General features: G+C 41.4%; 1 long non-coding RNA gene and 1 other non-coding gene across 2 annotated transcripts; both read right to left on the reverse strand.

Moving 5' to 3' along the window:
* Positions 1-4,523: 4,523 nt before the first annotated feature.
* LOC148294734 (small nucleolar RNA R71) lies at positions 4,524-4,630 on the reverse strand. Its single transcript, XR_015835615.1, has one exon. It is a non-coding gene; the product is annotated as a small nucleolar RNA R71 (small nucleolar RNA).
* Positions 4,631-33,460: 28,830 nt separating this feature from the next.
* On the reverse strand, positions 33,461-35,777 carry LOC148294735 (uncharacterized). Its single transcript, XR_015835432.1, has 3 exons — positions 35,129-35,777; positions 34,504-34,567; positions 33,461-33,734 (listed from the first exon to the last, which is right to left on the reverse strand). It is a non-coding gene; the product is annotated as an uncharacterized LOC148294735 (long non-coding RNA).
* Positions 35,778-72,089: the final 36,312 nt, after the last annotated feature.

The raw sequence follows: 72,089 nt of genomic DNA on the forward strand, positions 1-72,089 counted from the left end.
TGCCCAAGTTTTGGGCTCGATCCGAAATCAATAGGTGTTCCAAATTGGACAATTCAAGTTCAACGGCAGTTCGTTCCTAACTGGAGTGGTTGGTGTATTCCATACTTCTAGCGATTGGATTTCACTCAAATTCACCAAATGACTCCTCCCACCATATTATGATGTTGCCCAAGTTTTGGGCTCGATCCAAAATCAATAGTTCTTCCAAATTGGACAATTCAAGTTCAACGGCAGTTCGTTCCTAATTGGGGTGGTTGGTGTATTCCATACTTCTAGCGATTGGATTTCACTCAAAACTCACCAAATGACTCCTCCCACCATATTATGATGTTGCCCAAGTTTGGGGCTCGATCCGAAATCAATAGGTGTGAGAAATTGGACAATTCAAGTTCAACGGCAATTCGTTCCTAATTGGGGTGGTTGGTGTATTCCATACTTCTAGCGATTGGATTTCACTCAAAACTCACCAAATGACTCCTCCCACCATATTTTGATGTTGCCCAAGTTTAGGGCTCGATCCGAAATCAATAGGTGTGAGAAATTGGACAATTCAAGTTCAACGGCACTTCGTTCCTAATTGGAGTGGTTGCTGTATTCCATACTTCTAGCGATTGGATTTAACTTAAAACTCACCAATTGACTCCTCCCACCATATTATGATGTTGCCCAAGTTTTGGGTTCGATCCGAAATCAATAGGTGTTCCAAATTGGGCAATTCAAGTTCAACGGCAGTTCGTTCCTAATTGGAGTGGTTGGTGTATTCCAAACTTCTAGCAATTGGATTTCACTCAAAACTCACCAAATGACTCCTCCCACCATATTATGATGTTGCCCTTGTTTTGGACTCGATCCGAAATCAATAGGTGTTCCAAATTGGACAATTCAAGTTCAACGGCAGTTCGTTCCTAATTGGAGTGGTTGGTGTATTCCATACTTCTAGTGATTGGATTTCACTCAAAACTCACCAATTGACTCCTCCCACCATATTACGTTGTTGCCCAAGTTTTGGGCTCGATCAGAAATCAATAGGTGTTCCAAATTGGACAATTCAAGTTCAACGGCAGTTCGTTCCTAATTGGAGTGGTTGGTGTATTCCATACTTCTAACGATTGGATTTCACTCAAAACTCACCAAATGACTCCTCCCACCATATTATGATGTTGCCCAAGTTTTGGGCTCGATCCGAACTCAATAGGTGTGAGAAATTGGACAATTCAAGTTCAACGACAGTTCGTTCGTAATTGGAGTGGTTGGTGTATTCCATACTTCTAGCGATTGGATTTCACTCAAAACTCACCAAATGACTCCTCCCACCATATTATGATGTTGCCCAAGTTTTGGGCTCGATCCGAAATCAATAGGTGTTCCAAATTGGACAATTCAAGTTCAACGGCAGTTCGTTCCTAATTGGAGTGGTTGGTGTATTCCATACTTCTAGCGATCGGATTTCACTCAAAATTCACCAAATGACTCCTCCCACCATATTATGATGTTGCCCAAGTTTTGGGCTCGATCCAAAATCAATAGGTGTTCTAAATTGGACAATTCATGTTCAACGGCAGTTCGTTCCTAATTGGGGTGGTTGGTGCATTCCATACTTCTAGCGATTGGATTTCACTCAAAACTCACCAAATGACTCCTCCCACCATATTATGATGTTGCCCAAGTTTGGGGCTCGATCCGAAATCAATAGGTGTGAGAAATTGGACAATTCAAGTTCAACGGCAGTTCGTTCCTAATTGGGGTGGTTGGTTGTTAAGCTCATAATTTCATACATATACATGCCCAATTTACTTACTTCTTTTGCTTAGTTTCTTATAATTTTGAGTTATTTGCCTCCCTTTGTGTGTTTTGTAGGCCAAAAGAGCAAGAGAGCATAATTCATGCAATTCATGCATGTTAAGGCCTAATTTGGATGAAGAGAAGAAGAGCTTAAAGACAAACTCATTTTGGCTACAGCCCCCTGCCAGTCCAGTTCCGTAGGTCATATTGCAAGCTTCGTTTCAGCAACCTACATAGCTCGGATGAGGCAACAGTCTTCATGAAAGTTGTTTCAATGGGTGTGTACTATAACATATCCAAAATTCAGCCCCATTGGATAAATCTGGAGTCCGTCACCTAGCAAACACAGAACCATGCTCAGGATGGATTTTGTCAGCGAGCAAACTGAGTTAGCAATTTGTTTCGGCCTTAACTTCCTCCTCCGAGCTTGGATTGGGCCAATACTTGTGTGGTTGGATCACACACATTCTGAACTTCACAATGGACATCTTAAAGTCTTCATTTGATTCAGCCTATCCCAAGTTGTAAGCCCTTGAAGTTGCTGGTCATGCTGACCTCAGGATGAGCTGGTTGGAAGCTTGGTCATGGTGAGCTAGGCATGAGCTATTGTAGCTGGTTGGAGGCTTGGTCATGGTGACATGAAGATGAGCTAGGGCTGCTGGTGGGATTTATTGCTGAAGTGCATCAACCAATTCAGATTTTATAATGCAAGTGTTGTATGCATTAGTGAAGTGCATCAACCAATTCATCTTTTATAATACAAGTGTTGTATGCATTAGCCATATTGAATTCAGATTTGTCACTCCCCTCTCCCTATAAATACCACATCCATTCCACATTCAAGACACAACAAATCCTGAGATTCACAACCCCCACAATTCACTCCAACCATCCTCAAACACTCTCACAATCCCGAACACTCCAACAATCACCAAAACAACTCTAGCAAACTTCTATTCCATTTCCCTACGAATTTCATCTTCCTTAGCCATCACCACTCACTCAAACTCATCCCAAATCACCTCCATATCCTTCATACATCTTTCTAGAAGTGGGGAAGCTCTTGGAGAAGCATTAGAAGTGGAGAAGCACTTGGAGAAGCCTTGGACACCACAAGAACTTCAGAAAAAGGGTTTTTCTACTCTTATTGCATTCATTATGTTTTCTCATTTCTGTTCAAGTCTCTTTTCCATTATGAGTAGCTAAATCCATAACTAGGGCTTCGATGTAACCTAACATGAATATTCTGGGTTTATAAGTTTGGAGTTTCAAGTTTGATTCATGATTCATGTTCTTATTCATTATGCTTATAAGTTAACATGCTTGTTTGAATGATTGATCACCATTAGAACTTGTTTGTTAACTATCTTGGTTTGAATTAAGAGTATACACCATGCTTTAATTCGAATTGAACTATGAATAGGAAGAGTATGTATGGACATTCGACAACAGGGATTAGATACATACTTGGTTGTTTAAAATGTTCTTCTATGCTTAATGGGTTCCTAATGCTTAATTTTAGGTTAGACAACAAATGATCAAATTAGGGAATTAGGAACACAAGGTTAGGACCAAACACCATGGCCTAATCATACTTTAGCTAGAATCAATCTTTGAATCTGAATTAGACTTGTTACTTGAATCTTTATAACCCAGAATTGAATTGTTATGGTGAATCGAATGCCCTAGTCTCCAAACCTGTGTTTTAACTTTCAAAACCACCCTTTGTTACTTTTGTTTACTTGCTTTCCGTTGCAATTTCAGTTTGTTCATTTCTTTCTATAATCACAAGCATTCTCACTTCAAAGTTCATTTTAATCTTGCTGCATTTGTTTTCAAACTCACTCTTGCTTTAAATTCTGTTTTAGATTTAACTTCCTAACTTCTTGAATTTGGTAATCTAAAGTACATAACTAATTTGAACTTCTCAGTCTTCGTGGGTACGACCTCGTACTTGTCTTGCTATACTACTAATTGCCCCGTACAATTGCGAGTTAACATATTATTAACAACAAATTTTGGCGCCGTTGCCGGGGACTGAACGAAAGTTCTTCCCTGGTTATGTGCCCAAGGTTACCCTATTCTTTTTAGTGTTTCTAATTAATCTAATTTTCTGTTTCAGGTAGTTTATGTCTAAAAATCCATTACTTGAACAAGTGAGGTCTTCGTTCCAACGTTCTAGATCTTTGAACGCAGGACCATCATTGCAACCCAGACGAGTGACCTCTGAAATTCAGAATCGTCTAGAAAGGGAGTTGTCAACTGCAAAAGAGCAAGCTCTTGCTACATTTACAAGTCTTGCTCTCCACACTGAACTTCCCGGTTCTTCACTTTCAAATTCGGAAGCAAGTTCAGACCAAGAAGAAGAAGAAATGATGGCTGCCATTGAGTTCATGGGAGAACTTGATATCCCAACAATTCCAGCATCTCCTTCAAGCATTTTGCTGCCCACTGTAGCTCGAAATTATGAGCTTAAATCTTCTCATCTTAATATGCTGCCTTCCTTTTATGGTTTACCTAATGAAGATCCATTGACTCATATAAAGGATATTTTTAATGTTGTGAGTTCTTTTCCCTTGACAGGTGTGACAGAAGATCAACTTCGAATGAGAGTGTTTCCATACACTTTAAAGGATAAGGCGAAGTATTGGTTGAATTCTTTGAAGCCTGGTTCACTCACTACATGGTCTGCCATTCAAAAGAAGTTCCTGGAAAAATACTTCTCCACGCAAAAGACCGACATGCTTAGGGAAAAGATCTTGTTATTTGCACAGCAAGATGATGAATCGTTTTGTGAAGCATGGGAGAAATTCAATGGGTTGCTCAACCAATGTCCTCATCATGGGATTCCATTGAAGCTTCAAATGCGTATGTTTTATAAAGGACTAACCCCTTCGAGTCATAATATAGTCACCAATTTTGCAGGTGGTTCTTTTAAAACCAAAACTCCAGAAGAAACGTACGAACTCTTTGAGGAGATAGCAATGGAGACCCAACATACGGATACAAGAGGTAAACGTGTTATTAGTGGTTCTAATGATGCTTCTAGTGTGCAGATTTCAAAACTGGAACAAAAGCTAGATGCTCTTCTTGCATTAAACTCAAGAAGCCTTCCGAAGGAAGTGTGTAGCATTTGTGAATCTCATGACCATGCTACCACAGCTTGTCCACTTGGGGCTGGATATCCAGAATTTGTGCAAGAGCAAGCTAAGTTGGTAAATTCCTACAACCAAGGTCCAAGAAATGATCCATACTCTCAAAGTTATAATCCAGGTTGGAGGAATCATCCAAACTTTTCATGGAGAAATACCCAGAATCAAGCAAATCCCTCTTCATTCCAAAGGCCACAACAATCATCATCATCATTGGAAGATATAGTGAAGCAGATGGCAATCAACCAATCCAATTTTCAGCAAACTACACAAGCTGCCATCTCCAAATTGGAAGTCCAATTAGGCCAAATAGCTGCTGAAATAACTCAAAGAGTGCCTGGGAAATGGCCAAGCCAAACTGAGATCAATCCAAAGAACCCAGAAGCCAAGGCCATTCATGTGCTCAGATCAGGTAAGATCATTGATAATAAAGATGATTCTAATCTTTCAAATGATGTTGTGATTGTAGAAGATAAAGACGAGGAGACCATGGCTACGGAAGGAGAACAACTCAAAACTTCTCAATCTGTTCCTAAGGCCAAATCAGATTCTCAGAAATCCGATCAATTCCAATTGCATAAAAGGGATGACAAATTTGTGCCACCACATCTTCAAGAAGATAGATACGTGCCACCCGCTCCATATGTTCCACAGATTCCATTTCCAGGCCGTCTTAAGAAAGCAAAGCAAGATAAGGCTTTTAAAGAGATTTATGATATTTTGAGTAAAGTTAATATCAATTTGCCTTTGCTTGATCTTATTGAACAGATTCCTGCATATGGAAAATTCATCAAGGACTTGAAAACTCACAAGCTCAATTTCGCTCCAAATGAAGGAGTAAAGCTCGACCAGAATGTAAGTGCTGTATTGCAAAGGAAGCTTCCACCAAAACTAGATGATCCTGGCAGCTTTGACATTCCCATTAACATTGGAGGCAAGAAGGTTGGAAGAGCCATGTTGGACTTGGGAGCAAGCATAAATGTTTTGCCATATTCAGTTTATCAAGAGCTTGGCTTAGAAGGGATGAAGAAGACTTCAATGCGACTTGAACTAGCTGATCATTCTATAAAATATCCAAAAGGTATTGTAGAAGATATTCTAGTTCAAGTTAATACACTAATTCTCCCTGCTGATTTTGTAGTGATGGACATGGAAGACAATCCAAATGGAGATCGTGTTGATCCCATTCTCCTAGGCAGACCATTCATGGCCACTGCAGACACAATCATCAAAGTGAAAGATAGCACCCTCTCCATGACTGTTTTGGGTGAAACTGTTGAATTTAAAATGCTTAATGCTCTATCTCAACCTTCTATCTCTCTTGATTCTTGCTTTTCAATTGATGTTGTGGATCATGAGGTTTCTTCCAAAATTTTGCAGAGAAAGTCTAATGATGCTCTAGAAGCTGTCTTAACACAAGAAGAGGAAGATCTTTGTGAACCGGAGTTCCAAGAAGTGGTGGCTGCCTTAGAAGTGTTTCCGCCATACCCACCATCCTTTAGGCCACCAATCGAGCCTCTTGGACCATCATCCACGAAATTGGAGCCATCCATTGTCATCCCACCAAAGCTAGAACTTAAACCTCTTCCCAATAATCTTAAATATACATATTTGGGTGCTAACGAAACTCTCCCTGTTATAATTGCTGCAGGTCTCTCCTCACATGAAGAAGAGAGCTTAATTAAAGTTCTAAAAGAGCATAAAACAGCCATTGGGTGGACCATAGCAGACATCAAAGGAATTAGTCCAAGCATGTGCATGCACCGGATTTTAATGGAAGAAGACAGCAAACCATCTCGTGATGCCCAAAGGAGGCTAAATCCCAACATGAAAGAGGTGGTTAGAGCTGAAGTTTTAAAGCTACTCGATGTAGGAATCATCTACCCAATTTCAGATTCTAAGTGGGTGAGCCCTGTGCAAGTTGTTCCAAAGAAGTCCGGAATCACCGTTGTGAAGAATGAGAAGAATGAGCTAGTTCCTACACGAACTGTCACTGGTTGGAGAGTTTGCATTGATTACAGGAAGTTGAACACATCCACTAGAAAAGATCATTTCCCCTTACCTTTTATTGATCAAATGCTTGAACGTTTATCTGGCCATGCTTACTATTGTTTTCTTGATGGTTTTTCAGGTTATAATCAAATTCCCATTGCTCCGGAAGACCAAGAGAAAACCACATTCACATGCCCATTTGGTACGTTTGCTTATAGAAGGATGCCATTCGGTTTGTGCAATGCCCCAGCAACTTTCCAAAGATGCATGATGTCAATCTTTTCAGATATGGTGGAACGATTCATTGAGGTATTTATGGATGATTTTTCAGTTTTTGGTTCCTCTTTTGATAATTGTCTTCACCACTTGTCTCTAGTGCTTAAAAGATGCCAGGAAACAAATCTGATTTTGAATTGGGAGAAGTGTCACTTCATGGTGAGACAAGGCATTGTGCTAGGCCATGTGATTTCAAGCAAGGGAATCGAAGTGGATAAAGCCAAGATCGATCTCATCTCAAATCTTCCACCCCCTACCTCTGTTAAAGGAATTAGAAGCTTTCTAGGTCATGCTGGATTCTATAGAAGGTTCATCAAAAATTTCTCAAGCATTACAAGGCCATTGTGTAATCTCCTTGCTAAGGATGCTGTTTTTGAGTTTAATGAAGCTTGCATGGAAGCTTTTTCTACCTTGAAGAGGGAGCTAACTTCAGCCCCTATTATCATAGCTCCGGATTGGTCTTTACCATTTGAAATAATGTGTGATGCCTCTGACTTTGCTATTGGTGCAGTTTTAGGTCAAAAGAAGAACAAGCTGCCCCATGTGATTCATTATGCTAGCCGGACCTTGAATGATGCTCAAATCAACTACTCCACAACAGAGAAGGAGTTGCTTGCTGTGGTTTTTGCTTTAGAAAAATTTCGTTCTTACCTTGTTGGTTCTAAAGTAATTGTTTATTCTGACCATGCAGCCCTTAGATACTTGCTCACTAAGAAGGATGCCAAACCACGCTTGATTAGATGGATTCTCTTGCTGCAAGAATTCGATTTGGAGATTCGAGATAAGAAGGGATGTGAGAATGTGGTAGCTGATCATTTGAGCAGAATTGTGGTTGAAGAAAAAGGAGGAGCTGTGCTACCCTTGAATGAGACTTTCCCTGATGAACAGCTAAGCTCAATGATTCATTATGGGCTTATAGGACTGCATATAAGACTCCCATTGGAATGAGCCCTTATCGTCTTGTGTTTGGGAAAGCTTGTCACCTGCCAATGGAGCTTGAACACAATGCTTTTTGGGCCATCAAGAAGTTAAATTTTGATCTAGACAAGGCAGGCCATGCAAGAAAGTTTCAGCTCAATGAATTGGAAGAAATTAGACATGAGTCTTATGAGAATGCAAAGCTTTACAAAGAACGAACCAAGAGTTACCATGACAGAAACATTCAACGGAAAGAGTTCTCCAAAGGTATGTCAGTTCTTTTGTTTAACTCACGTTTGCGTCTCTTTCCAGGAAAATTGAAGTCTAGATGGCAAGGCCCATTCACCGTGGTCAATGTTTCTCCCTATGGAGCTGTGGAGATTCAAAACCCTAAAGATGGCTCGACTTTCAAAGTAAATGGACAACGTTTAAAGCCATTCTATGAGGGAGTTTCAGCTGGCATCCAAACTGGCCATGTGGTAGATCAACTTCCCTTCGTACCATCAACTTTGCTGATTGCACAATGTCTTGCCAAGACAGTAACTAAGACGCTTCTTGGGAGGCAACCCATGTGTTCAAGAAGAAGGTGCTTGGTAGCAATCGACCTAATCGCATCAAGGGGAAGCATTTCAATCCTTTCTCTTTACTTGTTTTGTTTTTATTTTTAAGTTTCTGTTCCTTTTTATAAATAAATAAATATAAAAATTTAAAAAAAATTAAAAAAAAATAATAAAAAAAATTCATATAAGCTAACTTTTGGTAACCCCAGTGAGCACCTCCGTCAATACAGTGTCTAGGAGTTCTTTAGGCGACACCTTCGGTGTCTAAGAAGTTTGGGTTTTAAGCGGGACCATTGTGACCCCTCCAACCTTCCCGGATCCCCTGGCTGTGTTTTCTGAGGCCCTTAACTGGTCATCCATGAGTTGCTTATATATTCATTTTTTTTTTTTTTTTTTTTTTTTTAAATTTTTCCTAAACCTTCTTCTAAACTTTTCCCTTTATCATTTGTTTGTTCTCAATCATCTTTTGTATGCTTTCACATTGAGGACAATGTTTAATTCAGGTCTAGGGGGAAGGTTTTCAAATTTCATTCATTTGTGTTTCAATTTTCGTTCATTTGTCACTAATTTTTTTTTCTAAATGTCATACAATCGATGCTATGGAGCTGCCATTGAGGTTTTCATATCAGAAATTTGCACTTCACAAAGCTTTGGCTCTTAGAATTCTGGTGGCTAAAGTACCATGCTCAAATTCTTGAAGGAAAATAGTGGAGACTACCCTAGTGAGCTATATCGAGCCTAATTGCTTTCTTGAGAGGGTTTAAAGTGTTCTATTTCTCATCCATACTTATTTTCTTCAATTCACTCTAATTGATCTCATCATTTCATTTTGATCGAATACTAAGGATGATTCTCTTTTGCAGATATCATATGCTTGCTCTCATTCATGAATGAACTCATTGAAGTGATGCTAGGCTATGTGTGTATAACCATTCTTTATGCTTTCTTTTCACCCTACCCATATGTGTGTTCCATTAGCCCTCTTGAAGCCAAACACTCAAAGCCTTTTCTTTTATCACCCTCATCATTTTCCCTACCTTTGTATCTCAATCTGAGATACTTAACCTCTTGTAGCCATACCCTATAACTTAGAAATATACCAAGGTGTGCCAAGATAAAGTTTGATGCAAGGAAGTTGCTGCCGTGTACCTAAATGAAATTTGGTGTGAATCTGGGCAATGAAGTTAATGAAGATGCAGATCAAATCAACGAAGATGAAAGTGTTTCGATTTGATCTAAGTGTGAAAAATAAAGTCCATGCCAGGTGATACCATGAAGTTTGCTGCCATGCCAATCTAAATCAATGATGCCTTGCAGATTAATGAAGCATGCAACCTTGGTATGTTCTTAAGTTATTTGTTTTTCCTTCCAATTCTTCCATTTCCCCTAAACCTTAGCCTTTCATTACAACATTGTGAAAGACCTAGCTGATCTTTGAGGATGTATTCATGGGTGCTGGTAAGTATGTGTGTATCTCTATTCTTAGTATTTAATTCCTTTCATGAGATCTAACCAAATTTGTGCTTCTATTTCATACACTCACTTATGCTTTCTTGAGAGAATTAAAACATAGGTTCTGAGTGATTGAGTGTTATCTGTGAGAATTAGAGTCGAAGCATGTTCTCTATTCAAGGTTTGAGTGTGCTTGCTTTGAAACTGTGTGCCTTTGAGCTATAGCTTCCACTTGTACACACTGATTGATGACCTATCTTGGCAACTCTATGGTGTTGAAGGTATGACTAAAACTTTCTTTCATTTTCATTAGTTGATTTCAAAGTTGTTTTTCTAACCATTTTGTTTTGTAGAGTTAGAAAAACGTTTGTGGGTATCGTATCTGTTAAACCCTCAGGAGACACAACTCCTCCTACTAGGGATGCCTAGAGGTTTAAAGGCTTGTTGCATACGCTCAATGCAATCGAGTTACCTACGAAAGTGGTCTAGTTAACTTCTTGTTTTGTTTTTATCTTTGTTTCTCTTTTGTTTTGCTCGAGGACTAGCAAAATCTAAGTTTGGGGGTGTGTTAAGCTCATAATTTCATACATATACATGCCCAATTTACTTACTTCTTTTGCTTAGTTTCTTATAATTTTGAGTTATTTGCCTCCCTTTGTGTGTTTTGTAGGCCAAAAGAGCAAGAGAGCATAATTCATGCAATTCATGCATGTTAAGGCCTAATTTGGATGAAGAGAAGAAGAGCTTAAAGACAAACTCATTTTGGCTACAGCCCCCTGCCAGTCCAGTTCCGTAGGTCATGCTGACCTCAGGATGAGCTGGTTGGAAGCTTGGTCATGGTGAGCTAGGCATGAGCTATTGTAGCTGGTTGGAGGCTTGGTCATGGTGACATGAAGATGAGCTAGGGCTGCTGGTGGGATTTATTGCTGAAGTGCATCAACCAATTCAGATTTTATAATGCAAGTGTTGTATGCATTAGTGAAGTGCATCAACCAATTCATCTTTTATAATGCAAGTGTTGTATGCATTAGCCATATTGAATTCAGATTTATCACTCCCCTCTCCCTATAAATACCACATCCATTCCACATTCAAGACACAACAAATCCTGAGATTCACAACCCCCACAATTCACTCCAACCATCCTCAAACACTCTCACAATCCCAAACAATCCAACAATCACCAAAACAACTCTAGCAAACTTCTATTCCATTTCCCTACGAATTTCATCTTCCTTAGCCATCACCACTCACTCAAACTCATCCCAAATCACCTCCATATCCTTCATACATCTTTCTAGAAGTGGGGAAGCTCTTGGAGAAGCATTAGAAGTGGAGAAGCACTTGGAGAAGCCTTGGACACCACAAGAACTTCAGAAAAAGGGTTTTTCTACTCTTATTGCATTCATTATGTTTTCTCATTTCTGTTCAAGTCTCTTTTCCATTATGAGTAGCTAAATCCATAACTAGGGCTTCGATGTAACCTAACATGAATATTCTGGGTTTATAACTTTGGAGTTTCAAGTTTGATTCATGATTCCTGTTCTTATTCATTATGTTTATAAGTTAACATGCTTGTTTGAATGATTGATCACCATTGAACTATGAATAGGAAGAGTATGTATGGACATTCGACAACAGGGATTAGATACATACTTGGTTGTTTAAAATGTTCTTCTATGCTTAATGGGTTCCTAATGCTTAATTTTAGGTTAGACAACAAATGATCAAATTAGGGAATTAGGAACACAAGGTTAGGACCAAACACCATGGCCTAATCATACTTTAGCTAGAATCAATCTTTGAATATGAATTAGACTTGTTACTTGAATCTTTATAACCCAGAATTGAATTGTTATGGTGAATCGAATGCCCTAGTCTCCAAACCTGTGTTTTAACTTTCAAAACCACCCTTTGTTACTTTTGTTTACTTGCTTTCCGTTGCAATTTCAGTTTGTTCATTTCTTTCTATAATCACAAGCATTCTCACTTCAAAGTTCATTTTAATCTTGCTGCATTTGTTTTCAAACTCACTCTTGCTTTAAATTCTGTTTTAGATTTAACTTCCTAACTTCTTGAATTTGGTAATCTAAAGTACATAACTAATTTGAACTTCTCAGTCTTCGTGGGTACGACCTCGTACTTGTCTTGCTATACTACTAATTGCCCCGTACAATTGCGAGTTAACATATTATTAACAACATTGGTGTATTCCATACTTCTAGCGATTCGATTTCACTCAAAACTCAACATATGACTCCTCCCACCATATTATGATGTTGCCCAAGTTTTGGGCTCGATCCGAAATCAATAGGTGTTCCAAATTGGACAATTCAAGTTCAACGGCAGTTCATTCCTAATTGGAGTGGTTGGTGTATTCCATACTTCTAGCGATTGGATTTCACTCAAAACTCACCAAATGACTCCTCCCACCATATTATGATGTTGCACAAGTTTGGGGATCGAACCGAAATCAATAGGTGTGAGAAATTGGACAATTCAAGTTCAACGGCACTTCGTTCCTAATTGGAGTGGTTGGTGTATTCCATACTTCTAGCGATTGGATTTCACTCAAAACTCACCAAATGACTCCTCCCACCATATTATGATGTTGCCCAAGTTTTGGGCTCGATCCGAAATCAATAGGTGTTCCAAATTGGACAATTCAAGTTCAACGGCAGTTCGTTCCTAATTGGAGTGGTTGGTGTATTCCATACTTCTAGCGATTGGATTTCACTCAAAACTCACCAAATGACTCCTCCCACCATATTATGATGTTGCCCAAGTTTTGGGCTCGATCCGAAATCAATAGGTGTTCCAAATTGGACAATTCAAGTTCAACGGCAGTTCGTTCCTAATTGGAGTGGTTGGTGTATTCCATACTTCTAACGATTAGATTTCACTCAAAACTCACCAAATGACTCCTCCCACCATATTATGATGTTGCCCAAGTTTTGGGCTCGATCCGAACTCAATAGGTGTGAGAAATTGGACAATTCAAGTTCAACGACAGTTCGTTCCTAATTGGAGTGGTTGGTGTATTCCATACTTCTAGCGATTGGATTTCACTCAAAACTCACCAAATGACTCCTCCCACCATATTATGATGTTGCCCAAGTTTTGGGCTCGATCCGAAATCAATAGGTGTTCCAAATTGGACAATTCAAGTTCAACGGCAGTTCGTTCCTAATTGGAGTGGTTGGTGTATTCCATACTTCTAGCGATCGGATTTCACTCAAAATTCACCAAATGACTCCTCCCACCATATTATGATGTTGCCCAAGTTTTGGGCTCGATCCAAAATCAATAGGTGTTCCAAATTGGACAATTCAAGTTCAACGGCAGTTCGTTCCTAATTGGGGTGGTTGGTGTATTCCATACTTCTAGCGATTGGATTTCACTCAAAACTCACCAAATGACTCCTCCCACCATATTATGATGTTGCCCAAGTTTGGGGCTCGATCCGAAATCAATAGGTGTTCCAAATTGGACAATTCAAGTTCAACGGCAGTTCCTTCCTGATTGGAGTGGTTGGTGTATTCCATACTTCTAGCGATTGGATTTCACTCAAAACTCACCAATTGACTCCTCCCACCATATTATGATGTTGCCCAAGTTTTGGGTTCGATCCGAAATCAATAGGTGTTCCAAATTGGACAATTCAAGTTCAACGGCAGTTCGTTCCTAATTGGAGTGGTTGGTGTATTCCATGCTTCTAGCGATTGGATTTCACTCACAACTCACCAAATGACTCCTCCCACCATATTATGATGTAGCCCAAGTTTTGGGCTCGATCCGAAATCAATAGGTGTTCCAAATTGGACAATTCAAGTTCAACGGCAGTTCGTTCCTAACTGGAGTTGTTGGTGTATTCCATACTTCTAGCGATTGGATTTCACTCAAAATTCACCAAATGACTCCTCCCACCATATTATGATGTTGCCCAAGTTTTGGGCTCGATCCAAAATCAATAGTTCTTCCAAATTGGACAATTCAAGTTCAACGGCAGTTCGTTCCTAATTGGAGTGGTTGGTGTATTCCAAACTTCTAGCAATTGGATTTCACTCAAAACTCACCAAATGACTCCTCCCACCAAATTATGTTGTTGCCCAAGTTATGGGCTCGATCCGAAATCAATAGGTGTGAGAAATTGGACAATTCAAGTTCAACGGCAGTTCGTTCCTAATTGGAGTGGTTGGTGTATTCCATACTTCTAGCGATTCGATTTTACTCAAAACTCACCATATGACTCCTCCCACCATATTATGTTGTTGCCCAAGTTTTGGGCTCGATCCGAAATCAATAGGTGTTCCAAATTGGACAATTCAAGTTCAACGGCAGTTCGTTCCTAATTGGAGTGGTTGGTGTATTCCATACTTCTAGCGATTGGATTTCACTCAAAACTCACCAAATGACTCCTCCCACCATATTATGATGTTGCCCAAGTTTGGGGCTCGATCCGAAATCAATAGGTGTGAGAAATTGGACAATTCAAGTTCAACGACAGTTCGTTCCTAATTGGAGTGGTTGGTGTATTCCATACTTCTAGCGATTGGATTTCACTCAAAACTCACCAAATGACTCCTCCCACCATATTACGATGTCGTACAAGTTTGGGGTTCCATCCGAAATCAATGGGTGTGAGAAATTGGACAATTCAAGTTCAACGACAGTTCGTTCCTGATTGGAGTGGTTGGTGTATTCCATACTTCTAGCGATTGGATTTCAAGCAAAACTCACCAAATGACTCCTCCCACCATATTATGATGTTGCCCAAGTTTTGGGCTCGATCCGAACTCAATAGGTGTGAGAAATTGGACAATTCAAGTTCAACGACAGTTCGTTCCTAATTGGAGTGGTTGGTGTATTCCATACTTCTAGCGATTGGATTTCACTCAAAACTCACCAAATGACTCCTCCCACCATATTATGATGTTGCCTAAGTTTTGGGCTCGATCCGAAATCAATAGGTGTTCCAAATTGGACAATTCAAGTTCAACGGCAGTTTGTTCCTAATTGGAGTGGTTGGTGTATTCCATACTTCTAGCGATTGGATTTCACTCAAAACTCACCAATTGACTCCTCCCACCATATTACGATGTTGCCCAAGTTTTGGGCTCGATCAGAAATCAATAGGTGTTCCAAATTGGACAATTCAAGTTCAACGGCAGTTCGTTCCTAATTGGAGTGGTTGGTGTATTCCATACTTCTAGCGATTGGATTTCACTTAAAACTCAGCAAATGACTCCTCCCACCATATTATGATGTTGCCCAAGTTTGGGGCTTGATCCGAAATCAATAGGTGTGAGAAATTGGACAATTCAAGTTCAACGACAGTTCGTTCCTAATGGGAGTGGTTGGTGTATTTCATACTTCTAGCGATTGGATTTCACTCAAAACTCACCAAATGACTCCTCCCACCATATTATGATGTTGCCCAAATTTTGGGCTCGATCCGAAATCAATAGGTGTGAGAAATTGGACAATTCAAGTTCAACGGCAGTTCGTCCGTAATTGGAGTGGTTGGTGTATTCCATACTTCTAGCGATTGGATATCACTCAAAACTCACCAAATGACTCCTCCCACCATATTATGATGTTGCCCAAGTTTGGGGCTCGATCCCAAAACAATAGGTGTTCCAAATTGGACAATTCAAGTTCAACGGCATTTCCTTCCTAATTGGAGTGGTTGGTGTATTCCATACTTCTAGCGATTGGATTTCACTCAAAACTTACCAAATGACTCCTCCCACCATATTATGATGTTGCACAAGTTTGGGGTTCCATCCGGAATCAATAGGTGTGAGAAATTGGACAATCCAAGTTCAACAGCAGTTCGTTACTAATTGGAGTGGTTGGTGTATTCCACACTTATAGGAATTGGATTTCACTCAAAACTCACCAAATGACTCCTCCCACCATATTGTGTTGATGCCCAAGTTTTGGGCTCGATCCGGAATCAATAGGTGTGAGAAATTGGACAATTCAAGTTCAACAGCAGTTCGTTCCTAATTGGAGTGGTTGGTGTATTCCATACTTCTAGCGATTGGATTTCACTTAAAACTCACCAAATGACTCCTGCCACCATATTATGATGTTGCCCAAGTTTGGGGCTTGATACGAAATCAATAGGTGTGAGAAATTGGACAATTCAAGTTCAACGACAGTTCGTTCCGAATTGGAGTGGTTGGTGTATTCCATACTTCTAGCGATTGGATTTCACTCAAAACTCACCAAATGACTCCTCCCACCATATTATGATGTTGCCGAAATTTTGGGCTCGATCCGAAATCAATAGGTGTGAGAAATTGGACAATTCAAGTTCAACGGCAGTTCGTCCCTAATTGGAGTGGTTGGTGTATTCCATACTTCTAGCGATTGGATTTCACTCAAAACTCACCAAATGACTCCTCCCACCATATTGTGATGTTGCCCAAATTTTGGGCTCGATCCGAAATCAATTGGTGTGAGAAATTGGACAATTTAAGTTCAACGGCAGTTCGTTCCTATTTGGAGTGGTTGGTGTATTCCATACTTCTAGCGATTGGATTTCACTCAAAACTCACCAAATGACTCCTCCCCCCATATTATGACGTTGCACAAGTTTGGGGTTCCATCCGGAATCAATAGGAGTGAGAAATTGGACAATCCAAGTTCAACGGCAGTTCGTTCCTAATTGGAGTGGTTGGTGTATTCCACACTTATAGCAACTGGATTTCACTCAAAATTCACCAAATGACTCCTCCCACCATATTATGTTGTTACCCAAGTTTTGGGCTCGATCCGAAATCAATAGGTGCGAGAAATTGGACAATTCATGTTCAACGGCAGTTCGTTCCTAATTGGAGTGGTTGGTGTATTCATACTTCTAGCGATTGGATTTCACTCAAAACTCACCAAATGACTCCTCCCACCATATTATGATGTTGCCCAGGTTTTGGGCTCGATCCGAAATCAATAGGTGTTCCAAATTGGACAATTCAAGTTCAACGGCAGTTCGTTCCTAATTAGAGTGGTTGGTGTATTCCATACTTCTAGCGATTGGATTTCACTCAAAACTCACCAAATGACTCCTCCCACAATATTATGATGTTGCCCAAGTTTTGGGCTCGATCCGAAATCAATAGGTGGGAGAAATTGGACAATTTATGTTCAACGGCAGTTCATTCCTAATTGGAGTGGTTGGTGTATTCCATGCTTCTAGCGATTGGATTTCACTCAAAACTCACCAAATGACTCCTCCCCCCATACTATGATGTTGCACAAATTTGGGGTTCCATCCGGAATCAATAGGTGTGAGAAATTGGACAATCCAAGTTCAACGGCAGTTCGTTCCTAATTGGAGTGGTTGGTGTATTCCACACTTATAGCAACTGGATTTCACTCAAAACTCACCAAATGACTCCTCCCACCGTATTATGATGTTGCACAAGTTTGGGGTTTGATCCGAAATCAATCGGTGTGAGAAATTGGACAATTCTAGTTCAACGGCTGTTCGTTCCTAATTGGAGTGGTTGGTGTATTCCATACTTCTAGCGATTGGATTTCACTCAAAACTCACCAAATGACTCCTCCCACCATATTATTATGTTGCCCAAGTTTGGGGCTCGACCCGAAATCAATAGGTGTGAGAAATTGGACAATACAAGTTCAACGACAGTTCGTTCCTAATTGGAGTGGTTGGTGTATTCCATACTTCTAGCGATTGGATTTCACTCAAAACTCACCAAATGACTCCTCCCACCATATCATGATGTTGCCCAAGTTTGGGGCTTGATCCGAAATCAATAGGTGTGAGAAATTGGACAATTCAAGTTCAACGACAGTTCGTTCCGAATTGGAGTGGTTGGTGTATTCCATACTTCTAGCGATTGGATATCACTAAAAACTCACCAAATGACTCCTCCCACCATATTATGATGTTGCCCAAGTTTTGTGCTCAATCTGAAATCAATAGGTGTTCCAAATTGGACAATTGAAGTTCAACAGCAGTTCGTTCCTAATTGGAGTTGTTGGTGTATTCCATACTTCTAGCGATTGGATTTCACTCAAAACTCACCGAATGACTCCTCCCACCATATTATGATGTTGCCCAAGTTTTGAGCTCGATCGGAAATCAATAGGTGTTCCAAATTGGACAATTCAGGTTCAACGGCAGTTCGTTCCTAATTGGAGTGGTTGGTGTATTCCATACTTCTAGCGATTGGATTTCACTCAAAACTCACCAAATGACACCTCCCACCATATTATGATGTTGCCCAGGTTTTGGGCTCGATCCGAAATCAATAGGTGTTCCAAATTGGACAATTCAAGTTCAACGGCAGTTCGTTCCTAATTGGAGTGGTTGGTGTATTCCATACTTCTAGCGATTGGATTTCACTCAAAACTCACCAAATGACTCCTCCCACCATATTATGATGTCGCACAAGTTTGGGGTTCGATCCGAAATCAATGGGTGTTCGAAATTGGACAATTCAAGTTCAACGACAGTTCGTTCCTAATTGGAGTGATTGGTGTATTCCATACTTCTAGCGATTGGATTTCACTCAAAACGCACCAAATGACTCCTCCCACCATATTATGATCTTGCCAAAAGTTTCGGGCTCGATCCTAAATCAATAGGTGTGAGAAATTGGAGAATTCAAGTTCAACGGCAATTCATTCCTAATTGGAGTGGTTGGTGTATTCCGTACTTCTAGCGATTGGATTTCACTCAAAACCCACCAAATGACTCCTCCCACCATATTATGATGTTGCCCAAGTTTTGGGCACGATCCGAAATCTATAGGTGTGAGAAATTGGACAATTCGAGTTCAACGGCAGTTCGTTCCTAATTGGAGTGGTTGGGGTAATTCATAGTTCTAGCGATTGGATTTCACTCAAAACTCACCAAATGACTCCTCCCACCATATTATTATGTTGCCCAACTTTGGGGCCCGATCTGAAATCAATAGGTTGGTGAAATTCGACAATTCAAGTTCAACGGCAATTCGTTCCTAATTGGAGTGGTTGGTGTATTCGATACTTCTAGCCATTGGATTTCCCTCAAAACTCATCAAATGACTACTTCTTCCATATTATGATGTTGCCCAAGTTTTGGGCTCGACCCGAAATCAATAATTGTGAGAAATTGGACAATTCAAGTTCAACGGCAGTTCGTTCCTAATTGGAGTGGTTGGTGTATTCCACACTTATAGCAACTGGATTTCACTCAAAACTCTCCAAATGACTCCTCCCACCGTATTATGATGTTGCACAAGTTTGGGGTTTGATCCGAAATCAATAGGTGTGAGAAATTGCACAATTTAAGTTCAACGGCAGTTCGTTCCTAATTGGAGTGGTTGGAGTATTCCATACTTCTGGCGATTGGATTTCACCCAAAACTCACCAAATGACTCCTCCCACCATATTATGATGTTGCCCAAGTTTTGGGCTCGATCCGAAATCAATAGGTGTGAGAAATTGGACAATTTAAGTTCAACGGCAGTTCGTTCCTAATTTTAGTGGTTGGTGTATTCCATACTTCTAGCGATTGGATTTCACTCAAAACTCACCAAATGACTCCTTCCCCCATATTATGATGTTGCACAAGTTTGGGGTTCCATCCGGAATCAATAGGTGTGAGAAATTGGACAATCCAACTTCAACGGCAGTTCGTTCCTAATTGGAGTGGTTGGTGTATTCAATACTTCTAGCGATTGGATTTCACTCAAAACTCACCACATGACTCCTCCCACCATATTGTGATGTTGCCCAAGTTTTGGGCTCGATCCGAACTCAATTGTTGTTAGAAATTGGACAATTCAAGTTCAACGGCAGTTCGTTCCTAATTGGAGTGGTTGGTGTATTCCATACTTCTAGCGATTGGATTTCACCCAAAACTCACCAAATGACTCCTCCCACCATATTATGATGTTGTACAAGTTTGGGGTTCCTTCCGGAATCGATAGGTGTGAGAAATTGGACAATCCAAGTTCAAAAGCAGTTCGTTCCTAATTGGAGTGGTTGGTGTATTCCACACTTATAGCAATTGGATTTCACTCAAAACTCACCAAATGACTCCTCCCACCAGATTATGATGTTGCCCAAGTTTTGGGCTCGATCCGAAATCAATAGGTGTTCCAAATTGGACAATCCAAGTTCAACGGCAGTGCGTTCCTAATTGGAGTTGTTGGTCTATTCCATACTTCTAGCGATTGGATTTCACTCAAAACACCCCAAATGACTCCTCCCACCGTATTATGATGTTGCACAAGTTTGGGGTTCGATCCGAAATCAATAGGTGTGAGAAATTGGACAGTTCATGTTCAACGGCAGTTCGTTCCTAATTGGAGTGGTTGGTGTATTCCATACTTCTAGCGATTGGATTTCACTCAAAACTCACCAAATGACTCCTCCCACCATATTATGATGTTGCCCAGGTTTTGGGCTCGATCCGAAATCAATAGGTGTGAGAAATTGGACAGTTCAAGTTCAACGGCAGTTCGTTCCTAATTGGAGTGGTTGGTGTATTCCATACTTCTAGCGATTGGACTCAAAACTCACCAAATGACTCCTCCCACCATATTATGATGTTGCCCGGGTTTTGGGCTCGATCCGAAATCAATTGGTGTTCCAAATTGGACAATTCAATTTCAACTTCAGTTCGTTCCTAATTGGAGTGGTTGGTGTATTCCATACTTCTAGCGATTGGATTTCACTCAAAACTCACCAAATCACTCCTCCCACCATATTATGATGTTGCCGAAATTTTGGGCTCGATCCGAAATCAATAGGTGTGAGAAATTGGACAGTTCATGTTCAACGGCAGTTCGTTCCTAATTGGAGTGGTTGGTGTATTCCATACTTCTAGCGATTGGATTTCACTCAAAACTCACCAAATGACTCCTCCCACCATATTATGATGTTGCCCAGGTTTTGGGCTCGATCCGAAATCAATTGGTGTTCCAAATTGGACAATTCAATTTCAACTTCAGTTCGTTCCTAATTGGAGTGGTTGGTGTATTCCATACTTCTAGTGATTGGATTTCACTCAAAACTCACCAAATGACTCCTCCCACAATATTATGATGTTGCCCAAGTTTTGGGCTCGATCCGAAATCAATAGGTGTGAGAAATTGGACAATTCAAGTTCAACGGCAGTTCGTTCCTAATTGGAGTGGTTGGTGTATTCCATACTTCTAGCGATTGGATTTCACTCAAAACTCACCAAATGACTCCTCCCACCATATTATGATGTTGCCCAAATTTTGGGCTCGATCCGAAATCAATAGGTGTGAGAAATTGGCCAATTTATGTTCAACGGCAGTTCGTTCCTAATTGGAGTGGTTGGTGTATTCCATGCTTCTAGCGATTGGATTTCACTCAAAACTCACCAAATGACTCCTCCCCCCCTATTATGATGTTGCACAAGTTTGGGGTTCCATCCGGAATCAATAGGTGTGAGAAATTGGACAATCCAAGTTCAACGACAGTTCGTTCCTAATTGGAGTGGTTGGTGTATTCCACACTTATAGCAACTGGATTTCACTCAAAACTCACCAAATGACACCTCCCACCGTATTATGATGTTGCACAAGTTTGGGGTTTGATCCGAAATCAATCGGTGTGAGAAATTGGACAATTCAAGTTCAACGGCAGTTCGTTCCTAATTGGAGTGGTTGGTGTATTCCATACTTCTAGCGATTGGATTTCACTCAAAATTCCCCAAATGACTCCTCCCACCATATTATGATGTTGCCCAAGTTTTGGGCTCGATCCCAAAACAATAGGTGTTCCAAATTGGACAATCCAAGTTCAACGGCAGTTCGTTTCCTAATTGGAGTGGTTGGTGTATTCCATACTTCTAGCGATTGGATTTCACTCAAAACTCACCAAATGACTGCTTCCAACATATTATGTTGTTGCCCAAGTTTTGGGCTCGACCCGAAATCAATAGGTGTGAGAAATTGGACAATTCAACTTCAACGGCGGTTCTTTCCTAATTGGAGTGGTTGGTGTATTCCATACTTCTAGCGATTGGATTTCACTCAAAACTCACCAAATGACTCCTCCCACCATATTATGATGTTGCCCAAATTTGGGGCTCGACCCGAAATCAATAGGTGTGAGAAATTGGACAATTCAAGTTCAACGGCAGTTCGTTCCTAATTGGAGTGGTTGGTGTATTCCATACTTCTAGCGATTGTATATCACTCAAAACTCACCAAATGACTCCTCCTACCACATTATGATGTTGCCCAAGTTTTGGGCTCGATCCGAAATCAATAGGTGTTCCAGATTGGACAATTCAAGTTCAACGGCAGTTCCTTCCTAATTGGAGTGGTTGGTGTATTCCATACTTCTAGCGATTGGATTTCACTTAAAACTCACCAAATGACTCCTCCCACCATATTATGATGTTGCCCAAGTTTGGGGCTTGATCCGAAATCAATAGGTGTAAGAAATTGGACAATTCAAGTTCAACGACAGTTCGTTCCTAATTGGAGTGGTTGGTGTATTCCATACTTCTAGCGATTGGATATCACTCAAAACTCACCAAATGACTCCTCCCACCATATTATGATGTTGCCCAAGTTTGGGGCTCGACTCGAAATCAATAGGTGTGAGAAATTGGACAATTCAAGTTCAACGACAGTTCGTTCCTAATTGGAGTGGTTGGTGTATTCCATACTTCTAGCGATTGGATATCACTCAAAACTCACCAAATGACTCCTCCCACCATATTATGATGTTGCTCAAGTTTTGGGCTCGGTCCGAAATCAATAGGTGTTCCAGATTGGACAACTCAAGTTCAACGGCAGTTCCTTCCTAATTGGAGTGGTTGGTGTATTCCATACTTCTAGCGATTGGATTTCACTCAAAACTCACCAAATGACTCCTCCCACCATATTATGATGTTGCACAAGTTTGGGGTTCCATCCGGAATCAATAGGTGTGAGAAATTGGACAATCCAAGTTCAACAGCAGTTCGTTCCTAATTGGAGTGGTTGGTGTATTCCACACTTATAGCAATTGGATTTCACTCAAAACTCACCAAATGACTCCTCCCACCATATTGTGTTGTTGCCCAAGTTTTGGGCTCGATACGAAATCAATAGGTGTGAGAAATTGGACAATTCAAGTTCAACAGCAGTTCGTTCCTAATTGGAGTGGTTGGTGTATTCCGTACTTCTAGCGAATGGATTTCACTTAAAACTCCCCAAATGACTCCTCCCACAATATTATGATGTTGCCCAAGTTTGGGGCTTGATCCGAAATCAATAGTTGTGAGAAATTGGACAATTCAAGTCCAACGACAGTTCGTTCCTAATTGGAGTGGTTGGTGTATTCCATACTTCTAGCGATTCAAAACTCACCAAATGACTCCTCCCACCACATTATGATGTTGGCCAGGTTTTGAGCTCGATCCGAAATCAATAGGTGTTCCAAATTGGACAATTCAAGTTCAACGGCAGTTCGTTCCTAATTGGAGTGGTTGGTGTATTCCGTACTTCTAGCGATTGGATTTCACTCAAAACTCACCAAATGAGCCCTCCCACCATATTATGATGTTGTACAAGTTTGGGGTTCCATCCGGAATCAATAGGTGTGAGAAATTGGACAATCCAAGTTCAAAAGCAGTTCGTTCCTAATTGGAGTGGTTGGTGTATTCCACACTTATAGCAATTGGATTTCACTCAAAACTCACCAAATGACTCCTCCCACCAGATTATGATGTTGCCCACGTTTTGGGCTCGATCCGAAATCAATAGGTGTTCCAAATTGGACAATTCAAGTTCAACGGCAGTTCGTTCCTAATTGGAGTGGTTGGTGTATTCCATACTTCTAGCGATTGGATTTCACTCAAAACACACCAAATGACTTCTCCCACAATATTATGATGTTGCCCAAGTTTTGGGCTCGATCCGAAATCAATAGGTGTGAGAAATTGGACAATTCAAGTTCAACGGCAGTTCGTTTCTAATTGGAGTGGTTGGTGTATTCCATACTTCTAGCGATTGGATTTCACTCAAAACTCACCAAATGACTCCTCCCACCAATTATGATGTTGCCCAAATTTTGGGCTCGAACCGAAATCAATAGGTGTGAGAAATTGGACAATTTAAGTTCAACGGCAGTTCGTTCCTACTTGGAATGGTTGGTGTACTCCATACTTCTAGCGATTGGATTTCACTCAAAACTCACCAAATGACTCCTCCCCCCATATTATGACGTTGCACAAGTTTGGGGTTCCGTCCGGAATCAATTGGTGTGAGAAATTGGACAATCCAAGTTCAACGGCAGTTCGTTCCCAATTGGAGTGGTTGGTGTATTCCACACTTATAGCAACTGGATTTCACTCAAAACTCCCCAAATGACTCCTCCCACCATATTATGATGTTGCCCAAGTTTTGGGCTCGATCCGAAATCAATAGGTGTGAGAAATTGGACAATTCAAGTTCAACGGCAGTTCGTTTCTAATTGGAGTGGTTGGTGTATTCCATACTTCTAGCGATTGGATTTCACTAAAAACTCACCAAATGACTCCTCCCACAATATTATGATGTTGCCCAAGTTTTGGGCTCGTTCCGAAATCAATAGGTGTGAGAAATTGGAAAATTTATGTTCAACGGCAGTTCGTTCCTAATTGGAGTGGTTGGTGTATTCCATGCTTCTAGCGATTGGATTTCACTCAAAACTCACCAAATGACTCCTCCCCAAATATTATGATGTTGCACAAGTTTGGGGTTCCATCCGGAATCAATAGGTGTGAGAAATTGGACAATCCAAGTTCAACGGCAGTTTGTTCCTAATTGGAGTGGTTGGTGTATTCCACACTTATAGCAACTGGATTTCACTCAAAGCTCACCAAATGACTCCTCCCACCGTATTATGATGTTGCACAAGTTTGGGGTTTGATCCGAAATCAATCGGTGTGAGAAATTGGACAATTCTAGTTCAACGGCAGTTCGTTCCTAATTGGAGTGGTTGGTGTATTCCATACTTCTAGCGATTGGATTTCACTCAAAACTCACCAAATGACTCCTCCCACCATATTATGATGTTGCCCAAGTTTTGGGCTCGATCCCAAAACAATAGGTGTTCCAAATTGGACAATTCAAGTTCAACGGCAGTTCGTTCCTAATTGGTGTGGTTGGTGAATTCCATACTTCTAGCGATTGGATTTCACTCAAAACTCACCAAATGACTCCTCCCACCATATTATGATGTTGCCCAAGTTTTGGGCTCGATCCGAAATCAATAGGTGTGAGAAATTGGACAATTCAAGTTCAACGGCAGTTCGTTCCTAATTGGAGTGGTTGGTGTATTCCATACTTCTAGCGATTGGATTTCACTTAAAACTCACCAAATGACTCCTCCCACCATATTATGATGTTGCCCAAGTTTGGGGCTTGATCCGAAATCAAAAGGTGTGAGAAATTGGACAATTCAAGTTCAACGACAGTTCGTTCCGAATTGGAGTGGTTGGTATATTCCATACTTCTAGCGATTGGATATCACTAAAAACTCAGCAAATGACTCCTCCCACCATATTATGATGTTGCCCAAGTTTTGGGCTCAACCTGAAATCAATAGGTGTTCCAAATTGGACAATTCAAGTTCAACAGCAGTTCGTTCCTAATTGGAGTGGTTGGTGTATTCCATACTTCTAGCGATTGGATTTCACCCAAAACTCACCAAATGACTCGTCCCACCATATTATGATGTTGCCCAAGTTTTCGGCTCGATCCGAAATCAATAGGTGTAAGAAATTGGACAATTCAAGTTCAAAGGAAGTTCGTTCCAAATTGGAATGGTTGGGGTAATTCATAGTTCTGGCGATTGGATTTCACTCAAAACACCCCAAATGACTCCTCCCACCATATGATGATGTTGCCCAATTTTTGGGGTCGTTCCGAAATCAATAGGTGTGAGAAATTGGACAATTCAAGTTCAAAGGAAGTTCGTTCCAAATTGGAGTGGTTGGGGTAATTCATAGTTCTTTGGATTGTCTTTCACTCAAAACTCACCAAATGACTCCTCCCACCATATTATGATGTTGCCCAAGTTTTGGTCTCGATCCGAAATCAATAGGTGCGAGAAATTGCACAATTCAAGTTAAAACGCAGTTCGTTCCTAATTGGAGTGGTTGATGTATTCCATACTTCTAGCGATTGGATTTCACTCAAAACTCACCAAATGACTCCTCCCACCATATTATGACGTTGCCCAAGTTTTGGACTCGATCCGAAATGAATAGGGGCGAGAAATTGGACAATTGAAGTTCAAAGGCAGTACGTTCCTAATTGGAGTGGTTGGTGTATTCCACACTTCTAGCGATTGGATTTCACTCAAAACTCACTAAATGACTCCTCCCACCATATTACGATGTTCTCCAAGTTTTGGTCTCGATCCAAAATCAATAGGTGTGAGAAATTGGACAATTCAAGTTCAACGGCAGTTCGTTCCTAATTGAAGTGGTTGGTGTATTTCATACTTCTAGCGATTGGATTTCACCCAAAACTCACCAAATGACTCCTCCCACCATATTATCATGTTGCCCAAGTTTTGGGCTCGAACCGAAATCAATAGGTGTGAGAAATTGGACAATTCAAGTTCAAAGGCAATTCGTTCGAAATTGTAGTGGTTGGGGTAATTCATAGTTCTGGCGATTGGATTTCACTCAAAACATACCAAATGACTCCTCCCATCATATTATGATGTTACCGAAGTTTTGGGCTCGATCCGAAATCAATCGGTGTGAGAAATTGGACAATTCAAGTTCAACGGCAGTTCGTTCCTAATCGGAGTAGTTGGTGTATTCCATACTTCATACGATTGGATTTCACTCAAAAGTCACCAAATGACTCCTCCCACCATATTATGGTGTTGCCCAAGTTTGGGGCTCGATCCTAAATCAATAGGTGTGAGAAATTGGACAATTCAAGTTCAACGGCAATTCATTCCTAATTGTATTGGTTGGTGTATTCCATACTTCTAGCGATTGGATTTTGACTCAAAACTCACCAAATGACACCACCCACCATATTATGATGTTGCCCAAGTTTTGGGCACGATCCGAAATCTATATGTGTGAGAAATTGGACAATTCAAGTTCAACGACAGTACGTTCATAACTGGCGTGGTTTTTGTATTCCACACTTCTAGCGGTTGGATTTCACTCAAATAGGTGTAAGAAATTGGACAATTCAAGTTCAAAGGCAGTTCGTTCGAAATTGGAATGGTTGGGGAAATTCATAGTTCTGGCGATTGGATTTCACTCAAAACACCCCAAATGACTCCTCCCACCATATCATTATGTTGCCCAAGTTTTGGGCCCGATTTGAAATCAATAGGTGGGTGAAATTCGACAATTCAAGTTCAACGGAAGTTCGTTCATAATTGTAGTGGTTGGTGTATTCGATACTTCTAGCGATTGGATTTCACTCAAAACTCACCCAATGACTCCTCCCACCATATTATGATGTTGCCCAAGTTTTGGGGTCGATCCGAAATCAACAGGTGTGAGAAATTGGACAATTCAAGTTCATCGGCAGTTCGTTCCTAACTGGAGTGGTTGGTGTATTCCAAACTTCTAGCGATTGGATTTCACTCAAAACTCACCAAATGACTCCTCGCACCATATTATGAGGTTGCCCAAGTTTTGGGCTCGATCCGAAATCAATAGGTGTAAGAAATTGGACAATTCAAGTTCAACGGCAGTTCGTTCCAAATTGGAGTGGTTGGTGTATTCCATACTTCTGGAGATTGGATTTCACTCAAAACTGACCAAATGACTCCTCCCACCATATTATGATGTTCCCCATGTTTTGGGCTCGATCCGAAATCAATTGTTGTGAGAAATTGGACAATTAAAGTTCAACGGCAGTTCGTTCCTAATTGGAGTAGTTGGTGTATTCCATACTTCTCGCGATTGGATTTCACTCAAAACTGACCAAATGACTCCTCCCACCATATTATGATGTTCCCCATGTTTTGGGCTCGATCCGAAATCAATAGGTGTAAGAAATTGGACAATTCAAGTTCAACGGCAGTTCGTTCCTAATTGGAGTGGTTGGTGTATTCCATACTTCTAGCGATTGGATTTCACTCAAAACTCAGCAAATGACTCCTCCCACAATATTATCATGTTGCCCAAGTTTTGGGCTCGATCCGAAATCTATAGGTGTAAGAAATTGGACAATTCAAGTTCAACGGCAGTTCGTTCCTAATTGGAGTGGTTGGTGTATTCAATACTTCTAGCGATTGGATTTCACTCAAAAGTCACCAAATGACTCCTCCCACCATATTATGATGTTGCCCATGTTTTGGGCTCGATCCGAAATCAATAGGTGTGAGAAATTGGACAATTCAAGTTCAACGGCACTTTGTTCCAAATTGGAGTGGTTGGTGTAATTCCATACTTCTAGCGATTGGATTTCACTCAAAACTGACCAAATGACTCCTCCCACCATATTATGATGTTGCCCAAGTTTTGGGCTCGATCCGAAATCAATAGGTGTGAGAAATTGGACAATTCAAGTTCAACGGCAGTTCGTTCCTAATTGGAGTGGTTGGTGTATTCCATACTTCTAGCGATTGGATTTCACTCAAAACTCACCAAATGAATCCTCCCACCATATTATGAGGTTGCCCAAGTTTTGGGCTCAGTCCGAAATAAAATGGTTTAAGAAATTGGACAATTCAAGTTCAAAGGCAGTTCGTTCCAGATTGGAGTGGTTAGGGTAATTCTTCGTTCTGGCGATTGGATTTCACTCAAAACATACCAAATCACTCCTCTCACCATATTATGATGTTGCCCATATTTTGGCCACGATCCGAAATCAATAGGTGTGAGAAATTGGACAATTCAAATTCAACGGCAGTTCGTTCCTAATTGGAGTGGTTGGTGTATTCCATACTTCAAGTGATTAGATTTCACTCAAAACTCACCAAATGACTCCTCCCACCATATTATGATGTTTCCCAAGTTTTGGGCTCGATCCGAAATCAATAGGTGTGAGAAATTGGACAATTCAAGTTCAACGGTAGTTCGTTCCAAATTGGAGTGGTTGGTGTATTCCATACTTCTGGAGATTGGATTTCACTCAAAACTGACCAAATGACTGCTCCCACCATATTATGATGTTCCCCATGTTTTGGGCTCGATCCGAAATCAATTGGTGTGAGAAATTGGACAATTAAAGTTCAACGGCAGTTCGTTCCTAATTGGAGTAGTTGGTGTATTCCATACTTCTCGCGATTGGATTTCACTCAAAACTGACCAAATGACTCCTCCCACCATATTATGATGTTCCCTATGTTTTGGGCTCGATCCGAAATCAATAGGTGTAAGAAATTGGACAATTCTAGTTCAACGGCAGTTCGTTCCTAATTTTAGTGGTTGGTGTATTCCGTACTTCTAGCGATTGGATTTCACTCAAAACTCACCAAATGACTCCTCCCACCATATTATGTTGTTGTCCATCTTTTGGGCTCGATCCGAAATCAATAGGTGTAAGAAATTGGACAATTCAAGTTCAACGGCAGTTCGTTCCTAATTGGAGTGGTTGGTGTATTCCAGACTTCTAGCGATTGGATTTCACTCAAAAGTCACCAAATGACTCCTCCCACCATATTATGTTGTTCCCCAAGTTTTGGGCTTGATCCGAAATCAATAGGTGTGAGAAATTGGACAATTCAAGTTCAACGGCAGTTCGTTCTTAATTGGAGTGGTTGGTGTATTCCATACTTCTAGCGATTGGATTTCACTCAAAACTCACCAAATGACTCCTCCCACCATATTATGATGTTGCCCATGTTTTGGGCTCGATCCGAAATCAATAGGTGTGAGAAATTGGACAATTCAAGTTCGAAGGCAATTCGTTCCAAATTGGAGTCGTTGGGGTAATTCTTCGTTCTGGCGATTGGATTTCACTCAAAACTCACCAAATGACTCCTCCCACAATATTATGATGTTGCCGATGTTTTAGGCTTGATCCGAAATAAATAGGTGTAAGAAATTGGACAATTCAAGTTCAACGGCAGTTCGTTCCTAATGGGATTGGTTGGTGTGTTCCACACTTCTAGCGATTGGATTTCACTCAAAACTCACCAAATGACTGCTCCCACCATATTATGATGTTGCCCATCTTTTGGGCTCGATCCAAAATCAATAGGTGTAAGAAATTGGACAATTCAAGTTCAACGGTAGTTCGTTCCTAATTGGAGTGATTGGTGTATTCCATACTTCTAGCGATTGGATTTCACTCAAAACTCCCCAAATGACTCCTCCCACCATATTATGATGTTCCCTAACTTTTGGGCTCGATCCGAAATCAATAGATATAAGAAATTGGACAATTCAAGTTCAACGGCAGTTCGTTCCTAATTGGAGTGGTTGGTGTATTCCACGGTTCTAGCGATTGGATTTCACTCAAAACTCTCCAAATGACTCCTCCCACCATATTATGATGTCGCCCAAGTTTTGGGCTCGATCCAAAATCAATAGATGTGAGAAATTGGACAATTCAAGTTCAACGGCAGTTCGTTCCTAATTGGCGTCGTAGGTGTATTCCATACTTCTAGCAATTGGATTTCACTCAAAACACACCAAATGACTCCTCCCACCATATTATGAGGTTGCCCAAGTTTTGGGATCGATCCGAAATCAATAGGTGTAAGAAATTGGACAATTCAAGTTCAAAGGCAGTTCATTGAAAATTGGAGTGGTTGGGGTAATTCACAGTTCTGGCGATTGGATTTCACTCAAAACACACCAAATGACTCCTCCCACCATAATATGATGTTGCCCAAGTTTTGGGCTCGATCCGAAATCAATAGGTGTAAGAAATTTGACAATTCAAGTTCAAAGGCAGTTCGTTCCAAATTGGAGTGGTTGGGGTAATTCATAGTTCTAGTGATTGGATTTCACCCAAAACACACCAAACGACTCCTCCCACCGTATTATGATGTTGCCGAAGTTTTGGGCTCAATCCGAAATCAATGGGTGTAACAAATTGGACTATTCAAGTTCAAAGGCAGTTCGTTCCAAATTGGAGTAGTTGGGGTAACTCATAGTTCTGGCGATTGGATTTTACTCAAATCACACGAAATGACTCCTCCCACCATAATATGATGTTGGCCAAGTTTTGGGCTCGATCTGAAATCAATAGGTGTAAGAAATTGGCCAATTCAAGTTCAAAGGCAGTTCGTTCCAAATTGGAGTGGTTGGGGTAATTCATAGTTCTGGCGATTGTATTTCACTCAAAACACACCAAATGACTCCTCCCACCTTATTATGATGTTCCCCAAGTTTTGGGGTCGATCCGAAATGAATAGGTGTAAGAAATAGGACAATTCGAGTTCAAAGGCAGTTCGATCCAAATTGGAGTGGTTGGGTTAATTCATAGTTCTAGCGATTGGATTTCACTCAAAATACACCAAATGACTCCTCCCACCATAATATGATGTTGCCCAATTTTTGAGCTCGATCCGAAATCAGTAGGTGTAAGAAATTTGACAATTCAAGTTCAACGGCAGTTCGTTCCTTATTGGAGTGGTTGGTGTATTCCATACTTCTAAAGATTGGATTTCACTCAAAACACACCAAATGACTCCTCCCACGATATTTTGATGTTGCCCAAGGTTTGGGGTCGAGACGAAATCAGTAGGTGTAAGAAATTGGACAATTCAAGATCAAAGGCAATTCGTTCCAAATTAGAGTGGTTGGGGTAATTCATAGTACTAGGGATTGGATTTCACTCAAAACACACCAAATGACTCCTCCCACCATAATTTGATGTTGCCCAAGTTTTGGACTCGATTCGAAATCAATAGGTGTAAGAAATTGGACAATTCAAGTTCAACGGCAGTTCGTTCCGAATTGGAGTGGTTGGTGTATTCCATACTTCTAGCGATTGGATTTCACTCAAAACTCACCAAATGACTCCTCCCACGATATTTTGATGTTGACCAAGCTTTGGGGTCGAGACGAAATCAGTAGGTGTAAGAAATTGGACAATTCAAGTTCAACGGCAGTTCGTTCCTAATTGGAGTGGTTGGTGTATTCCATACTTCTATCTATTGGATTTCACTGAAAACACACCGAATGACGCCTCCCACCATATTATGATGTTGCCAAGGTTTTGGGCTTGATCCGAAATCAAATGGTTTGAGAAATTGGACAATTCAAGTTCAACGGCAGGTCGTTCCTAATTGGAGTCGTTCGTGTATTCCATACTTCTAGCGATTGGATTTCAAACAAAACTCACCAAATGACTCCTCCCACCATATTATGATGTTGCCCAAGTTTTGGGCTCGATCCGAAATCAATAGGTGTAAGAAATTGGACAATTCAAGTTCAACGGCAGTTCGTTCCTAATTGGAGTGGTTGGTGTATTCCATACTTCTAGCGATTGGATTTCACTCAAAACTCATCAAATGACTACTTCTACCATATTATGATGTTGCCTAAGTTTTGGGTTCGATCCGAAATCAATAGGTGTGAGAAATCGGACAATTCAAGTTCAACGGCAGTTCGTTCCTAATTGGAGTGGTTGTTGTAATTCATAGTTCTGGCGATTGGATTTCACTCAAAACTTACCAAATGACTCCTCCCACCATATTATGATGTTGCCCAAGCTTTGGGCTCGATCCGAAATGAATAGGTGTAAGAAATTGGACAATTCAAGTTCTAAGGCAGTTCGTTCCAAATTGGAGTGGTTGGGGTAATTCATAGTTCTAGCGATTGGATTTCACTCAAAACATACCAAATGACTCCTAATACGATATTAAGTGGTTGCCAAGTTTTGGGCTCGATCCGAAATCAATAGGTGTAAGAAATTGGACAATTCAAGTTTAAAGCCAGTTCGTTCCAAATTGGAGTGGTTGGGGTAACTCATAGTTCTGGCGATTGGATTCAACACAAAACACACCAAATGACTCCTCCCACCATATTATGATGTTGCCCAAGTTTTGGGCTCGTTCCGAAATCAATAGGTGTGAGAAATTGGACAATTCAAGTTCAACGGCAGTTCGTTCCAAAGTTGAGTGGTAGGGGTAATTCATAGTTCTAGCGATCGGCTCAAAACACACCAAATGACTCCTCCCACCATATTATGATGTTGCCCAAGTTTTGGACTCGATCCGAAATCAATAGGTGTAAGAAATTGGACAATTCATGACAAGACCCGACCCAAATTCCACTTTGGAATCCGAGTCGAACCCTGTGTGTGTCCGACAACTGGCGGGTGTCAGGCACAAATGACTAATTTGCCCTTCTTACTAAAATCCAAATAATTTTTAGGTTTGACATCCGCCGAAAATTTGGCAGAATCTCCTCTGTAAACTGAATCTTTTCCCAAATTTTCACCTGTTGGAAAGCATACATATAAAAAAGAAAACATCACAACCGCCAGCATGCTTTCAACGTACATCCAAACAACTTAACCAACTAACCGGCCTGAGGCCATACAGAAGATCTTTGGGCAAATCTTCAGAGCAACTAATTCAGAATTTAAGATAACAGTATAAATACAAAAAGAACTCCTACGTAGCGGAGGAGATGGATGGAGGAAAGTGACGGCCCTGTGGTGATGTCCCCGTACACGACTACTGCCTGGGGGCGCAAAACATTGAAAAACGTGAGTGGACAAAAATAAAGTTTTAGAACATAAGGTATCAACATACTAACCCCTCTGTTAAAACATTTAGAAAATTTAATCATATCCATGTTCAATATCCGTATGAAAATTCAGGCATGCAAATCCTCATACATATAGCTGAGCATATATTCAGTGAAACATTAACAAAATATCTGAGATTAATAAAGGGAAACAATTTCCTTCCACCTAGGTGTACCCATCATAAATCCGTCAATTCCATAATTTCCGTCAATTCCTCCTAGCAGGTCTCGGTAGCATAAAGTTACTCGAGCCGCATTCCTTGCAAGACTCAGAGGACACTTGGTCCACCCGAGCCGCATTCCTAGCACCACAAAGTTTGAGCGTCCCCGAACTTGTGGGCAATTGTCAAACGCACGCTGACTCATCTGAAGGCAACTGGGATGTCCTTGGACATCATTATAATCGAAAGCAACAATTTATCTGAAGGCAACATTTTTGGGTACCTATGGTGGTTTAAAAACAAAATACATGCCCTTCCTGGAAATTACCATTTTATTCCTCAACCAATCATTCAATATGATTAAAACCTCATTTCTTACTTTCCAAGCCATTTGCATTTAAATATAAAAACATATAATCGAGAACATATATATAATTTCATTATTCCTGCTCGGAAAGTAATAGCCATAAATAAATCCTTCAAGATCAAATATTGAAACTTTAATAACATAAAATCCATTTATAAAACAAAAGTCCACTCACTGTGCGTCCGAGTTGCTCTGACCCTTTGAGGGTCCCTCCTTTGAATCAGCTGGTACCCGAGTACCTATTTAAGCCATCATAAATATTAAATCAATAAAATTGCTCAACACAATAATTTAATTTAAAGCCCTGACCCCCGGCTTCTAAAAGTGCGTGTACTAGTTTAAGACCATTATTATCGAGTACGCTGAACCGGTGTACCATAATCCTTGAATCTTTCTGCAATGCACAAAGAATTCCCCCTAGGAGTAAAACTCCCAAACAACACTTGATAACGAGAGAGGAGTTTGTTTCAGTTATACTCTGTCCGAGAGGTCTAAACTTATTGAATAACCACTAATGTTGGATATGTTGTAGAAAACAGGAAACTGAACAACTTTCAAGAAGAAACCTTGGTCATCTGAACAACGGAAATCGACATCCAAGAGTGAGTAAGGTGCTGTAGCATTTAAACAGCAGACTAGAGGACTTACTAACTTTGAACAAGGTTTCAGATGGTTATAGAACTTAAATTGCTGTGAATTTTGGATATGTCATATTTCTATAACTAAGGAACAACCTGTATGAAGAAAGTGTTGTCGACTGATCAATAGAAATTAACACACAAGAAAGAATTCGAGCCTACCTCAATACAGCAGAACAAAATAAGTAGGCAACACTTCAACCAGCCTTGAGATGACTACAATTCTTGGATGAAGCTCCAATTTTGACAGATTATAGCCAAGACAAAGACGAACAACTTTGATGAAAGGAACGAAGCCACTAGATCAGAGGAAGGCCACATGCAATAGTGAATAAGGGCACACTAGAGTGAAACCAGCAAACAGAATGAAAGTGAAGACTAGTCTCAACTTGAACACGATTTACAGTAGATAGAAATCTCCGTTTGCCTTGGAATTTGGATATGTTGTAGATGTCGACCTCAGAAACAATTGTTATGAAGGAATAGAGGTAAGAATCGCAACAGAAACCCGCATGCAAAGAGAAATCCGTGCTTAACACAGAGTATCAGACAGAGATGAGCTGTTCATACTCCAACTGGGGTTTGAGGTGTTTATATTTCTCCGACTGGGCTAATTTTCGGATATGTTCGACTCATGAGGCAGACGAACAAGTTTGAAGAAGGAACTATTTCGTTTCGAGCTCAGGAAGTTGATGCTTTGGACCCGTGAACAGATCAGTAAGTCTTGAGGAGGTTCTGTCGGTTTTGGGATTATGATGGGTTTATGGGACTTGTGCAGAATAGAGAATATTTAGGGAATTTGTTGGGCTTATCAGATTTGGGGGCTCAACAATAACAGACGTGTCGGGAGAGTAAAAAGAGATTTTTTTTCTGGTTTTCTAAAAACAATCTTTGAACTGTTTACAAGTTTGCCACCGGACAAATTCCTTCATCGCAACTTTTTCGTTACAACTCCGCTTCGAGCTCACTACGTGTCTAAGAACTCGTTTCAACGTGCTCTGCATAAGGATAGAATCAAAATTTTCAAATTCCTTCCCGGTCAAAAAGTCAACTTTCATACCCGTTAAAATATTCCAGGGGCAAAATAGTCTTTTTCTAGAATAAAATAATAATTGAAAATTAATTAAGGATCGAGTTGTTACAATTCAAGTTCAAAGGCAGTTCGTTCCTGATTGGAGTGGTTGGTGTATTCCATACTTCTAGCGAATGGATTTCACTCAAAACTCACCAAACGACTCCTCCCACCATATTATGATGTTGCCCAAGACTAGGGCTCGATCCGAAATCAATAGGTGTGAGAAATTGAACAATTCAAGTTCAACGGCAGTTCGTTCCTAATTGGAGTGGTTGGTGTATTCCATACTTCTAGCGATTGGATTTCACTCAAAACTCACAAAATGACTCCTCCCACCATATTATGATGCTGCCCAAGTTTTGGGATCGATCTAAAATCAAAGGTGTGAGAAATTGGACAATTCAAGTTCAACGGCAGTTCGTTCCTAATTGGAGTGGTTGGCGTATTCCATACTTCTAGCGATTGGATTTCACTCAAAACTAACCAAATGACTCCTCCCACCATATTACGATGTTGCCCAAGTTTTGGGCTCGAACCGAAATCAATTGGTGTGAGAAATTGGACAATTCAAGTTCAACGGCAGTTCGTTCCTAATTGGAGTGGTTGGTGTATTCCATACTTCTAGCGATTGGATTTCACTCAAAACTCACCAAATGACTCCTCCCACCCTATTATCATGTTGCCCAAGTTTTGGGCTCGATCCGAAATCAATAGGTGTGAGAAATTGGACAATTCAAGTTCCACGGCAGTTCGTTCCTAATTGGAGTGGTTGGTGTATTCCATACTTCTAGCGATTGGATTTCGCTCAAAACTCACCAAATGACTCCTCCCACCATATTATCATGTTGCCCAAGTTTTGGGCTCGATCCGAAATCAATAGGTGTGAGAAATTGGACAATTTAAGTTCAACGACAGTTCGTTCCTAATTGTAGTGGTTGGTGAATTCCATACTTGTAGCGATTGGATTTCACTCAAAACTCACCAAATGACACCTCCCACCATATTATCATGTTGCCCAAGTTTTGGGCTCGATCCGAAATCAATAGTTGTGAGAAATTGGACAATTCAAGTTCAACGGCAGTTCATTCCTAATTGGAGTGGGTGGTGTATTCCGTACTTCTAGCGATTGGATTTCACTCAAAACTCACCAAATGACTCCTCCCACCATATTATGATGTTGCCTAAGTTTGGGGCTCGATCCGAAATCAATAGTTGTGAGAAATTGGACAATTCAAGTTCCACGACAGTTCGTTCCTAATTCGAGTGGTTGGTGTATTCCATATTTTTAGCGATTGTATTTCACTCAAAACTCACAAAAAGACTCCTCCCACCATATTATGATGTTGCCCAAGTTTTGGGTTCGATCCGAAATCAATAGGTGTGAGAAATTGGACAATTCAAGTTCAACGGCGGTTCGTTCCTAATTGGCGTGGTTGGTGTATTCCATACTTCTAGCGATTGGATTTCACTCCAAACTCACCAAATGACTCCTCCCACCATATTATGATGTTGCCCAAGTTTGGGGCTCGTTCCGAAATCAATAGGTGTGAGAAATTGGACAATTCAAGTTCAACGGCAGCTTGTTCCTAATTGGAGTGGTTGGTGTATTCCATACTTCTAGCGATTGGATTTCACACAAAACTCACCAAATGACCCCTCCCACCATATTCTCATGTTACCCAAGTTTTGAGCTCGATCCGAAATCAATAGGTGTGAGAAATTGGACAATTCAAGTTCAACGACAGTTCGTTCCTAATTGTAGTGGTTGGTGAATTCCATACTTCTAGCGATTGGATTTCACTCAAAACTCACCAAATGAAACCTCCCACCATATTATCATGTTGCCCAAGTTTTGGGCTCGATCCGAAATCAATAGGTGTGAGAAATTGGACAATTCAAGTTCAACGGCATTTCATTCCTAATTGGACTGGTTGGTGTATTCCATACTTGTAGCGATTGGATTTCACTCAAAACTCACCAAATGACTCCTCCCACCATATTACGAAGTTGCCCAAGTTTTGGCACATCCGAAATCAATAGGTGTGAGAAATTGGACAATTCAAGTTCAACGGCAGTTCGTTCCTAATTGGAGTGGTTGGTGTATTCCATACTTCTAGCGATTGGATTTCGCTCAAAACTCACCAAATGACTCCTCCCACCATATTATGATGTGGCCCAGGTTTGGGACTCGATCCGAAATCAATTGGTGTGAGAAATTGGACAATTCAAGTTCAACGGCAGTTCGTTCCTAATTGGAGTGGTTGATGTATTCCATACTTCTAGCTATTGGATTTCACTCAAAACTCACTAGATGACTCCTCCCACCATATTATGATGTTGCCCAAGTTTTGGGCTCGATCAGAAATCAATAGGTGTTCCAGATTGGACAATTCAAGTTCAATGGCAGTTCGTTCCAAATTGGAGTGGTTGGTGTATTCCATACTTCTAGCGATTGGATTTCACTCCAAATACACCAAATGACTCCTCCAACCATATTATGATGTTGCCCAAGTTTGGGGCTCGATCCGAAATCAATAGGTGAAAGAAATTGGACAATTCAAGTTCAACGGCAGTTCGTTCCTAATTGGAGTGGTTGGTGTATTCCATACTTCTAGCGTTTGGATTTCACTCAAAACTCACCAAATGACTCCTCCCTAGATTTTATGATGTTGCCCAAGTTTTGGGCTCGATCCGAAATCAATAGGTGTGAGAAATTGCACAATTCAAGTTCAACGGCAGTTCGTTCCTACTTGGAGTGGTTGTTGTATTCCATACTTCTAGCTATTGGATTTCACCCAAAACTCACCAAAAGACTCCTCCCACCATATTATGATGTTGCCCATGTTTTGGGCTCGATCTGAAATCAATAGGTGTGAGAAATTGGACAATTCAAGTTCAACGGCAGTTCGTTCCGAATTGGAGTGGTTGGTATTTTCCATACTTCTAGCGATTGGATTTCACTCAAAACTCACCAAATGGCTCCTCCCACCATATTATGATGTTGCCCAAGTTTGGGGCTCGATCCGAAATCAATAGGTGTGAGAAATTGGACAATTCAAGTTCAATGGCAGTTCGTTCCTAATTGGAGTGGTTGGTTAAGTATTCAAGTTTAATTAGTTTCCAAGTTTCAATTATGGTTTTTGTTCTTATTCATTATGCTTATAAGTTAATATGCTAGTTTGAATGATTGATCACCATTTAGGCTTGCATGTTAGCTATCTTGGTTTGAATTAAGAGTAGACACCATGCTTTAATTCGAATTGAACTATGAATAGGAAGAGTATGTATGGACATTCGACAACAGGGATTAGATACATGCTTGGTTGTTTAAATTGTTCTTCTATGCTTAATGGGTTCCTAATGCTTAATTTTAGGTTAGACAACAAATGATCAAATTAGGGAATTAGGAACACAAGGTTATGACCAAACACCATGGCTTAATCATACTTTAACTAGAATCAATCCGTTAATCTAATTGAACTTGGGAACTTATCTACTTGAGTTATTTTCTTTTCTTTCTTTCTTGTTTTCTTTATTTTCTTTCTTGTTCTTCTGTTTTGTGTAGGAAAACTGAAATGGATTATTCAATCACCAATCCCTGTGGAATCGACCTCGCACTTACATATGTTATACTACCGAACGGCTCGTGCGCTTGCGAGTATCACAAGTTGAAGATGCAGCTGAATCCATTTTGGTGCAGCTGAATCGACGCAATAAGTTTTTGGCGCCGTTTCCGGGGATCGGTAACATTGCTTGATTCTATTTGGTTTTCCTACTTTTTATTTATAATGTTTAAAGTCTTCTTAGTTCTCTATTGTTCATTCCTAATCCTTTTAATTCCATTTCAAGTTTGTGTGTTGGTTTTAGCAATTTATGACAATTTAATAAAAATGGAGAGAGATGGCAACCTCAATCATAAGAATGGGAAGTGTGGAGCAATGGGAGAAGTCGCGACCTCCAAGTGCATCCATGCTCGACCTAATCGCTTCAAGGGGGAGCATTTCAATCCTTTATTTTCTTTGAATTCTGTTTATTTCCGTAGTTGGTTTTACGTTTTGGTCCGTGCTGAGTTCTTTGTTTTTCAGTGCTGAATCCAACCATATAAAGAACGTAACATTTGGACTTATGGTTGGAAAGTTATAGCCTAAAAACTGAACAAAGGTCGAAGCTGAAAAACATAGAAACGAATCTGTCCAAATGGTGATAAATAGGTGATAGAAAGTGCTGTTTGTGTTTTTCTTTGGTTTCTTGGTTTGTTTATTTTAGTACAACAATTTATGTCGTTTGTTTGAATTTGTTTAGAGTACTTAGTTCATTTTCATTTATGGTTTGTTGTTTCATGTTATCTTAATTTGTTTTTTTCTTTTTCTTACGAGAATATCTTTAAAAAATTTATTAAAAAAATAAAAAAAAATAATTTTTCATATGAGCTGACTTATGGTAACTCCAGTAAGCACTTCCGTCAATACAGTGTCTAGGAGTTCTTTAGGCGACACCTTCGGTGTCTAAGAAGTTTGGGTTTTAAGCGGGACCATTGTGACCCCTCCAACCTTCCCGGATCCCTTGGCTGTTTTTTCCGAGGCCCTTAACTGGTCATCCGTGAGTTGCTTGTATATTCGTGTGTTTTTAAATTAAGTTATTTATTTATTTTTATTTTCTTTGTTTTCTTTTCTGTATAATCTTTGTTTTTGTTTCGTTAAGTTAGTTTATGTATTTATTTACGTGGTATGGTTAGTTAGTTTATTTCTGAGTGTTAAAAACACATTTTTATTTCATTTCAAACTCTGCATTACAAACAAAGAAAAAAAAAGTTATAAAAATATTAAAAAAAAAAAAAAAAAAAACAACAACATCATCATCATCATCATCTTCTTCATCTTCATCCTCATCATCATGGCATGCCTCTATTTTCTCTTACTTGTAGAATCTGCAGCAGCTCTACATGGTCTTCATTTCTCTTTTGCAGCATTTCTACATGCTGGTTGGCATTGTAGAGCCGCTTCTGCAAGTCCGCCACCAAAGTCTTCAAGGAAGCTACTTCCTCAGTCAGCGCTGTGCACTCCCGCATCCTCGCCAGTAATCGCATGCCCAAATTGGTAGCCGAGACCGCATGGAGGACAGTTAAAGAGTGGGACTCATCCACCGCCATCTTGTCAGACCTACGTGCCACATGCAGATGATCTGCCGATGTGAGTTTACTGTCAATCATGCCTCCCAGCAGCACTGCTCTGTTCGGCATTGCCTCAGAAAAGTTCGGTATTACCTCAGCAAAGTTTGAGGCCGTGCCGTGATGATATGTGGAGTTTGGGAAGACAGGAGTTGGAGGAGCCCTTATCTGGGCATTCGGTGGTGCAAGTGATAACTCAAGGTTGAGGTCATCAAGGTGAGCGCATGAGGATGCCATTTTTTGATGTTTTTCTTTGAGTTTGTAGGAAGAAATGCTGGGTATCATCCGCTTGCAGAGGCGTGCTTTAAATAGACATATGCTGATGAGGGTGCCAACGCCATTTCGGATTTCCCAGGCATGCTCGACCTAATTGCTTCAAGGGGAAGCACCTTTACTTTCACTTTACTTTTCTTTTTTCCGTGTTTTCTGGTGTTTTATGTTTTTGCCCGTTACTTTCATTTTCTAGTGCTTTGTGTTTTTGCCTTTCCCTTTCGGCTATCATCTTTGTCTTATTTTAGTTAGGGAATTGTGTTTTCTTTTCCGTTTGTCGTCTTTGTTTTATTTTAGTTGGGAAGTGTGTTTTCTTTTTCTTTTTCTTTCTGCAACCTTACTCTTTTATTTCCGAAACAAAATAACAAAAACAAAAACAACCAAAAAAATAAAATAAAATAAAAACAACAATTAGCAGTAGAAATCACTTTTTCACAGTGCTCGGTGTCTCGACCATAGGAGCTTTGAGTTTGGCCCTATGGCTGTCCTCTTCTGGATTTTCACGCACAGCCTCTTGGGGCTCATCACTTGAGCTCCCAAAGATCGCAATCTTAGCTTGAGCGAAATTACTCTCGCGATCTGCTTGCTTGCATTTACCCGGTCGGTCTAGGTCCTCCAGTTGCTTTCGCATGTCGCGAGAATACAACTCTACCATCTTTGATAGGTTTTTATTCTCGTCCCGCAATACTTCTAGCTGGTGTCGATTCACCTCCACTATCCTTGCCCTCTCCCTTTTCAAACTTTTTATAGCACTCTGACACTCTTCAACCATACTTCGCTCCGCCGCCAACTGACCCTTTAGCACCTCTACCTCATGGGACTTCGCAAGTAGGCGATGACCCAAACTTGCGACTATTGCCGTACTCTGCACGCTTAGTGCCAGGGCATCGCTCACGACCCGGTTGTCATCCCTTGTCCCCAGCACACGTATATCTTTGGGAGTCACTAAATTTCTAGCCACTCCAATGGCAACATCGTTGTCCAGGAGTATTGAGTCAGTTACTGTCACAGGCCCTCGTGCGGAGGCAAAGTAGGGCACCCATACTGGTGTTGCTGCTTGGCCCTGTGTCTGAGTCGGTGGAGCTAGGTTGAGATCCAACGAAAATGGGTAGGAAGAGGTGTTGTGTAGATACAGCTGCACCAAAATGGATTCAGTTGCATCCTCAACTTGTGATACTCGCAAGTGCACGAGCCGTTCGGTAGTATAGCGTATGTAAGTGTGAGGTCGATCCCACGAGGATTGGTGATTGAACGATCCAATTCATTTCTCCTACACAAAACAGAAATGAAAAAGAAAGGAAATAAATAAAACAAGGAAGAAAGAAAATAACTAACTCAAGTAGATAAGTTCCCAAGTTCAATTAGATTAACAGATTGATTCTAGCTAATGTATGATTAAGCCATGGTGTTTGGTCATAACCTTGTGTTCCTAATTCCCTAATTTGATCATTTGTTGTCTAACCTAAAATTAAGCATTAGGAACTCATTAAGCATAGAAGAACAATTTAAACAACCAAGCATGTATCTAATCCCTGTTGTCGAATGTCCATACATACTCTTCCTATTCATAGTTCAATTCGAATTAAAGCATGGTGTCTACTCTTAATTCAAACCAAGATAGCTAACATGCAAGCCTAAATGGTGATCAATCATTCAAACTAGCATATTAACTTATAAGCATAATGAATAAGAACAAAAACCATAATTGAAACTTGGAAACTAATCAAACTTGAAAACTTAAGAAAAGAATTTACATAACAATGAAAATTAAAGTAGAACTTGGAAAGACTTAAAGGAAAATTTAGTAAAGGATTTTTGTTACAATCAATTGAGAACTAGAAAGGAAAACTAAGAGAATTTGAGGGAGAGAAGGGAAGGGAGCTCTAGAGAAGTGTTTGAGAGCTCCCCCCCTTGGGGTGTGTTTACAAGCTTAGAGAACATCCCTATTTATAGGCCTAAGGGAAGAGAAAATCTGAATTCAATATGGCTAATGCATACAACACTTGTATTATAAAATCTTGAATTGGTTGATGCACTTGTATTAGAAAATTTGAATTGGTTGCTGCACTTCACCAATAAATCCCACCAGCAGCCCTAGCTCATCTTCATGTCACCATGACCAAGCTTCCAACCAGCTACAATAGCTCATGCCTAGCTCACCTTGACCAAGCTTCCAACCAGCTCATCCTGAGGTCAGCATGACCAGCAACTTCAAGGGCTTACAATTTGGGCTTCTCTTAAGCAAATGACGACTTTAAGTACTCCAAATTGAAGTTCAGAATGTGTCTGATCCAACCACACAAGTATTGGCCCAATCGAAGCTCGGATGAAGAAGTTAAGGCCAAAACAAATTGTTAACTCGTTTTGCTCGCTGACAAAAATCCATCCTGGGCATGGTTCTGTGTTTGCTAGGTGACAGACTCCATATTTATCCAATGGGGCTGAATTTTGGATATGTTATAGTATACACCCATTGGAACAACGTTCATGAAGAATGCTGCCTCCACCGAGCTGTGTAGGTTGCTGAAACAAAGCTTGCAATATGACCTACGGAACTGGACTGGCAGGGGGCTGTAGCCAAAATGAGTTTGTCTTTAAGCTCTTCATCCATTCATCCAAATTAGGCCTTAACATGCTTGAATTGCATGAATTATGCTCTCTTGCTCTATTTGCCTACAAAACACACAAAGGAAGGCAAATAACTTAGAAATCTAGGAAACTAAGCAAAAGAAGTAAGTAAATAGGGCATGTATATGTATGAAATTATGAGCTTAACACTTAGCCCGAAAAATAAATATTTTACCTTTCTAAGGAACTCATGAACTCTAAGCAAGTTTTTGAAAATGGTTCCGTTGTGTACGGCGCCAAAAACTTGTTGTGTAGATACAGCTGCACCAAAATGGATTCAGCTGCATCCTCAACTTGTGATACTCGCAAGTGCACGAGCCGTTCGGTAGTATAGCGTATGTAAGTGCGAGGTCGATCCCACGAGGATTGGTGATTGAATGATTCAATTCATTTTCCCTACACAAAACAGAAATGAAAAAGAAGGGAAATAAATAAAACAAGGAAGAAAGAAAATAACTAACTCAAGTAGATAAGTTCCCAAGTTCAATTAGATTAACGGATTGATTCTAGCTAATGTATGATTAAGCCATGGTGTGTGGTCATAACCTTGTGTTCCTAATTCCCTAATTTGATCATTTGTTGTCTAACCTAAAATTAAGCATTAGGAACCCATTAAGCATAGAAGAACAATTTAAACAACCAAGCATGTATCTAATCCCTGTTGTCGAATGTCCATACATACTCTTCCTATTCATAGTTCAATTCGAATTAAAGCATGGTGTCTACTCTTAATTCAAACCAAGATAGCTAACATGCAAGCCTAAATGGTGATCAATCATTCAAACTAGCATATTAACTTATAAGCATAATGAATAAGAACAAAAATCATAATTGAAACTTGGAAACTAATCAAACTTGAAACTAAAGAAAAGAATTTACATAACAATGAAAATTAAGTAGAACTTGGAAAAACTTAAGGAGAATTTCAGCACAAAGATCTCATTATAACAATTGAAAACTAGAAAGAGATACTAAGAGAATTTGAGGGAGAGAAGGGAATGGAGCTCTAGAGAAGTGTTTGAGAGCTCCCCCCCTTGGGGTGTGTTTACAAGCTTAGAGAACTTCCCTATTTATAGGCCTAGGGGAAGTGAAAATCTGAATTCAATATGGCTAATGCATACAACACTTGTTTTATAAAATCTGAAATGGTTGATGCACTTGTATTAGAAAATCTAAATTGGGTGATGCACTTGTATTAGAAAATCTTGAATTGGTTGATGCACTTCACCAATAGATCCCACCAGCAGCCCTAGCTCATCTTCATGTCACCATGACCAAGCTTCCAACCAGAAATGATAGCTCATACCTAGCTCACCATGACCAAGCATCCAACCAGCACATGCTGAGGTCAGCATGACCAGCAACTTCAAGGGCTTACAACTTGGGCTTCTCTTAATCAAATTAGGACTTTAAGCACTCGAAATTGAAGTTCAGAATGTCTTCTTTCCAGCCATATGTTATTTGGGCCAATCCAAGGTCGGAGGAAGAAGTTAAGGCCGAAACAAATTGCTAACTCATTTTCCGCGTTGATAAGATCCATCCTGAGCATGGTTCTGTGTTTACTAGGTAACGGGCTCCAGATTTATCCAATGGGGCTGAAGTTTGGATATGTTATAGTACACACCCATTGGAACAACTTTCATGAAGAATGTTGCCTCATCCGATCTATGTAGGTTGCTGAAACAAAGCTTGTAATATGACCTACGAAACTGGACTGGCAGGGGGCTGTAGCCAAAATTGAGTTTGTCTTTAAGCTCTTCTTCCCTTCATCCAAATTAGGCCTTAACATGCTTGAATTGCATGAATTATGCTCTCTTGCTCTATTTGCCTACAAAACACACAAAGGGAGGCAAATAACTTAGAAATCTAAGAAACTAAGCAAAAGAAGTAAGTAAATAGGGCATGTATATGTATGAAATTATGAGCTTAACACTTAGCCCGAAAAATAAATATTTTACCTTTCTAAGGAACTCATGAACTCTAATTCGGATGTGTTTTTCATGCTAAGTTTGGGAAGGGATATTACATAAAAAAATAAAAATAAAAAAATAAAAACTTCACTCAATTGGTGAAAGAAAAAAAAAAAAAAGTTGTGATTAAGTGGTGGTTGATTAAAAATTCATTTTTGGGCCTTCAAAATAAATTGGCATTTGGAAAGGAGTATGAATCATTGTAAATGAAGGTATAAGGAGTTTTGATCATGTAAAAGAAAAAATCTAATCATGATGATTCGAAGTCTTGTAAACTATTATTTTATGCTCTTACATTTTGAGTTCCTTGGACTTTGTATTATCCATACCTTTCATTTCTTACTCACCTTACACCATTGACCCCATTACAACCTATAATAAAGACCTAAATTGATCTTAAATGTCATATGGTTGAATTGCATGCATTTTCTTACTTTTAAGTGTTTGGCATCCTTCTTGAGATCATATTAATGCAAGTTCTTCATCTTCCTAATTTTGAGTTAAGTCCCTTATGATTTAACTCTAATCTCATGTTTATAACTGAGTGTTGCATTGTAGCCCTCTTCTGAGTGATTCATTTGTGAGAGGACAACTTTGGTGAGATTTGAAGTTGCATTTGTGTTTGGTATGATTTTTGAAATTGTGTGAAAACTAAGATTGGGGAATTTGTTGCATTTGGCTATCACACTACTACACTTTGAGCATGTTGTGTTTTGAACTTTGCCGCCTTGTAAATAATGTCTAAAATTGAGTTTTTATTGTTAAAACTTTTGAGTCATGTGCATGAGTCATTTCTCTTCAGAAAATGTTCGAAATGATTGTTTTGAGTTTTTATTTATTTATTTTTATTTTTATTTTTGTTTTGTTTTTGTAATTATTTTTGTTTTGGTTTTGGTTTTTTTCTTTTATTTTGCTTAAGGACTAACAAATCTAATAAGTTTTCTACCTACTTTGTTTTGTAGCATTAGTCAAGCGTTTGTGGGTATCGTTTCTGTTAAACCCTCAGGAGACACAACTCCTCCTACTAGGGATGCCTAGAGGTTTAAAGGCTTGTTGCATGTGCTCAATGCAATCGAGTTACCCGCGGAAGTGGTTTAGTTAACTTCTTGTTTTGTTTTTAACTTTGTTCTGTGTTGTTTTGCTCGAGGACTAGCAAAATCTAGGTTTGGGGGTATTTGATCGGTTCATAATTGTATATCATTTCTTACCCTTCTAGCTTATGATTTGGTTATGTTTTTGAGTTAAACTTGTGCTTTTAATCCTTTTTGTGTTTATCTTTCAGTTCATTGAGCTTTAGGTAACAATGATGGCTTTGGATAGGAAATGATGCAATCCATGCATGTTAAGGCCTGATTTGGGTGAATGGAAGAAGAGCTTAAAGACAAACTAAGTTGGGCCACACTTCTTGTCAGTCCAGTTTCGTAAGTCACCTTGCAGGTCTCATTTCAGCAATCTGCACAACTCGGATGAGGAGACATTCTTCATAGAAGTTGTTCAATTGGGTGTCTAGTATAACATATCCAAAATTCAGTCCAATTGAACATATGTGGAGTCCTTAGCCCGTCCAACACTGAACCATGCTCAGGAGGATTTGCAGCTGCCTGCTTTGAGCCTTGTCTCCTCCTTTAAGCCATGTGCCTCACCCATGCTGCAACTGACTTTGGATCCAACATAATGAGTGAAGTGGGGAGGTATTCCAGCTATGAAAGTCTAAAGGAGCAAGTTGGTACATGCTGGAGCTATTAAAGAGAAAGCATGTGCATGCATGTAAAGCATAAATGAAATGAAGTCAATTCCAGTCTCTGTTCGGCAGCCACATTGCAAGGCCCAAAACGCACACTTCTACTGCTCCGATGGGAATACTTTCTTCATAGAAGTTGTTCCAAAGGGCGTCTAGTATAACATATCCAAATTTCAGCCCCATTGGATACATATTGAAAGCTCAGGCCTTCCTACACCAAACCTGGTGCAGAAGAACCGTTTTTTCCAGCAAAGGTGAAGAAAACCCACATGGGTTGGCAGCAAAAGGCAGCCACAAATTGAACACCTTTGATAATCCCATGTGAAGAAAGCTTGGAGTGCAGCAAAAGAAGTATGGGATGGAATTGATTCCAACCACACTAACATAGACAAGATGAGGTGGGAGTTATGGGTTGTATTAAAGAAGGAATGGTGGTGTTGAATTTCATCATGTTGTTCCTCCCTCTTAGCCCTATAAATAGAGAAGCCTTCAAGCTTCAAAACACACCCCAAGGGGGGAGCTCTCAAACACTTCTCTAGAGCTCCCTTCCCTTCTCTCCCTCAAATTCTCTTAGTTTCCTTTCAAGTTGTCAATTGTTGTAACAAAATGATTTTACTAAATTTTCCTTCAAGTTTTCTTATTAGTTCCACTTTACTTTTATTTGTAATGTACATTCTTTCTTAAGTATTCAAGTTTAATTAGTTTCCAAGTTTCAATTATGGTTTTTGTTCTTATTCATTATGCTTATAAGTTAATATGCTAGTTTGAATGATTGATCACCATTTAGGCTTGCATGTTAGCTATCTTGGTTTGAATTAAGAGTAGACACCATGCTTTAATTCGAATTGAACTATGAATAGGAAGAGTATGTATGGAGATTCGACAACAGGGATTAGATACATGCTTGGTTGTTTAAATTGTTCTTCTATGCTTAATGGGTTCCTAATGCTTAATTTTAGGTTAGACAACAAATGATCAAATTAGGGAATTAGGAACACAAGGTTATGACCAAACAGAATGGCTTAATCATACTTTAGCTAGAATCAATCCGTTAATCTAATTGAACTTGGGAACTTATCTACTTGAGTTATTTTCTTTTCTTTCTTTCTTGTTTTCTTTATTTTCTTTCTTGTTCTTCTGTTTTGTGTAGGAAAACTGAATTGGATTATTCAATCACCAATCCCTGTGGAATCGACCTCGCACTTACATATGTTACCGAACGACTCGTGCACTTGCGAGTATCACAAGTTAAAGATGCAGCTGAATCCATTTTGGTGCAGTTGAATCGACGCAAGGTGTATTCCATTCTTCTAGCGATTGGATTTCACTCAAAACCCACCAAAAGACTCCTCCCACCATATTATGATGTTGCATAAGTTTGGGGCTCGATCCGAATTGGAGTGGTTGGGGTATTCCATACTTCTAGCGATTGGATTTCGCTCAAAACACACCAAATGACTCCTCCCACCATATTATAATGTTGCCCATGTTTTGGGCTCAATCAGAAATCAATAGGTGAAAGAAATTGGACAATTCAAGTTCAACGGCAGTTCGTTCCTAATTGGAGTGGTTGGTGTATTCCATACTTCTAGCAATTGGATTTCACTCAAAACTCACCAAATGACTCCTCCCACCATATTATGATGTTGCCCAAGTTTTGGGCTCGATCCGAAATCAATAGGTGTGGGAAATTGGACAATTCAAGTTCAACGGCAGTTCGTTCCAAATTGGAGTGGTTGGTATATTCCATACTTCTAGCGACTGGATTTCGCTCAAAACACACCAAATGACTCCTCCCACCATATTATAATGTTGCCCATGTTTTGGGCTCAATCAGAAATCAATAGGTGAAAGAAATTGGACAATTCAAGTTCAACGGCAGTTCGTTCCTAATTGGAGTGGTTGGTGTATTCCATACTTCTAGCTATTGGATTTCACTCAAAACTCACCAAATGACTCCTCCCACCATATTATGATGTTGCCCAAGTTTTGGGCTCGATCCGAAATCAATAGGTGTGAGAAATTGGTCAATTCAAGTTCAACGACAGTTCGTTCGTAATTGAAGTGGTGGGTGTATTCCATACTTCTAGCGATTGGATTTCACCCAAAACTCACCAAATGACCCCTCCCACCATATTATGATGTTGCCCAAGTTTTGGGCTCGATCCGAAATCAATAGGTGTAAAAAATTGGACTATTCAAGTTCAACGGCAGTTCGTTCCTAATTGGAGTGGTTGGTGTATTGCAAACTTCTAGCGATTGGATTTCATTCAAAACTCACCAAAAGACTCCTCCCACCATATTATGATGTTGCCCAAGTTTTGGGCTCGATCCGAAATTAATAGGTGTGAGAAATTGGACAATTTAAGTTCAACGGCAGTTTGTTCCTAATTGGAGTGGTTGGTGTATTCCATACTTCTAGCAATTGGATTTCACTCAAAACCCACCAAATGACTCCTCCCACCATATTATGACTCACCAAATGACTCCTCCCACCATATTATGATGTTGCCCAAGTTTTGGGCTCGATCCGAAATCAATATGTGAAAGAAATTTGACAATTCAAGTTCAACGGCAGTTCGTTCCTACTTGGAGTGGTTGGTGTATTCCATACTTCTAGCGATTGGATTTCACTCAAAACTCCCCAAATGACTCCTCCCACCATATTATGATGTTGCCCAAGTTTTGGGCTCGATCCGAAATCAATAGGTGTGGGAAATTGGACAATTCAAGTTCAACGGCAGTTCGTTCCAAATTGGAGTGGTTGGTGTATTCCATACTTCTAGCGACTGGATTTCGCTCAAAACACACCAAATGACTCCTCCCACCATATTATATTGTTGCCCATGTTTTGGGCTCAATCAGAAATCAATAGGTGAAAGAAATTGGACAATTCAAGTTCAACGGCAGTTCGTTCCTAATTGGAGTGGTTGGTGTATTCCATACTTCTGGCGATTGGATTTCACCCAAAACTTACAAAATGACCCCTCCCACCATATTATCATGTTGCCCAAGTTTTGGGCTCGATCCGAAATCAATAGGTGTGAGAAATTGGACAATTCAAGTTCAACCGCAGTTCGTTCCTAATTGGAGTGGTTGGTGTATTCCACACTTCTAGTGATTGGATTTCACTCAAAACTCACCAAATGACTCCTCCCACCATATTATGAAGTTACCCAAGTTTTGGGCTCGATCCGAAATCAATAATTGTGAGAAATTGGACAATTCAAGTTCAACGGCAGTTCGTTCCTAATTGGAGTGGTTGGTGTATTCCATACTTCTAGCGATTGGATTTCACTCAAAAATCACCAAATGACTCCACCCACCGTATTATGATGTTGCCCAAGTTTTGGGCTCGATCCGAAATCAATAGGTGTGAGAAATTGGACAATTCAAGTTCAACGGCAGTTCGTTCCTAATTGGAGTGGTTGGTGTATTCCATACTTCTAGCGATTGGATTTCACCCAAAACTCACCAAACGACCCCTCCCACCATATTATCATGTTGCCCAAGTTTTGGGCTCGATCCGAAATTAATAGTTGTAAGAAATTGGACAAATCAGGTTCAACGGCAGTTCGTTCCTAATTGGAGTGGTTGGTGTATTCCATACTTCTAGCGATTGGATTTCACTCAGTACTCCCCAAATGACTCCTCCCGCCATATTACGAAGTTGCCCAAGCTTGGGGCCCGATCCGAAATCAGTAGGTGTGAGAAATTGGACAATTCAAGTTCAACGGCAGTTCGTTCCTAATTGGAGTGGTTGGTGTATTGCACACTTCTAGCGATTGGATTGCACTCAAAACTCACCAAATAACTCCTCCCACCATATTATGAAGTTGCCCATGTTTTGGGCCCTATCCGAAATCAATAGGTGTGAGAAATTGGACAATTCAAGTTCAACGGCAGTTCGTTCCTAATTGGAGTGGTTGGTGTATTGCACACTTCTAGCGATTGGATTGCACTCAAAACTCACCAAATGACTCCTCCCACCATATTATGAAGTTGCCCAAGTTTTGGGCCCGATCCGAAATCAATAGGTGTGAGAAATTGGACAATTCAAGTTCAACGGCAATTCGTTCCTAATTGGAGTGGTTGGTGAATTCCATACTTCTTGCGATTAGATTTCACTCAAAACTCACCAAATGACTCCTCCCACCATATTATGAAGTTGCCCAAGTTTTTGGCCCGATCCGAAATCAATAGGTGTGAGAAATTGGACAATTCAAGTTCAACGGCAGTTCGTTCCTAATTGGAGTATTTGGTGTATTCCATACTTCTAGCGATTGGATTTCACTCAAAACTCACCAAATGACTCCTCCCACCATATTAAGAAGTTGCCCAAGTTTTGGGCCCGATCCGAAATCAATAGGTGTGAGAAATTGGACAATTCATGTTCAACGGCAGTTCGTTCCTAATTGGAGTGGTTGGTGTATTCTACACTTCTAGCGATTGGATTTTGCTTAAAACTCACCAAATGACTCCTCCCACCATATTATGATGTTGCCCAAGTTTGGGGCTCGATCCGAAATCAATAGGTGTTCCAAATTGGACAATTCAAGTTCAACGGCAGTTCGTTCCTAATTGGAGTGGTTGGTGAATTCCATACTTCTAGCGATTAGATTTCACTCAAAACTCACCAAATGACTCCTCCCACCATATTATGATGTTGCCCAAGTTTGGGGCTCGATGCGAAATCAATAGATGTGAGAAATTGGACAATTCAAGTTCAACGGCAGTTCGTTCCTAATTGGACTGGTTGGTGTATTCCATACTTCTAGCGATTGGATTTCACTCAAAACTCACCAAATGACTCCTCCCACCATATTATGATGTTGCCCAAGTTTTGGGCTCGATCCGAAATCAATAGGTGTGAGAAATTGGACAATTCAAGTTCAACGGCAGTTCGTTCCTAATTGGAGTGGTTGGTGTATTCCATACTTCTAGCGATTGGATTTCACCCAAAACTCACCAAATGACCCCTCCCACCATATTATCTTGTTGCCCAGGTTTTGGGCTCGATCCGAAATCAACAGGTGTGAGAAATTGGACAATTCCAGTTCAACGGCAGTTCGTTCCTAATTGGACTGGTTGGTGTATCCCGTACTTCTAGCGATTGGATTTCACTCAAAACTCACAAAATGACTCCTCCCACCATATTAGGAAAACAATAGCTAAGCAAAGGGTACGGAGTTTGAATGGTGTAAACCGGGCGGCCGGAGCCGTGTGTGGTGGCCGGAGCCGTGTGGAGAAAATATGGAGAGTGGAGAGTGGAGAGGGAGAGAGAGCTTCGGGTATTTTCTCGGATTTTAGATGTACCTTGAATGATGAATAAACCCATATATTTATAGGAGTCTCGGGGCTAGGGTTTCGTAGAGATCGAGTCGGACTTGATAATATCTGAATTATCTCGTTAATTATAAGATAATATCTAATAATCAGGATATTATCCCTTTAATAAGATAATAACCAAATTATTGATATTATCTCATTAATTATAAGATAATATCCCTTTATTATGATAATATCCCAATTAATGATATTATCTTTATTAATTATGAGATAATACCATATAACTAAGATATTATCCTGATTAATTAATTATCCCAATAAATGGTTTAATTAATTAATTTAAGGGATAATCTTCTTTTCCACGTGGCGTGCTCTGATTGGAGACGAAAATATTTGCTCCCACAAATGCCCCCCAGCTTCTGCATGGCCCTTGTGTGGCATGTAGGAGATGAAATTATTTTTCGGACTCTCCAACTGTATCTGGGCTTTCTTCTGCGAGTTGGACTCCTTTTGCAGATCAGGTTCCCAATTAGAGTAGGCTTCTGACTGTTCTTGGAGTTGGATTCCCAGTAGGAATGAGCTTGCGATTCCTTTTTGACCCGGGTTGTCCAACTTGTATAAATACAGGGCTTCTCTTCACTCTTTCTCACATCGCAAACTTAACTTCTCTACCTTCTAGCTTGAGAAAGATCTTGGAGAGAGGAGTTGCCGTGCACAAAGTAAGTTGAGCAAGCAAATATATATTTTATATATATTTTTTCTGATTTTTGGCAGCAAGGTTGTGGTCCAGCATGAGTTGCAAATTCGTGGGCAATATTGACAAAGGCTGGAGAGTTCGTGCTGGAGCATGAATTGAACGTCAGCGGCTGATCCCAAGGTGGACAAGTCCAGTCCTGCAGGGGATGCAGGAGTGTCTGATCTGCTCAAGACGCATTTTCTATCAAGTCCATCCGCTTGTGCTGGGCTGTTTGATCAAATCCGTCAAGCTGGTGATCTTGGTACCTTTTCAAGTCTTTCCTTGGAAAAACAAAGGGAAGCCACACTTCATCTGCTTCAAAAAGGAGTTGTTTTTGCTGCTGAGACCATTCGGAATTCGTCTGTTGTTGCCCCCTCTTCTGCTCAGCTCAGTGAGTTGGAGAAGAAGAATGCCGAGCTAGTTTGCAAGCTTTCTGCCGAGCAGGCCCGCTATGAGAAGAAGACGTCTGATTTGAGGGCGATGATATCCGAGCTGAAGAGTTCCCTTGCTGAGAAGGATTCCGAGCTTAACTCTTCTATTGCTGACTTGGCTAGTCGGAAAAATGCTTACTTCCATCTTGAGCGCAAGAATGCCGACATCTCTCACAGCTATGACAAGCTTTTGGCTAGATTTCGTGCCTATCATGAGTCTGCTGAAGAATCTAGGTCTGAAGCTACCGTGGATGCGTACAAGTTGGGCTACCTGGACTGCACAAATAGAAAAGATCCATTCTTTGCCATTGGGGATGAAGACATTGAGACGCTTTGTCCTGAGCAGGTTAATGCTGTGGACATGGAAGGAGTTGAAGAGCAGGTGGCTGAAGAGGCAGTAGCCGAAGGAGCAGGAGAGGATGCAGCCGATGAGGCAGTGGCAGACGTCATAGATCAGGCATGTGAAGCTGTTGAGAGCGTGGCTGATCAGGTGGACGCCGAAGAGGCTGCAGATCAAGGTTCCCCTACCGGCGCTTTGGAGTAGATGAAGACTCCTTTATTTCTTTTCAGCTTTTGTAGTCTGCTTTTTGTTTAGAACAACTGGTCTTGTTTGACCTATCTTCTTTTTTGTTTGAACTCGGCCGGTTGGTCACTTTGCTATGGAAATTTCAGTTATTATTTTTTCAACTTCAATTTGCATATTGACTTGTGAACTGCTTGAGTAACCGGCTAGTGTCTTGGCTGTACATTTCCCCTTAGGATTTTTGCAAAAGCCAGGGTCCCTCTTGAGGGATTCCGGGCGTCTTCTGCATTTTTCCGGAGAAAGCTTAGGACGCTTCTGGTCGTTGCCCTGCGTCTCCCTTAGGACGCTTTTTATGGGCAACGGTATGACTATCCTGCCTCCCTTAGGAAACGGATAGGAACCTGGATATCTCCCTTAGGAAATTCCTGGCGCACCCTGCGTCTCCCTTAGGATGCTTTTTTGTGGGTTGCGTCTCCCGAAGGACGCTTCTGATCGTTGCCCTGCGTCTCCCTTAGGACGCTGCTTATGGACAATTGTATGACTATCCTGCCCCCCCTTAGGAAATGGATAGGAACCTGGATACCTCCCTTAGGAAATTCCTGGCGCACCCTGCAGCCCCCTTAGGATGCTGCTTTGCGGGCTGCGTCTCCCGAAGGACGCTTCTGGTCGTCGCCCTGCGTCTCCCTTAGGACGCTTTTTATCGGCAACTGTTTGGCTATCCTGCCCCCCTTAGGAAACGGATAGGAACCTGGATATTTCCCGCAGAAAGCATGGAGACCTCCTTTTAAGAAATTCCTGGCGCACCCTGCGTCTCCCTTAGGACGCTGCTTTGCGGGCTGCGTCTCCCGAAGGACGCTTCTGGTCGTCGCCCTGCGTCTCCCTTAGGACGCTTTTTATGGGCAACTGTGTGACTTATCCTGCCCCCCTTAGGGAACGGATAGGAACCTGGATACTTCCCTTAGGAAATTCCTGGCGCACCCTGCGTCTCCCTTAGGACGCTTTTGTACGGGCTGCGTCTCCCGAAGGACGCTTCTGGTTGTCGCCCTGCGTCTCCCGAAGGACGCTGCTTATGGGCAACTATCTTTTGTTGTGGCACATTTTGGAATTTGCAGTAGTTTGCTTCTCTTCTTCAGAAATGTGCTGGGTTCAGTCATCTGCTTGTCGATGAATAGTAAGCCATTGTCAGTAACTGGTGATTGTGGGCAGCCAAATCGGCAGATGATGTTTCTCCAGATGAATCGTTCCACGTCAGCTTCTTTAGTAGAGGATAGAGCTTCGGCCTCGATCCATTTAGTAAAGTAATCAGTGGCGATGATCATCATTTCTTTATTAGCTGGTGCCGTTGGCATGGGGCCCACTAAGTCGATAGCCCATTGCATGAAAGGCCACGGACTGTTCTGTGGATGGTAGACTTCGGCAGGCAGGTTAGGAACCGGTTTGTACCGTTGGCAGCGATCACATCTTTTGACATACTCGGTTGAGTCATGGCGCATGGTAGGCCAGAAATAGCCTATATTTAGAGCCTTCTGGGCGAGTGACCTGCCTCCAGAGTGGTTGCCACACTCGCCGTCGTGAATTTTGTAGAGGACCTCAAGTGTTCGAGGATATTTTATGCAGGTGAGATGAGGGCCGGAGTATGATCTGCGAATGAGCTTGGCGCCTTGCATGTAGTATCTCGCGGCTTTTTGCTGGACCTTCCTAGCCTCGGACTTATCCGACGGAAGATTTCCATTCACCAAGTAGTCGATGATGGGGTCTTGCCAGCTGGGGTCTTCATCGATCTGCATTGAGTCGATTGGCTCTACTTCTTCGATGCTTGGCCAGTCAAGGTGTTCTACCGGGATGGAGCGTTTGAACTGGGTGTCCAGCGCTGATCCTAGGCTTGCCAGCGCATCTGCATGGGTGTTCTCCGCCCGTGGAACTTGTTGGATGGTTAAAGTAGGGAATTCCTTCAAAAGTCCTTGGACTTTGTCGAGGTATTGGAACATTCTCGGATGTTTTGCCATGTACTCGCCTGAGGCTTGATTCGTGATCAGCTGGGAGTCTGAGTAGATGGCCAATCTCTTGATCGACAGTTCTTTTGCTAGGCGCAGTCCGGCGAGCAATGCCTCATACTCTGCCTCGTTGTTTGAAGCAGGAAAGCCTAGTGTGATGGCTTGTTCCAACAAAGTTCCATCTGGGGTGATTATGACGACGTCTGCCCCCGCTCCTTTGTGGTTTGACGCTCCGTCTACATGTAACTGCCACATGTCGTTAGGTGGGTTTGAATCGGTGGGGGAGGTATCGTCTGCTTTTTCCTTGATTTTCGTGACCAGCTTCTCTTTTTCGGCTGTCGGAGTAAACTCTACAACAAAATCTGCTAAAGCCTGAGCTTTTATAGCGGTTTTCGGCCGGTAGAGGAGGACGTATTGACTGAGTTCGATAGCCCATTTCATGAGTCGCTGAGAGGCGTCGGGGCTATGGAGGATCGATCTCAAAGGAAATTCTGTCATGACAATTATCCGGTGCGCTTGATAGTAGGGCCTTAGCTTTCTTACGGAAACTACAAGCGAAAAAATGTGCTTCTCCATTTTCGGATAGCGAGTCTCTGCGTCGAGGAGAGCTTTTGAAGTGTAGAATACCGGATGTTGTGCCCCCAGCTCTTCTCGGACGAGAGCTGAGCTGACGGCTGAGTCGGACACCGCCAGGTAGATGTATAAGTCTTCGCCTAGTATCGGTTTTGAGAGTAGGGGAGGTGTAGTGAGATAGGTTTTCAAGTTTTGAAAAGCTACTTCGCACTCGTCATCCCACTTGTCCTTGTGTCCTTTCCTCAAGGCTTTGAAGAATGGCCTGCACTTGTCGGTAGATCTCGAGAGGAATCGGTTGAGAGCCGCTGCTCTACCCATTAGACTTTGTATCTCCTTTGTTGTGGCAGGTGACTTCATGTTGAGTATAGCCTTGATTTGATTCGGATGTGCCTCAATTCCTCTTTGGGTGACTAAGTAGCCTAGGAATCGGCCAGACGAGACTCCGAATGTGCATTTGCTCGGGTTCAACTTCATGTTGTATTTTCGGAGCAGGCTGAATGCCTCGGCGAGGTTTGTGATGTGGTCTGCTCGCTGGGGAGCTTTGACTAACATGTCGTCTACGTAGACCTCCATAGTTTTACCGATTTGCTCCTTGAAAATTTTGTTTACCAGCCTTTGGTAGGTTGCTCCGGCGTTCTTCAGCCCGAAGGGCATGACTTTGTAGCAGTATGTACCTCTTTCGATGATGAAAGAGGTCTTTGCTTTGTCGTCTTCATGCATCATGACTTGATTGTAGCCGGAGTAGGCGTCCATGAAGCTTAGCAGTTGATTGCCGGAAGTTGAATCAACGAGCTGATCAATTCGTGGCAATGGAAAGTTGTCTTTAGGGCACGCCTTATTGAGGTCTGTGTAGTCGACACACACTCTCCACAGGCCTTTATCTTTCTTTGCTACTAGAACAACGTTCGCCAGCCATTATGCATAGGAGACTTCTTCAATGAAACCAGCAGCTAGGAGCTTGTCGATCTCGGCTGCAATGATGGCAACTCGCTCGGGGGCAAAGTTGCGTCTCTTCTGCGCTACAGGCTTGATTGCTGGGATGACGTGTAGGCGATGGCAGATGATCTGGGGATCGATGCCTGGCATGTCGGATGGTGACCATGCGAATACGTCTTTGTTGTTCTGGAGGAAGGCTGCAAGCTCTGCCTTTTCCTCCTGGCTTAGGCGCGAGCCGATCCGCGCTTTTCTCTCTGGCTTGTCAGGATCAAGGGGTACTAGCTCGACGTCCTCTTCGGGCTTCCATCCTTCTTCAGGAGAGACCTCCGGACGGATTCCCTCGACTTGGTCCTGATTCTTTGATTGCTATTGGGGAGTAGCTATTCCCTTTCCTTTCTGGTCTGCTCGACCGTCAGGAACGGGATTTGCCTTCTCCTCTGGTTGCTCTACTCCCCTCATATCTGCCTGATTTACAGGGAGGAATTTTGTTTGCTTGCTTCTCTTCAGCCCTTAAGCTGAGCATTTCCTCGCCATTGCTTGATCACTATTGATCTGACTGATACCGCCCCCAGGGATAGGGTAGCGGATTTTCTGATGTGTGGCGGAGGTGATGGCGTTGATCTTGCTGATCCATGGTCTGCCCAGAATCCCATTGTAGGGCGAGACTTCATCAATTACCATGAATGTTTGCGAGCTGATTACAGGTGGGGAGTAGACGTCGAGATCTATCGTGCCCACGGTAACCGTTGTTGCGCCATTGAAGCCGGTTAGTGACCTAGCTAATTTGTTGATCTTTGTCTCTAAGCCCATCTGCTGGATGACTGCCAATTGTAGGATATTGGCTGCACTGCCCTCGTCTGCATGGATTCGATCGACCATGGCCTGAGCGATTTGAATGCTAATGACAAGAGCGTCGTTGTGTGGCAGATCGAGGCCGACTAGATCTTTCTTTTGGAAGCCGATCACTGGATCGTCTTCCGCCGGTGGGAGACTAGTGGAGATCTGGGAGATGATAGTGGCCTGTTTGATTTTCCTCTTCTTTTCCTTGCTGGTCAGCCCAGACTCTTCGGAATGAGCCAGGATTGTGTTAATCCTTATGACTTTTTGAGGTGGCTCCTTGGCGGCATCGCGGTCCTCAATTCGTTGGATGGCCTGCTTCGCGATGAACTCCGTGCAGTGACCTTCTCTCACGAGTTCTTCTAGGTGCGCTTTCCAAGCAAAGCAATTATTCGTATTGTGCCCGTGTGTCGCATGGAAGGCGCAATACTTTCTGGTATCCCTCTTATCCGGATCTCCTTTCAAGGGTGGCGGTCTTTTTACCCAAGGTTTGTCCTTTACTTGGGCTAAAATTTGATGTATAGGGATGGAGAACTTGGTGAAGTTCTCCTTCGTCGTAACGTCTCCTTGTGGGCGCGACTTACGCTTGTCTTTTTCCCTGCTGCTAAACCTGTCGCTTTTTGGGCTTCCCCGCTTGGTCGGCTGATCTTCCCGCTCGGTGGACTTCTTCGCGGCGATTCGATCGTCATCCCAGAGCGCGTAGCGTTCCGCAGTCGCGAAGACCTCTGCCAGAGTCTGGCTGGGAGTGATAGTCAGCTCGCGGTATAAGTCGTGCTCAGCTGGAAGACCTTTCTTGAATGCAGAGGACGCGATTCGGTCATCGCATCCAACGATGTTAGCCTTTTCTGCTTTGAATCTCTTGATGTAATCTCGAAGAGATTCATTGGGCTTCTTGCGCAGGTTGTACAGGTGGTCAGGGTTCTTCTTGATCGTCCGATAAGAAGTGTACTCTTTGGTGAAGACATAAGCAAGCTCCTTGAAACTGTTGATCGACCCGAAGGGCAGAGTATGGAACCAGTCCTGAGCTGCTCCTCGCAAAGTTATTGCAAACACCTTGCACATTAGCGCGTCTTTGGCTTTGTAGAGGATCATAAGGCTCTTGAAATGCTTCAGATGGCTTTCGGGATCGGAATCCCCTTTGAAGCAGGTGAAAGAGGGCGCTGAGAATCGTTTCGGAGGAGTAGCCTGCTCGATTTCGGCAGTGAAAGGTGAGGAATTTGCTCGGTCTACTTCCATGCGTAGTGTATCTTCAAAATTTCCACCAATCTTTAAGTCTCGAAGTCGGTTATTTACAACCTTCTCAACGTCTTCCACACACATGGCCAGTCGGTCACGTGGGCGACCTCGGCGATTTGGACGACATTGATTGACTTCTTCGTTGGTTTGCAAGGGTTGAACTTCTCGGCTGCGCTGCCTAGGCGATGTGTTGGTAGACTGCGCTTGCGAGGTATTCTCTGTAGCTTGGTGGTGAGAATTGGTTCTTCGAGAGCGAGCAGCGGAGCGCCTTTCTTCACGGTCCTCATTGTGAGGGTTATCTGGTTGACCTCCCTGAGAGCCTAGCATTTCGTGAACATTTCTTTGTGAGCAAGCAGAGGAGCGCCTTTCTTCACGATCCTCATTGCGATGGCCGTCGGGTTGACCTCTCTGGGAGCCTAGCCTTTCAAGAACGTTTCCCTGCGGGCCCAGGCGGGCGCGGATGTTAAGTCGTGGGCCCAGCCTTTCGCGCACGTTGGCCCTTAAATTCAGTCTGGATGGGAGACTTCGTCGGCTCTGAGTGTGGCTTGCAGATGCTTGCGACATGTCGACAAGATGATCGCGTTGTTGTCCATCTCCTTGTCTGCTTGCTCCTGCTCGACCTGCATGGTTCCCATCGAACTGCATATCGGCGTGTCCGTCCATCATTCTCTCTTCACCCCGTTGTCTAAGGCCAAGGTTTTGTGCCAAGTTTATTTGGTTGAGGAGTTGCCTCATCAAATTGTTTTGGTCGTCCATTCTCTGAGTTAGCTGGTCAACCCTCAGATTAAGGTCTACTTGACTTCGTGGATCGGGAAGAGAGAAGTGTGTGGAGCCCAATTGCACACGGGCTAGGGCTTCATTAGAGATGTGAGTGGGAGCATGCGTCGAGCGCGGAGGCAATGGAGGGAATGGATGAAGTTGCTCCAAGATTGGGCCAAAGTCGGCGGTGGTAGTGAGCCCACCTTGATGGGAGGTTCCACCATGCTCGGCGACAGTGCTATGAAGGTGGCTAGATCCGGCCACGGGGCCTTGAGATGGTACGACGACGGCTAGTGCGGTGGTCCCAGCTGCGAGTCCGGTAGGTGGCACGGTGGTTTGTTGCGGGTTCATGGCGGCTAAAGGTGGTGGTGCCACCATGTCGATCGCGGGATCGTGGGAGGAGTAGCTTTGGGCCGTCACGGATTGAGCCATAGCGGCGGTCTTGCTCCTCGTGCGCTTGCTTCCAACCATGGTTGTTTGGAAGGCTTCGGTGGATTGGAAAATATGAGGAATGGATTCCTTGAGCACGCGTTGAGTATAACTCGTGCTCTCAATGAAAGCACCAAATGTTTATGCAAATAATCTCGCGGGAGAATATTCGCTTCTAGATCCTTCAACCTTCGATCTTCCTTCTCTCTCCTTCTCGATTCCTGTAAAAAAGACTGGAGTAAATAGACCACACCCGGGGGGGTGTTGGCCAAAGGCCCTCCGATGCCTAAGTTAGTTCGAGTGTTTGTAGGAAAACAATAGCTAAGCAAAGGGTACGGAGTTTGTATGGTGTAAACCGGGCGGCCGGAGCCGTGTGTGGTGGCCGGAGCCGTGTGGAGAAAATATGGAGAGTGGAGAGTGGAGAGGGAGAGAGAGCTTCGGGTATTTTCTCGGGTTTTAGATGTACCTTGAATGATGAATAAACCCATCTATTTATAGGAGCCTCGGGGCTAGGGTTTCGTAGAGATCGAGTCGGACTTGATAATATTTGAATTATCTCGTTAATTATAAGATAATATCTAATAATTAGGATATTATCCCTTTGATAAGATAATAACCAAATTATTGATATTATCTCATTAATTATAAGATAATATCCCTTTATTATGATAATATCCCAATTAATGATATTATCTTTATTAATTATGAGATAATACCATATAACTAAGATATTATCCTGATTAATTAATTATCCCAATAAATGGTTTAATTAATTAATTTAAGGGATAATCTTCTTTTCCACGTGGCGTGGTCTGATTGGAGACGAAAATATTTGCTCCCACAGTTGGTGTATTCCATACTTCTAGCGATTGGATTTCACCCAAAACTCACCAAATGACCCCTCCCACCATATTATCTTGTTGCCCAGGTTTTGGGCTCGATCCGAAATCAACAGGTGTGAGAAATTGGACAATTCCAGTTCAACGGCAGTTCGTTCCTAATTGGACTGGTTGGTGTATCCCACACTTCTAGCGATTGGATTTCACTCAAAACTCACAAAATGACTCCTCCCACCATATTATGATATTTCCCATGTTTTGGGCTCGATCCGACATCAATAGGTGTGAGAAATTGGACAATTCAAGTTCAACGGCATTTTGTTCCTAATTGGAGTGGTTGGTGTATTCCATACTTCTAGCGATTGGATTTCACTCAAAACTCACCAAATGACTCCTCCCACCATATTATGATGTTGCCAAAGTTTGGGGCTAGATCCGAAATCAGTAGGTGTGAGAAATTGGACAATTAAAGTTCAACGGCAGTTCGTTCCTAATTGAAGTGGTTGGTGTGTTCCATACTTCTAGCGATTCGATTTCACCCAAAACTCACCAAATGACCCCTCCCACCATATTATGATGTTGCCCAAGTTTTGGGCCCGATCCGAAATCAATAGGTGTGAGAAATTGGACAATTCAAGTTCAACGGCAGTTCGTTCCTAATTGGAGTGGTTGGTGTATTCCATACTTCTAGCGATTAGATTTCACTCAAAACTCACCAAATGACTCCTCCCACCATATTATGATGTTGCCCAAGTTTGGGTCTCGATCCGAAATCAATAGGTGTGCGAAATTGGACAATTCAAGTTGCACGGCAGTTCGTTCCTAATTGGAGTGGTTGGTGTATTCCACACTTCTAGCGATTGGATTTCACTCAAAACTCACCAAATGACTCCTCCCACCATATTATGAAGTTGCCAAAGTTTTGGGCCCGATCCGAAATCAATAGGTGTGAGAAAGTGGACAATTCAAGTTCAACGGCAGTTCGTTCCTAATTGGAGTGGTCGGTGTATTCCATACTTCTAGCGATTGGATTTTGCTCAAAACTCACCAAATGACTCCTCCCACCATATTATGATGTTGCCCAAGTTTGGGGCTCGATCGGAAATCAATAGGTGTGAGAAAGTGGACAATTCAAGTTCAATGGCAGTTCGTTCCTAATTGGAGTGGTCGGTGTATTCCATACTTCTAGCAATTGGATTTCACTCAAAACTCACCAAATGACTCCTCCCACCATATTATGATGTTGCCCAAGTTTGGGGCTCGATGCGAAATCAATAGGTGTGAGAAATTGGACAATTCAAGTTCAACGGCAGTTGGTTCCAAATTGGACTGGTTGGTGTATTCCATACTTCTAGCGATTGGATTTCACTCAAAACTCACCAAATGACTCCTCCCACCATATTTTGATGTTGCCCAAGTTTTGGGCTCGATCCGAAATCAATAGGTGTGAGAAATTGGACAATTAAAGTTCAACGGCAGTTCGTGCCTAATTGGAGCGGTTGGTGTATTCCATACTTCTAGCGATTGGATTTCACCCAAAACTCACCAAATGACCCCTCCCACCATATTATCTTGTTGCCCAGGTTTTGGGCTCGATCCGAAATCAACAGGTGTGAGAAACTGGACAATTCCAGTTCAACGGCAGTTCGTTCCTAATTGGACTTGTCGGTGTATCCCATACTTCTAGCGATTCGATTTCACTCAAAACTCACAAAATGACTCCTCCCACCATATTATGACATTTCCCATGTTTTGGGCTCAATCCGAAATCAATAGGTGTGAGAAATTGGACAATTCAAGTTCAACGGCATTTTGTTCCTAATTGGAGTGGTTGGTGTATTCCATACTTCTAGCGATTAGATTTCACTCAAAACTCACCAAATGACTCCTCCCACCATATTATGATGTTGCCCAAGTTTTGGTCTCGATCCGAATTCAATAGGTGTGAGAAGTTGGACAATTCAAGTTCAACGGCAGTTCGTTCCTAATTGGAGTGGTTGGTGTATTCCATACTTCTGGCGATTGGATTTCACCCAAAACTTACCAAATGACCCCTCCCACCATATTATCATGTTGCCCAAGTTTTGGGCTCGATCCGAAATCAATAGGTGTGAGAAATTGGACAATTCAAGTTCAACCGCAGTTCGTTCCTAATTGGAGTGGTCGGTGTATTCCATACTTCTAGCGATTGGATTTCACTCAAAACTCTCCAAATGACTCCTCCCACCATATTATGATGTTGCCCAAGTTTTGGGCTCGATCCGAAATCAATAGGTGTGAGAAATTGGACAATTCAAGTTCAACGGCAGTTCGTTCCTAATGGGAGTGGTTGGTGTATTCCATACTTCTAGCGATTGGATATCTCTCAAAACTCTCGAAATGACTCCTCCCACCATATTATGATGTTGCCCAAGTTTTCGGCTCGATCCGAAATCAATAGGTGTGAGAAATTGGACAATTCAAGTTCAACGGCAGTTCGTTCCTAATTGGAGTGGTTGGTGTATCCCACACTTCTAGCGATTGGATTTCACTCGAAACTCACCAAATGACTCCTCCCACCATATTATGATGTTGCCCAAGTTTGGGGCACGATCCAAAATCAATAGGTGTGAGAAATTGGACAATTCAAGTTCAAGGGCAGTTCGTTCCTAATTGGAGTGGTTGATGTATTCCATACTTCTGGCGATTGGATTTCACCCAAAACTCACCAAATGACCCCTCCCACCATATTATCATGCTGCCCAGGTTTTGGGCTCGATCCGAAATCAATAGGTGTGAGAAATTGGACAATTCAAGTTCAACGGCAGTTCGTTCCTAATTGGAGTGGTTGGTGTATTCCATACTACTAGCGATTGGATTTCACTCTAAACTCACCAAATGACTCCTCCCACCATATTACGATGTTGCCCAAGTTTTGGGCTCGATCCGAAATCAATAGGTGAAAGAAATTGGACAATTCAAGTTCAACGGCAGTTCGTTCCTAATTGGAGTGGTTGGTGCATTCCACACTTCTAGCGATTGGATTTCACTCAAAACTCACTAAATGACTCCTCCCACCATATTATGTTGTTGCCCAAGTTTTGGGCTCGATCCGAAATCAATAGGAGAGAGATATTGGACAATTCAAGTTCAACGGCAGTTCGTTCCTAATTGGAGTGGTTGGTGTATTCCATACTTCTAGCGATTGGATATCACTCAAAACTCTCGAAATGACTCCTCCCACCATATTATGATGTTGCCCAAGTTTTGGGCTCGATCCGAAATCAATAGGTGTGAGAAATTGGACAATTCAAGTTCAACGGCAGTTCGTTCCTAATTGGAGTGGTTGGTGTTTTCCATACTTTTAGCGATTGGATTTCACTCGAAACTCACCAAATGACTCCTCCCACCATATTATGATGTTGCCCAAGTTTGGGGCTCGATCCAAAATCAATAGCTGTGAGAAATTGGACAATTCAAGTTCAAGGGCAGTTCGTTCCTAATTGGAGTGGTTGGTGTATTCCATACTTCTAGCGATTGGATTTCACCCAAAACTCACCAAATGACCCCTCCCACCATATTATCATGCTGCCCAGGTTTTGGGCTCGATCCGAAATCAATAGGTTTGAGAAATTGGACAATTCAAGTTCAACGGCAGTTCGTTCCTAATTGGAGTGGTTGGTGCATTCCAAAGTTCTAGCGATTGGATTTCACTCAAAACTCACCAAATGACTCCTCCCACCATATTATGATGTTGCCCAAGTTTTGGGCTCGATCCGAAATCAATAGGTGAAAGAAATTGGACAATTCAAGTTCAACGGCAGTTCATTCCAAATTGGAGTGGTTGGTGTATTCCATACTTCTAGCGATTGGATTTCACTCAAGACTCACCAAATGACTCCTCCCACCATATTTTGATGTTGCCCAAGTTTTGTGCTAGATCCGAAATCAATAGGTGAAAGAAATTGGACAATTCAAGTTCAACGGCAGTTCGTTCCTAATTGGAGTGGTTGGTGTATTCCATACTTCTAAAGATTGGATTTCACTCAAAACTCACCAAATGACTCCTCCCACCATATTATGATGTTGCCCAAGTTTTTGGCTCAGTCCGAAATCAATAGGTGTAACACATTGGATAATTCAAGTTCAACGGCATTTCGTTCCTAATTGGAGTGGTTGGTGTATTCCATACTTCTAGCGATTGGATTTCACTCAAAACTCACCAAATGACTCCTCCCACCATATTATGATGTTGCCCAAGTTTTGGGCTCAATCCGAAATCAATAGGTGTAAGACAATGGATAATTGAAGTTCAACGGCATTTCGTTCCTAATTGGAGTGGTTGGTGTATTCCATACTTCTAGCGATTGGATTTCACTCTAAACTCACCAAATGACCCCTCCCACCATATTATCATGCTGCCCAGGTTTTGGGCTCGATCCGAAATCAATAGGTGAAAGAAATTGGACAATTCAAGTTCAACGGCAGTTCGTTCCTAATTGGAGTGGTTGGTGTATTCCATACTTCTAGCGATTGGATTTCACTCAAAACTCACCAAATGACTCCTCCCACCATATTATGATGTTGCCCAAGTTTTGGGCTCGATCCGAAATCAATAGGAGAGAGATATTGGACAATTCAAGTTCAACGGCAGGTCGTTCCTAATTGGAGTGGTTGGTATATTCCATACTTCTAGCGATTGGATTTCACCCAAAACTCACCAAATGACTCCTCCCACCATATTATCTTGTTGCCCAGGTTTTGGGCTCGATCCGAAATCAATAGTTGTGAGAAATTGGACAATTCCAGTTCAACGGCAGTTCTTTCCTAATTGGAGTGGTTTGTGTATTACATACTTCTAGCGATTGGATTTCACTCAAAACTCACCAAACGACTCCTCCCACCATATTATGATGTTGCCCAAGTTTGGGGCTCGATCCGAAATCAATAGGTGTGAGAAGTTGGACAATTCAAGTTCAACAGCAGTTCATTCCTAATTGGAGTGGTTAGTGTATTCCATACTTATAGTGATTGGATTTCACTCAAAACTCACCAAATGACTCCTCCCACCAGATTATGATGTTGCCCAAGTTTTGGGCTCGATCCGAAATCAATAGGATTAAGAAATTGGATAATTCAAGTTCAACGGCAGTTCGTTCCTAATTGGAGTGGTTAGTGTATTCCATTCTTCTAGCGATTGGATTTCACTCAAAACTCACCAAATGATTCCTCCCACCATATTATGTTGTTGCCCAAGTTTTGGGCTCGGTCCGAAATCAATAGGTGAAAGAAATTGGACAATTCAAGTTCAACGAAAGTTCGTTCCTATTTGGAGTGGTTGGTGTATTCCATACTTCTTGCGGTTGGATTTCACTCAAAACTCACCAAATGACTCCTCCCACCATATTATGATGTTGCCCAAGTTTTGGGTTTGATCCGAAATCAATAGGTTTGAGAAATTGGACAATTCAAGTTCAACGGCAGTTCGTTCCTAATTGGAGTGGTTGGTGCATTCCAAAGTTCTAGCTTTTGGATTTCACTCAAAACTCCCCAAATGACTCCTCCCACCATATTATGATGTTGCCCAAGTTTTGGGCTCGATCCGAAATCAATAGGTGAAAGAAATTGGACAATTCAAGTTCAACGGCAGTTCGTTCCTAATTGGAGTGGTTGGTGTATTCCATACTTCTAGCGATTGGATTTCACTCAAGACTCACCAAATGACTCCTCCCACCATATTTTGATGTTGCCCAAGTTTTGTGCTCGATCCGAAATCAATAGGTGAAAGAAATTGGACAATTCAAGTTCAGCGGCAGTTCGTTCCTAATTGGAGTGGTTGGTGTATTCCATACTTCTAAAGATTGGATTTCACTCAAAACTCACCAAATGACTCCTCCCACCATATTATGATGTTGCCCAAGTTTTTGGCTCTGTCCGAAATCAATAGGTGTAACACATTGGATAATTCAAGTTCGACGGCATTTCGTTCCTAATTGGAGTGGTTGGTGTATTCCATACTTCTAGCGATTGGATTTCCCTCAAAACTCACCAAATGACTCCTCCCACCATATTATGATGTTGCCCAAGTTTTGGGCTCAATCCGAAATCAATAGGTGTAAGACAATGGATAATTGAAGTTCAACGGCATTTCGTTCCTAATTGGAGTGGTTGGTGTATTCTATACTTCTAGCGATTGGATTTCACCCAAAACTAACCAAATGACCCTTCTCATCATATTATCATGTTGCCCAGGTTTTGGTCTCGATCCGAAATCAATAGGTGTGAGAAATTGGACAATTCAAGTTCAACGGCTGTTCGTTCCTAATTGGAGTTGTTGGTGTATTCCATACTTCAGGCGATTGGATTTCACTCAAAACTCACCAAATGACTCCTCCCACCATATTATGACGTTGCCCAAGTTTGGGGCTCGATCCGAAATCAATAGGTGTGAGAAATTGGACAATTCAAGTTCAACGGCAGATCGTTCCTAATTGGAGTGGTTGGTGTATTCCATACTTCTAGCGATTGGATTTCACTCAAAACTCACCAAATGACTCCTCCCACCATATTATGATGTTGCCCAAGTTTTGGGCTCGATCCGAAATCAATAGGTGTGAGAAATTGGACAATTCAAGATCAACGGTAGTTCGTTCCTAGTTGGAGTGGTTGGTGTATTCCAAACCTCTAGCGATTGGATTTCACTCAAAACTCACCAAATGACTCCTCCCACCATATTATGAAGTTGCCCAAGTTTGGGGCTCGATCCGAAATCAATAGGTGTGAGAAATTAGACAATTCATGTTCAACGGCAGTTCGTTCATAATTGGAGTGGTTGGTGTATTCCATACTTCTAGCGATTGGATTTCTCTCAAAACCCACCAAATGACTCCTTGATCGGTTCATAATTGTATATCATTTTGTACCCTTCTAGCTTATGATTTTGTTATGTTATTGAGTTAAACTTGTGCTTTTAATCCATTTTCTGTTTTGATAAGTCCATAATTTCATACACTTGCTTGCCTTCTTTACTTAGTGATTTTGCTTAGTTTCTCTTTATTTTGAGTCACTTACCTCTGTTTGTGTGTTTTGTAGGTTAATATAGCAAGAGATCACATTTGATGCAATCCATGCATGTTAAGGGCTGATTGGGATAAGAGCAAGAGCTTAAAGACAAAACCAAAGTTGGGCCACACTTCTTGTCAGCCCAGTTTCGTAAGTCACCTTGCAGGTCTCATTTCAGCAATCTGCACAACTCGGATGAGGAGACGTTCTTCATAGAAGTTGTTCAATTGGGTGTCTAGTATAACATATCCAAAATGCAGTCCAATTAAACATATGTGGAGTCCTTAGCCCGTCCAACACTGAACCATGCTCAGGAGGATTTGCAGCTGCCAGCTTTGAGCCTTGTCTCCTCCTTTAAGCCATGTGCCTCACCCATGCTGCAACTGACTTTGGATCCAACATAATGAGTGAAGTGGGGAGGCATTCCAGCTGTGAAAGTCTAAAGGATCAAGTTGGTACATGATGGAGCTATTAAAGAGAAAGCATGTGCATGCATGTAAAGCATAAATGAAATGAAGTCAATTCCAGTCTCTGTCGGCAGCCAAATTGCAAGGCCCAAAACGCATACTTCTACTGCTCCGATGGGAATACTTTCTTCATAGAAGTTGTTCCAATGGGTGTCTACTATAACATATCCAAATTTGAAACCTCTAGATTTCCTACACCAAGTCTGGTTCAGAAGACTCGTTTTTGTTCAACAACCAAAAGAAGACCACATGGGTTGGCAGCAAAAGGCAGCCACAATTGATCACCTTTGATCCCATGTGAAGAAAGCTTGAGGTGCAGCAAAAGAAGTATGTTATGAGATTGATTCCAACCACACTAACATAGACAAGATGAGGTGGGAGTTATGGGTTGTATTAAAGAAGGAATGGTGGTGTTGAATTTCATCATGATGTTCTTCCCTCTTAGCTCTATAAATAGAGAAGTCTTCAAGCTTCATAAATCACACCCCAAGGGGGGGGAGCTCTCAAACACTTCTCTAGAGCTCCCTTCCCTTCTCTCCCTCAAATTCTTTTAGTTTCCTTTCAAGTTGTGAATTGTTGTAACAAAATGATTTTACTAAATTTTCCTTCAAGTTTTCAAGTTCTACTTTAATTTTATTTGTAATGTACATTCTTTCTTAAGTATTCAAGTTTAATTAGTTTCCAAGTTTCAATTATGGTTTTTGTTCTTATTCATTATGCTTATAAGTTAATATGCTAGTTTGAATGATTGATCACCATTTAGGCTTGCATGTTAGCTATCTTGGTTTGAATTAAGAGTAGACAACAGGGATTAGATACATGCTTGGTTGTTTAAATTGTTCTTCTATGCTTAATGGGTTCCTAATGCTTAATTTTAGGTTAGACAACAAATGATCAAATTAGGGAATTAGGAACACAAGGTTATGACCAAACACCATGGCTTAATCATACTTTAGCTAGAATCAATCCGTTAATCTAATTGAACTTGGGAACTTATCTACTTGAGTTATTTTCTTTTCTTTCTTTCTTGTTTTATTTATTTTCTTTATTGTTCTTCTGTTTTGTATAGGAAAACCGAATTGGATTATTCAATCACCAATCCCTGTGGAATCGACCTCGCAATTACATATGTTATACTACCGAACGGCTCGTGCACTTGCGAGTATCACAAGTTGAAGATGCAGCTGAATCGACGCAACACTCCTCCCACCATATTATGATGTTGCCCAAGTTTGGGGCTCGATCCGACATCAATAGGAGTGGGAAATTGGACAATTCAAGTTCAACGGCAGTTCGTTCCTAATTGGAGTGGTTGGTATATTCCATACTTCTAGCGATTGGATTTCACTCAAAACTCACCAAATGACTCCTCCCACCATATTATGATGTTGTCCAAGTTTTGGGCTCGATCCGAAATCAACAGGTGAAAGAAATTGGACAATTCAAGTTCAACGGCAGTTCGTTCCGAATTTGAGTGGTTGGTGTATTCCATGCTGCTAGCGATTGGATTTCACTCAAAATGCACCAAATGACTAGTCCCACCATATTATGAAGTTGCCCAAGTTTTGGGCTCGATCCGAAATCAATACGTGTGAGAAATTGGACAATTCGAGATCAACGGCAGTTCGTTCCTAATTGGAGCGGTTGGTGTATTCCAAACCTCTAGCGATTGGATTTCACTCAAAACTCACCAAATGACTCCTCCCAAAAGATTATGAAGTTGCCCAAGTTTTGGGCTCGATCCGAAATCAAAAGGTGTGAGAAATTGGACAATTCAACTTCAACGGCAGTTCGTTCCTAATTGGAGTGGTTGGTGTATTCCATACTTCTAGCGATTGGATTTCAATCAAAACTCACCAAATGACTCCTCCCACCATATTATGATGTTGCCCAAGTTTAGGGCTCGATCCGAAATCAATAGTTGAAAGAAATTGGACAATTCAAGTTCAACGGCAGTTCGTTCCTAATTGGAGTGGTTAGTGTATTCCATACTTCTAGCGATTGGATTTACCTCCAAACTCACCAAATGACTCCTCCCACCATATTATGATGTTGCCCAAGTTTTGGGATCAATCCGAAATCAATAGGTGTAAGAAATTGGATACTTCAAGTTCAACGGCAGTTCGTTCCTAATTGGAGTGGTTGGTGTATTCCATACTTCTGGCGATTGGATTTCACCCAA

Source organism: Prunus avium, chromosome 4 (genome assembly GCF_965620075.1).
Source record: "Prunus avium chromosome 4, drPruAviu1.hap1.1, whole genome shotgun sequence".
NCBI lineage: Eukaryota > Viridiplantae > Streptophyta > Magnoliopsida > Rosales > Rosaceae > Prunus > Prunus avium.